This window comes from Chinchilla lanigera, unplaced genomic scaffold, assembly GCF_000276665.1.
Source record: "Chinchilla lanigera isolate Chin_1 unplaced genomic scaffold, ChiLan1.0 scaffold00014, whole genome shotgun sequence".
In the NCBI taxonomy this organism is placed as follows: domain Eukaryota; kingdom Metazoa; phylum Chordata; class Mammalia; order Rodentia; family Chinchillidae; genus Chinchilla; species Chinchilla lanigera.
The window spans coordinates 17,393,814-17,465,902 of record NW_004955415.1 but is presented as its reverse complement, the minus strand read 5'-3'; positions in this window follow the sequence as shown (position 1 = coordinate 17,465,902).

The following is a 72,089-nucleotide window of genomic DNA, read 5'->3' as shown; positions in this document are numbered from 1 at the left end:
CCAAAATAGATGCCTATATAGAGGGCCAGAGAATCCAGTAGCAGTGGTAGTTTGAAGACCTAGAATTTCCCTGCAAAGTCACCAGTGAGTCTGAGTCTGACAACCAGAGTCTGTGCTAGAGTCCTTCAGTACCTGGAGACCAAGGTCCAAAGGGAATGGTGAAGATCAGAGCTCCTCTGAACAGAAAAGGTCCATTTCCTTCTTTTCTTTGTTATTCTGTCCTGGCCCCAAGTCTATTGGTTGATATCATCCATATATGGGCTGGCTCTTTCCTCAGTTTGTGGCCTATGTGTCAGTGATTCACAGACATACCCAGAGCTTTACTAAACTGCCAGGTGGGTCTTATTCAAATCAAGTTGAAATATCACAATGAACAGTCACAGATGGCATGGGATGCTTTGCATATGTGGGGCAGAGAATATGTGGAAGATCTCTGTGCTGTCTTTTCAATTTTGTGATGAACCTTAAACTGTCCTAAATAATAAAGTTTATGAAAAATGTGGTAATGAGGGATCCTACTCCCAAGAAAAGCAGCTTATACCATGTTTACAGGAGCAGAGAAATACCCTCTCCCTACGTGTGACCTGCCTCCTGGAGCCTTTTATTTCTCCCTTCATGGTTGGAACTGTTTCTCATAGACTGAGTGCGAGATCCACAAGTGCTTAGGAATGTGAATGCTGTGGTCCTTTCCTCAGCCATCAGGAGAAGAAATTGGGAAATGATTGACAATAACTGAATCAAAACAGCAGCGGATTTTTTAAACATTAAAACATCTCAACATGTAAGTCACCATTAGGATCAACAGCAGTGGTTACCATGTCTGGGCAGGCCAAATTTATTATTTATTTTCTAACAGGAAGAAAATGAAGAGAGGGAGACAGAACAGAAAGTCTAAAAAGAAAAACAAATATGTGCTAGACTTTTAATACTTTCATTGCCAAGTAGTTGCCTAAAGCCATTAATGACCATTTTGTTGTACATCTTGAAGCCATCCTCTGCGTAGACCACTGTGTGGACAACCTGGCTGCTGTCATGCGGGGGTGATACAGCCCTCCCTAAACACTCTATATGCAAATTCTGGAAACAATGTGACAGCAAACTATATGAAACCTGGTTAATACTTGGTCTTTCTCCAATGTGAAAATAAGTGATTACAGGAAAGAGAGAAAGAGTGAAGGGGAAAGACAGACAGAGAGAGAGATAGAGAAAGACAGACAGATAGAGGCAGACAGGCAGAGAGAAAGAGAGAAAAGAGGGAGAGAGGGAAGGAAGGAAGGAAGGAAGGAAGGAAGGAAGGAAGGAAGGAAGGAAGGAAGGAAGAAGGAAGGAAGGGAGGGATAGAGGGAGGGAGGGAAGGAAGGAAGGAAAGAAGGAAGAAAGGAAGGGATGGCGGGTGGGAGGGAGAGGAGGAGGAGAGGGAAGGGGAGGGGAGGAGAAAGGAGGGGAGGGGAGGGGAAGGAAGAGGAAGAAAGGAAAAGTACTGGCCTTTAAAATTGAAAGTACTGGCCTTTAAAATTATCTCTAACTCATCCTGGAAATTGAAGAAAGTGATCAATAAGTGAGCTATAAAACAGATCTTGATGATCAATCAACCTGAAATCCACCACTTTTGATGGTGGTATTTTAGAGATAATCGGAGATGGACTCATCATGACTCAGCCCCTCCCATGCATAGCTCTCTCCAGGCACTATGAAGGGTCCAAGATTGAACCCACACAGTGATATGTGCTTTTTCTTTTTCTTTTCTTTAAAGAAGCCTTCAAAAGTAAGTTTAATCAATATTGATTTCATACCTTTGTTCATGTGACTTTGATCCTTTCCCTTCTGTAGAAGGGGCTTTACTTCATTTAATTTTTATCGCATAGTATTTAAGATAGTAAAACACGTATTACATATATTAATAAGTATAATAAAATAATAGGCTTCTTATTTATTTGAAGATCATAATGTATATATTATAAATAGTCCTACAGGATCAAAGAACTGGACTTTTAGTCTTATATTGACCACTTAAAATTTTTCAATTAAGTTTTGTATTTTTAAATAGCCTACTCAATGCCCCCTTCTTCATAGGAGATGTCTATATGCTCAGTTGAGGTAAAACAGGTTAAAAAAATGATATAAGCTACTTTTCAATGAGATTCTCCTTTAACCTAAGTCTTTTTTTCTTTAACCATAACAGGAAGAGTAATTTTTGCAAAATACGCATTCTACTTTAAGAAGCAATCACATCAAGACAAATTTCACTGGTCATTCAGTATTCAGATTGTAAAGGTGCTACTTGTATTTCCATAGAAGAGCATAAAGACTAACACTGGCCCGGTAAAAGAGATTTAAGAACAATGATGCCTGTGGTCACGACCTCACAATATTCCACCAGATGGAGCCAGAGATTGAAGAGATAACTGTAAAAGGCATCGGAACAGAGACCACTACCCATCCCAAGAGAGTTCCATTTGGATTCAAAACCACCTTGGAATCCTCAGTGAATTTATGCTTACCAAACAGCTTTTCTGGTTACATACAGTGGTTGTATATGCTTCCTTTGATAACAGTACATAGACGAAGTGATACAATATAGGGACGAATTCGAGAAGTCAATTTGTAAATGTAAAGTAGTTACTCACAATTATTATAATACTTTGAGTGATTTTGCTTTGTATGACTGTATCTAAAAGCAATAATCTTAGAAATCATGCCAATATCACTCATAGGATGTGAAGCAATAAGTTGTAAAGAGACAGGATGCTAGTCAAGTGTAATTTAAAAGTAGCTATGCTCTTAGAAGATTAAGGGCACACACTTACTGACAAAAGTACTTATGGAAAAATAAAAATCCTCATCTTTTTCTCCAATTGTCTTATTCCTTGAAAGCTCTATTTCTTTTTATAATTCAACATTTCTCAACCCTCTCTTTGAAATCTCTCTCGATGTTACTGGTGTAAGAAAAATAAGTGTGCTATTCAGCCTGGGCCAGGCTAGCCCTAAACTTAATGTAACCGGAACCCATTCTGTAATTCCTTGAGAAAGAAGCCCAGTGACTCCTCAGAAAAGTCTCTTTTTTTCTATTTCCTTCACCCTAATCCCCAAAAGAGGAATTTCTAGGTGAAAGTTATCAACTTATGAGATTTCTAGAAACTTTGGACTCATAAAAAATCCTCCCCAAAACTGTTTTATTTAGTAATCTGTTTTAATTCTGTTATCCTTATTTCAGTGCTAGAACTAGAAATGTTACCAACTATTTGTAAGATATTTGTTGTGGACAGAAGCGTGTTGAGAATTCTGATGTGCAAAATTGTCTTTGAAAACATTGCTGAAGTGGGCTCCCAGCAGAAGCTCTGCATGTAGACAGACTCCCTGCAATGTTGTTAGGCCTCTGGTGTGGCTTGATAATGTAAAGTCAGGATCGCATAGAGGATAATATATTTTATTGACCTCAAGCCTGGTGCAGTTGATTTCTAAGTTTCTAATCAAAGTTTCTTTTTATAACCAATAAAGAGACATATCCTTCGGATGGCCCATAGAATTGCCCCAAGATCTGAACATAGCTTAAATCAGTTAGACTTGGAATGTGAGGACTATACAAAAGCTGAATTCAAATATGGCAAAAAAAAAACCCAAAAACAAACATGACCACTTCCTGCACTAAGTTTCTCTATTGTGGTCAATAACTGGCTTGGCAAAGAACTTCTTTTTGTGGGTTGTGTTTTGAATATCCATGTCTATCTATGGACGAATGACCAAAGCCATCCCAGTGGTTCCTATCACCATGTCCTCACTATTATCTCTCCTTGTGCATAGGAAAGGACTTCAGCATCCAAAAGAAAATGTTTATCAAATGGCAATTATCCTTAGGTTCACAATCCCTAAGAATATGCTTATCATTATGAAGAAGTAACAAAACAGGAAGATTGTACACAATTTAGATGAATTTGTTAGCAGAATATCTATAATGATCATTCTAGTTTTTTCTTGGATAATGTGAGTTACTTTGGTAAAATGATTGGCAGAATTCTTTTACTTGTGTAACCAGCATCTTTAGCCTTGCCCAGTGATAGCCTTGGTTTTTTGGGTACATGTATAGTTCAAGTCTTCTGTAATTGAAAAGTCACTTAATCTCCTTCCTCTTTGACTCTGTATGTTTTTCCACAATTCCACTATGTAAATTTTTCAAGTCTCAAATTTCAAACCAGAAAAAAGAAGAAAAAATCTTATTACAGATTAAAACCAGAAGCAAACAGAAATAAATAAAGTGGCTAATAATCTATTTTAAGGCACATAAGAAGCACATTTGGCAGAAAGTGAACAAATCACTCCACTGGTGTGATTGTCTTCTTCCTTGTCTTTACCAGTGTACCCTGTGAAGTAAAATTGCCCTCACCTTTGCAAGGGGCAAGACAGGTAAATTTTTCTTCTCTCTTTGCTCCTTTTACTATTATTCTACCATGAGAAATTCCAACAGTCCAGTCCTTTAGAAAACTTCTTTAATTTTCCAGCTGGTCAATGTGGCAAAACCAGATGCTTAAAAATGCAAAAACTTGGGTTGAAGTAATTTCAAACAACCGTACTCTTGAATCCCATAGGAAATTATTTGGCAGAAATTAAAATAGGCTAGAAATTGGCTTATGATCTAAATTTACTTTTACCCTCCTTTTCAAATACCTGTATCTCTATATTGGTATAATTCCTACCTGCATCTGTGAATTTATACACATACCCATGTACACATGGGCACATACACATATATTTAATTTTAATCTCATAAAAACAAGTTTTCTTCTTTCTGTAAGTTTTCTTTAGGTTTGCTCATGATTTCACAGAATTATGTAAATAAATTATATCATACTCGGCAATATGTTCAAGGAGTTACTACATTAAGTAAGCAAACGTCACATGAAACGCACATAAACAAAGTCGCTCACCCAGGTTCCTTTGAAACATGTTTATTCTTGGGAGCTCGCAAACTCTTCAAACCTTCTTACCTTTAAACTCCTTCCAAGCTCGAAGGGCCCCGGAAGGAATTCATATGCCTGAAGCTAAACCACCCTGAAAGGACCCACTCCTTCAGTTTTACAGTTGCCAGGTGGAGCAGGGCCTTGGGGGTGGAGGCAGTGGAGGTGTGGCTGGCCAGGGACCTGCAGCGCCCCTGCCCAGAGCAGCCACTTAGGCTGGGCTCAGCCTTTCCCTTTCCCAGTCTAGGGGCTGCTACTCATTTGAAAGTAATGGCAAAACAAACAGAAAAACAAAATAAACACAATACCCTGTAAATGTAGCATAATTGAGAAACAGGATGCTGATCTTCCTGTGTGATCTGAACTGATTCTTAGAGCTTTAGGCCCTGCTTGCCTCAATTTCACCTTCAAGTGGTGCTGTGAGGGTTCTCCCTTCATCGCGGTTCTCAGGCTCTGCTTTCTCCTGCAGCCCTGAGAAAAGTAGCTGTGGTGTATTCCAGAAACTAGTGGCTTCCTTGCAGCCACACCAATGGCAGAGGGAAGTCAGGTAGCTTCTGTGGGTCACGTTCGTGAACACCTTGAATTGGTTTGTTCTCCGCATTGGGAAAGTTATGCCACTTTTGCAAGCGCTTGATGGTGTTTGGTTTCACAGAAAACAATGGTCATTCTGATTCTGATGTGTTTACTGAGTATTGCATGACATAATTCACCTTACAGTGCGTGGAAATTCATTCCATCTAGGGCAAATATTATAAGTTGCATTTCCCATCAAAACTGTTCAGGTGATAGCAGGCTTTGTCTGTTTTAAATATCTAGAACCCAGGACTGGCCCAATCATCTTTCAGGCCATGACAAATAACCTCTTTTTGGTGATGCAGAAAAATAACAGCAGTTCTTCAAGATAATCATCCTTCATCTCTTTATCTCCATAGCAGCAAATGACTGGAAGCTTTACCTAAGATCTCCTGGGAAAAGTGTCTACAACAGATAGCTATTGTTATATTAAGTGTCTTGCAATCTGTGCTTTATCCAGTTTTTAATTTTTTAAGAAAAAATCAATTAAATCTTTCTCTAAACTTTTATCTGGTCCAGCTGGTAGAAACTGTGTCTTAGTTACTGTAAGGGGGCCTTTTTCTAGCATTCTTCAAGAGTCTGGAAGGCTTATTACTGCCTGGGATATGAAAGTTAGGACATGACACTGTCAGTCCATCATAATCAGAAATGCAAAACACCTTTCTAGGGCTTTCAGGTAAGAGAAGGCTTCCTCGGCTATGGTTTGAATGGTGTTTCCCCTCCAAAGTCCATGCTACAATGTTGTCAGTGGTGCAAAAGTACGGAGATGTGCGGCCCTTGGGAGATGCTTGAGCCATGAGTGCTCTACCCCCATACACAGAATCATCACCCTTGGGAGCGGGATGGCGGTTGCAGGAAGGGTTCCCTTGAACTTCCAGTCCCTTCTTCCACATAAGAGCCCAGGGTTCCTCCACTCCAGAGGATGCATCACTAAAACATCACCTTGCACACAGAGAGCCGACTTTATGGAACACAAATCCCGCCCATGCCTTGATTTAAAACTTCCAGTCCTCCACAATCATGAGGAATACATTTCTTGCTTTTTCTAAATTACTCATCTGTGACAATTTGTTATACCACCACATACACACACCTCCTAATTTTTAATCTCTTGTGAACAATGAATTTTTACTATAAATATGTCACAAATATGGCATGAACATACTTATTATAAAAACTATTACATTTACCTGAAATTAAAATCTAATTGGGTGTCCTCTATTTTTGTTTGCTAAATTACGCATCTCTATTTCTTGTCTAAACTTGCAAAACCTTGTTAGCTTCAAACTCTGGTTGCTCTATCCTAAACTCAGGTTTAGAAAATTATGGAAAAAATGATCCATGCTTGGCTACAGCTCCTGGGTGCAACATAGAGCAAATATTTCTTTGGTGTTTTCTTTTCTAATCATCTCATATCCAGGGCACCTCTCTTAGAATGTCTACTCCTTCCTTTCCTTGACTTCAAGGCTTCTGGAAAACTCAAGCTTCGAAGGCTGTATTCTAAAAATAGCTTTCCTTCTGAGACTTGTCATATAAACAGCCCCAAGGCAAAGAAGTGTTTGAAGTTTAGAAGAGAGGAAAGGAAAAATAAAAGAGAATCAAACCACAAGTTAATAACTCAATAATGATTCCTGAAGAATGACAATTTAAAATGAAATTGTCCATTGAATAAAGGTGGACATCTTTCCTTTTCACTTTACAAATTTATAAATCATCAAATTGCAAAGTTGTGAAAATAAAAAACCCTCAGATAAACAACTATGAAGTCAATGCACTTTCAACATTTACTAGGTGATTCTAAAGACTTGCAGGTGTGTTATCTTGAGAGGCAATGGGTCTTACCTTGTATTGAGCAAAATATCTCTCCATCTCTGGGAGTAGTTTTTTTGGGGTTTTTTTGTTTTTGTTTTAGTTTTTGGTACTGGGAATTGAACTCGGGACCTTGCACTTGCCAGGCAGGCACTTGTGCCACTGAGCTATATCCCCAGCCCATTTCTCCATCTCTGTAGCCTAATCTTCTCTCCATTGATTTGCAAGGGGGTGAATCAAAAACTATGCAATTTAAATAATGAAACCAGAACCATGAAATAAAAACATTGCAGTCAATCTTAATTATGCAGAACATTTGAACTGCTCCTTAGGAAATCTGAAGTAGAAAGGTTGTTGAACCTCTGGTCACGTGATTTCATTATGTAAATGCAAAATCAACTCTCCAAATTAATATAGATATAATGGGATAGTTTAATATAATATGACCAGGCAAATTAATAAGCAGTGCAATTACTTACCACCTCTGGATGAGAGGGAAGACTGTGCTTACATGTAGAAAACCCATGAATAACCTTCGCAAGGGTGAGAAATAGTACTCTGTAATTTTGAGATTCAGAAGACCCTATCTGTTTATCTTAAGTAGATTCATTCATGTGTTGCTTAGAATATTTTTCAATTCTTGAAGAAAAATTCAGGAAGAAAGCAGAAGTTCTGCTTGTTTATTGTTCTGGTTTCTGCCAAAATATTTTGCCTAAGAATCTCTCTTCCTCACGAAAAGGTCTTTGTGCAGCTGTTTCCAAGGTGAGAACTTGTACTGTTTTCTTCTGATGAGTGGGAAAAAGTAAAAGATCACAGGAAAGGCCTAGGAGTGAGAGGGATTTTCCTAGCACCTTCAAACTACTAGCCAGAAAACTCAGATTAAGCAAATGCTGGTTTCTCCTCCCACGCCTCTCTTCATTATTATTATTTTTCAAAGAACTATTTACTCTTCATTTCATCAGAGAAACAGGATATCCTAAGACCAGTGGAAATACATACAAAGCTTATATAGATATTTTAAGATGCTGGAATTTAAGGAAACTATGTGTTTTTTAATTAGAACTGATTCAAATGCTTTGACAAGTCTTGAAAGAATAACACATGAGGCATTCCAGGTTTACCCTCCAGCCAAACTCAGCATTTGCAGTCTTTGAAGTTGCTGATTTACACACATCTGTGATGGGCTTAGCTGGACCCACCACTTACTGATGACTTTAGAGTCACAGGCCCCAGGTCCATTGCATTTGAAGGGTCTGATAAAGCATTACTGTTCATCACTGCCTGCGTTTCAGAATCATTCCAGGAGCTTTCCAGAAAAACTCAATGCACCCTACACCAATTAAGTCAGAATCTCCTTGGGGGTCACCCAGACACCGGTGCCTTTTAAAGCTTTCAGATCTAAAGTTAAGCAGGACAATAAATGAATTTTAAAGTGTTCATGAATTAAGATTCTTAGTAGCCAGATCTCTGAATGCTTATTGAATATTTAACTAGAATAAGGACTACATGGTTAAATGGAATAAATGATACTAGGGAGAAGACCCAAAACCTCAGGGATCCAGGAACAAATAAAGTTCTCAAACGATGCTACTCCTTACACTACTAAGAAAGGAATGTGCTTCCTACTGTTTAGTGCTCAAGATGGGCGGAGTGTAGAGCAGAGTGCCAGAGAACCCTGGTTTTATGCCCACCCTCTGCCACTGGCCATTCCAAGTCAGCCTGTGGACTTCAATTTCCTCACCTGTTTAACAAGGAGTACATTTTTATTGGTGGCTGTCAGCTGTGGCAGCATGTGAGGATCACCTGGAGAACTCGCTAAAACTCCTCTATCCAGACTGCACCCCAGACCAACTAAATTAGCCTTTCAGGGGCAGGAACTTAGACTCTGGCATTTTTAAATATTCCTCATGTAGGGCTGCCAGATAAAATGGAGGATGCCAATGTTTTTAAATTTCAGACAAACAAGAAATACTGTTTTAAAGTACACATATGACCCAAATTTTTGCATAAAGCGTACTTAGATTAAAATGATCTGTTGTTCATCTGAAATTCAAATTTAGCTGGGTGTCTTTTATTTTCATATGCCAAATCTGGCAACTCTATCAACATGGTTAAAATGTGCGGTCAGAAGTACTGATCTCTTTGCTACTCATAATGTGATCTCCAGACCACTAATCATTCCTGAGCGAAGCATGAATCTGCGGGACCCTCTCCACACCAATCTAATCAGAAACTTTGTTAATAAAATCTTTCAGTCTTCATGTGCATGTTAATGTCTAAAAAGCACTGGCCTAGGAGATCCACCACAAAGTTTCCAAGAATCTTCTACCCATTTCAGCCAAAATCAGCAAATCCAGAGGTTGCTACATGAATTAAAATGAGCCCCCAAGACCTTGGAAGCTTCAGAAATGGTTTTGGTTCCATTTATGGCAGGGGAATTGGTTGCTTCTACTTTTTTTTTTTTTTTTTTTTTTTTTTGGTTTTGCTCCGGTACCGAGAACTGAACTCACGACCTTGCGCTTGCCAGGCAGGCGTTTTTGCCGCTGAGCTAAATCCCCAGCCCCTGCTTCTACTTTTCATTCCAACTTGAAGCTAAATGCCCTCACTCTTCTGTTGAGCGACATGGATTCGAGCTCACTTTAGGCTTCTGCTCCCAGCTTGGCCTGCCCCTACCTGTTCCCCTGCTCCACGCAGGCAGAGCCTGGATTTTGACCCAGATCTTGCTCAAGTCAGGAAAAAATGAAGCTGGACTGAATTCACCGGCCTGCCAGCAACCCCAAAATGGTGACTCACACCTGACCTGTCTTTGCAAATATACTCCTGCCTGCAGGGAGGGGCTCTTTACCATTTAATTAGGCCTTTGCCCATTGGAAGGACCTTTCATCCTTGTAGCAGATGTGTGTGTGTGTGTGTGTGTGTGTGTGTGTGTGTGTGTCTGTCTTTGTGCATGTGTATGTGTTTCTGCATGCATGTGCATGGTATTCTCTTAAAATAAATGCCTTCTTGCTCTTGTAATTAAAACATAACATTTCAGAAATTCTATATGAAGATTTAAACTTTAATATTATTATGCTGGAATCCTTGACTTGTCAAACACCATTATGCCATTAGCCACCCACTCTTCTATATCCAGGCAAATCCAGATATGGAAATAAATGATCAGATATTTTGCAGTGTTCACACTATACATCACAAGAGCACTTTTCTGGAAAAAAAAATGTGACTTCAGCATCAATTTTTTTTCTCTCAAATATATCAACCTTTTGATTCAGTTTGGAGATTTTCATAAGAGCCTAAATGTACATTGCTATTGCCCTCAATTCCACCCCCTGGAATATGAACCCTGCGTATTTAAAGGGAAGTTGCTTTTTTATACTTCCAATTTATTTATGTTGAACTCAAGAATGCATTGTTTTGCAAGGGTATTTTATTCTTTCTTATACAAAATTATCTTCCTTCAGCCTAACATAACATAAATTATGTTAAGGATAATTAGATTTCAATTTTTTAAAATCTGTACAATTTGAAAGTTAGCACTCTGTCGGTTCAAAAGCATTCCAAATAAAAGATGACACTCTTCAAGACTCCAAATCTTATATCTTAAAATGCCATTAAAGAACCTTTATTTTATAGTCCAGGAAAAAATAAATCCTACAGTGCAAGATGACTGAAGATCCCACTTAGACTCTAAGTTCTCAGGCACTGATGACTTACTTACCCTAGGAAGACCCAATGAGAGAATCCAGTGGCTACATGCATTTCTTCATTCACCACTTATTTCAGATCAGAACCCTGTGCATGCCACTCTTGCTATAGTACCAACATTGACACAGATAGGCAAAATGGTCTCACAATTAAAACATAAATTACTGGTGCTGTTTTACAGCTAGTAATTTTCTCCTTACCATTGGGACCAAGTTGATGACCTAACTTACATTATTTTTCTCCTTCAATTTAGTACAGTTGACAGTGAACTCAGTTCTTCCCTCTAGATTATGCCATTGGCCATGGAATTCCTGGAGGATGTTAGTTGACTCTAACTTGCCCTCCTGCCTTGCAGAGGTGACAGGGCCTCTGCTTCCCACAGAGACTGAAGCTGTTCAAGCCAACACCCACACAGGGTGGGACTGAGTCTCCCTAGACATAAATCTGCCAGACTGTCACCAGCAAGGTCATTCCCTACAAAGGCAGAGCAGCTTTCATAGCTTATTGCTAATATAATAACAGACTAGAAGTTAATGCAATTTTTTTCCCTGAGTTTAAGACCACATATAGAGATAACTTGTTAAAAATTAGAAAAAAAATATTTTTAGAAAAAAACATTAAAAGATTGTATAAAGATTCTCAAAGTAGTTTGCTGAGAAAATAGGAATTAAGCTAATGTATAAATAATATTTGAAATAAAACATTTTAGAGAGTCAATTATGCATGGATAAGTCCATAATGTAGTTATTAAAATGTGACCATTTATTATACAGTGTACTAGATAATACGAACTAGCTAGTGTTCTTTTTCTGGTAGCTCCTTAAATTGAAACCTGAGATGTTCTTAGGACATATCCAAATTCTTCACCTACACTTTTTAAACTTCCATTCTTTTCCTCTTCTTTCATAGAGATCAGTATGGCCACTTCTGATCTAAGGTTATTTTGAATGGCAGTCAGACTATAATAATCAAATTGGATAGAGATTACTGCAGGAGTAACAAATGTAATGTTTCTTCCATGAAAAGACAAGAGGAGCTGAGTTGGAAAAATGTAGCCAGGTATGGAGGCTCATACCTATAATGCCAGAATTGTGGAAGGCTAGGGCAGGAGGATTACACAGTCATATTGAGCCTGGGCAACTTAGTGAGTTTACTTAGTCAACTATCATGCTTATGCACCTTTGATGTTGTTGAAGAAGATGATTACAAAATATATACAAGGTTCCAAGTTTTTCTTTTATAACATACAATACTTAAATTTTCCTATAGGCCTTTACCTCGAGTTGGGTGTGCTTCACCTTAATAATCTTTAATTAAAGCCATCACTACAAATGCCCAGGACTCTTCCAGGCACCACGGCTCCCTAAAAAATTACCCAAAACTTAAAACATGGATGATGAATTTGGAGAGGCAATCTCAGAGTCTCAAGTATGCTGGCAGCAAATGTTCCCTAAAGCTGCCATCATCTAAAACCTTGGCCAGGTAGAATGTTCCAGAAGTCTGCAACTTGGCGGGGGAGGAGGGCCATGACTGTTGGTGAAATTGCTGCAGCTGCTCCCTGGAGCTTCCCCTGCAAGTGACCTTCGCAGCATGGCAGTCGAGGCAAGTTAGTGTTTTTGTGTGGTCTCCAAAAACAAATAATCTAGTCTCAATGCCCTTAATGCCTAACATTACAACTCAATTCTTCCATAGTCTATTTGTTGGCAGCCAGTCACAGACTCAATGGGAGGAGAATTAGTCATCACCTCTTGATGCAGCTGAGGCAAACAAAAAATGTGTGGCAGTGGAGATGCTATTAAAACTATCTTTGAAAAATCTGCCACAGGTGCACATGGAATTAAGTAAATTAGACCAGGGGATGAATGGGTGGATAGATAGATGATAGACAGATAGATAGATAGATAGATAGATGATAGATAGATAGATAGATATATAGATAGATAGATAGAAAGCATATGAATGACAGAAGATCAGCCAGAGGATATTCCCCTAAGTTGAGCCTCTACTCAAGCCAGTTAACCCTCTTGTCCTCCATTCAACAGGAAACCTTGGCATAAAGGAACAGATGGGTATAGTTACAGTCACAGAGTTGATCGTGTTTATTTACAGCACATCAAAAGTTTAGGGAAATAAGGCATGAGGAAAGAGAAAAGAGTGGAAGGGAAGAGATGGGAGAGGAAGGGAAGGGAAACCTTTGTCCGGCAGTGACTTTCCTCTTTGAGGTCTCCTGTAAACCTGTCTCCATCACCAGAGCAACTTCAGGACACAAAAACTTAACAGAGCAGTAACTCCTGTATTCTACCCAATGGCCTATCCTATGCTCTTGCACATATAATCATGCCTATTTGCATGCACATTCCCGATATTTGCTTCTTTTTTTCCAATTTAGGGTTGTTATTTTTTCCTTCTTCACCTAAATTCACTGCTGAAACTCAACTCAGACTGAAGAACTATAAGTAAATAAATCCATTTATTTTAAACCACTATTTCCAATGCTCTAATCTTGATCTGTTTTAATTTCAAAAAGTTAAGGTGATTTTAGCTTTCTTAAAAATATGAATAAATAATATTAAGAAGAATGAACTTATTTCTATACATTTTTAAACAGGCAATTAAATAGCAAAGTTAATTATCCCTTGGGGAAAGTTTGAAAAGCTGTAATATCTTCTGACCTAGCCATTTTCAGAAGATATCTTTGCTATGTTTCCAATTTTCTAAATTATCCATGTATTTGAACTATTTTTTAGCAATCATAAGCTATTTCTATACAAGTTCAGCATTCTCCCACGTACTTATGATGAGATTAAAGATAATTAGTGGCTTTTTAATATCAAGACTCATCTCTTTTTGGATTTCCAATACCCTCATGTCAACGTTTTTAAAACATACATATTTGTCTGGTGTAATTTTTTAATGGGAAGGAAAATATAAAGCTTATTTTTAACTAGTTGGTTTGATGTAAAAATAGACTTTGCCTTTGGGTTGTCTTTGTTTGTAGTGTGGGTATCAAGAAAATGAGGCAGACCAAGCAGTGAGGAGCTGGCTGATCATGGCTTTGGGAGCCTGGGACTGGGGACATAGAGTTCCCCTTGATAGGATGGCCCAGCACACCAACTTCACTGTAAATATTTAGATAGAAAGGAACTTTAGGGCAACCACATCTGAAGACCCACAAGTCTGAGTGTTATACAGGGTGTAGATTCTGTTTTTGGCTTTGATTAATGTCTAGGGGAGAGAAATCCAATTGACTCCTGTCATGTTCATGTTAATTAATTGCTTGCAGTGTCTGTTCACCAAGTGCAAGCCTAGAACCTGTTAGTTCACTTACCACAGGAGCTGGACACAGCAGATGGGAAAAATATTATTTTGGCATGTTTTTCATGGCAGTACAATTTATTTTTATCTTGCTCTCTTTGGCATGTATGAAAAGAGACTGCCACCTGTGTTTTGTGGGTGAGTGTCAATGATTCAGACAGATTAATTTATGGCTTTATAGAGAACCACAAAAGATCACTACGGTAGAACTCACCCTTTGGCCAGCATTGACATGAACTTTAATTTTACCCTATTTTGTGAAGCCTGCAAGGCTGTATTTAGGTAATATTCTGCCAAGTAGAATATAATCTGTACTTTTTCTTAATCATGGAAAGTGTACATGAAGATATAGATGTGTTTCTATATATCTGTGTGTGTGTGTGTGTGTGTGTGTGTGCGTGCCTATATAAATCTGACTCACCCAAGTTATGACATTTGTAACTACCTTTTCAAATGCTGGAAACATAAGAGATCTCTCGAATGATGTATAAGCACATTCATATTTTCAGCAATAATTCGTTGACTGTAGAACATCATTAAAAGACTGAGAAGCAGAGCACTATTAACATTATGATTTATATGCGACTTGATGCTGGGCACTTGACATAGAATACCAATTATGAAAATGGCAGAGTGCTAGATTTCTCCCTGAATTATTCCATACACATTATACTTTGCAGGGAGCAGGTTTGACTTAAATATAAATTACCAGGGCTTTTTGTTTGCGCTTTCAAAGGGCTGTTTGTTGTATTACCCAGTGCTTTTCTGTTCCCTCATAGCTGAAATAATTAAGATCATTTGCAGGCCTGGTTTGCTCATTTTGCCTAGTTACATTACCGCTATGGTCCATTATGTCTACAGGGGAGCACCATTATTTAATCGAAACATCTGGAATCTATCATGTGTAGTGAAAGACAAGATGTATCCTCAGTTTTAAGCCAACTTCATGATAAAACTGATGGATGGAAGCAGTGTGCATAAATGAAGAAGATTAATATTTGAGACTTGTACCTTGCGATTAGAAGATCACAAAGAACTTTTGTTCTTTTCATATTTGACTTTATTTCATTCACTGTACTTTACTTTATTTATAACATAGCAACTAGAATTTGACTGAGGGCAAACTCACCCAGGTGGACCTGAGTTGGAATATCTGGAATGAAGAAAGAGCTGATATTTCTCCATTCTCTCTAGTTGGAGACCTCTTTGCTACAACTCCTTGAAAGGGTTCAGTAGCAATACTTTCCCAAGAGCCCCTGACACTCCTGGACCTAGCAGTAGAGCATACCCATTAAGTGTAATGGGGCACGTCGCCCTACGGCCACTTCATCCCTCCTGATGTTACAAGAAGATGAAGTTTCCTGGGAGTCAAAGGTTCAAAGTGGTTTATTTTCATCAGAAATGTGTATGAAAGCCAAAGCACACAAACTTCATTTTTAACAATACAAATCAGCCCCCTGTTTATATGCTTGCTCTGGCCTTTTCTTTTTCCTTTTTAATTTTAAGAACATCTGTCCCCACAGCAGCTCCACACTCGTCAGGGAATCCAATTACAGAGATAGAAAGGAGTATAGCAGGTGAAGCAGAGCACAGTGGCTTCCCCTCCTAACCCGGGTTGCTCAAATGACTCCCAGATGAACAGATGAGTCCCTCTGTGGCTCACCTGGTGGTGTAGAGAAAGGTGCAGCTGATGGATCAAAGAAATTATAGAGATAACAGAAAGTTTGTGATGTGGATATGAAATACATTAGGGAGTATAAGAATGCAGTTTGGCCAGGATTGATCTTTAGTTTATGCATTGATGGACAGGCCCAGGGAAGAAAATTCCAAATTAAAAAAAAAAAAAGAAACCTTTTGGCAAGTTTAAACTTTGCCTCTGCCCTTTTTCTCTTAATCTGCTACCCAGATATGTACTCAAAATATAGGAATGTGAGCCTACTGGGGCATGAAATAGTTGAGATCTAGTCAACAATGAGGAGAATGAGAGAAATCTTTTTAGAAGGACCTTTTGGAATGCAAGCCAGTTGAACCTGAATAGCCACAGATAATTTAACATGACCCCTAAACCACTGGGAATTTTTATTACAAGGACCTGCCTCTGTGTTAACCAATCTTATCCTCCTAATAATTGATAACTGTATAAATTATTCTCAATAATATAAGAAGAAGTGTTTTTTATGTTTCCAGCAGATGAAGGGGGATGAGAACCAGGAGAAGCACAGGAAGTCTACAGCATTTCCTCCTCCCTTTGCCCGGAGTTATCCCATACATGGAGGCCATATTGCTTCTTGCTTCTCCATTTTTCCCAGACGGCTTCTAAGGAACAAATGAAAATTACCCAAAGTACCACCACAATACTTATACAACATGTATATGATACACAGAGGCAGTCGTATGTAATTTTTTCTATATGTTTGTTATTTAAAGGGGTAAAAATGGCATGCAATTTATTCCTAACCCTTGAAAACAATGTGGTACTTTTAGTTGTGTCTCACTGATTCCCCAGGTTCTCAGTGATTCTTACAAAGGAAGACGTATTGTTAAGACACGATTACCAAAAATGCCCTTCCCTTTGCTTTTGTCCACTGCACACTGTTTGTCCAGCATCAGTTTGCACACAAAGCATAATTATAGCTTGCTTTGACCTTAAGCTGCACATAATTCATCATTATCTATCTGATGCATTGTAGCCCCATAAACATAACTAAATTACTAAAGTCAAACCATAATGGGAGCTGTTGTGCTGGTAATTAGAGGAGAAATGTTCTTTTTGTTAGAACTGGCAGAGATATAGCATGAGGTGTATATATGGAGGGTTGCACTTAAAGTGAGGTTTGGGGGTTCAAGGTGATAAAATGATAGATAATGAAGGTGCACCATTAATCACTGTTCTAGAAGACGTTGTGTACCTACCAGTCCTCTTCTATTCTAGCCAACAGGTAGTTCTGAGGTTGAGAAAGAGACCAAAGCCACAAGGGGCTTGGAGGGCACATGCACACTTCTATGCCTTCACTAGTAGTAACTTGTACCTAGTACTCAGTTGAAACTATTCTGAAGTAAAAATAAAGGAGCTGCAAGAAAGCATAATCCCCAGATCAACATTGTAATGTGCTTATTGAGACCATTACATTCCAATACAGTGGGGCAGTGTTTGGATTGTCTCTATTGTCTCCCAGATACACCAAATCAGATGCAGCATTTTAGAAGATGTTTCATGTTGGAGAGGAATCCACCGCTCATGCAGCACTCAACCCATTGACTTAGCAGAAGAGGACTCTGAGCTCCTTTGGTTAAGAAACTTTCTAAGTGCAGTAACTAGGATCAAACTGAGGTGTGTAGAAACACCACAAAAGGCCTCAGAATCATTAACTCCCTTCAGATTAACTTTTATCTTTACAAGTAAGAAGTGGAAGGAATTCTGAAACACTGAACTGTCTCATTGAAACCTCCACTGAAATATTTTGCAGCACACCCAAGCTGTAATATGATGCTGCATTTTAAACAACAAAGTAAAAGCAACTGATGTCTAGCTAGGACCACTCGTTTATGTTTCATCCATTGTCCTCCTGGGAATTTGTTAAACATCTGTATATTCAGTGTGTTTGGGGTTGTAGATGACCTTTTCTAAATGTTTTGTCCTTCAGGACTCTGTAGTGTGACAAGTTCACTATTTTATATACTCAGGTAGTGAAAGTTTTAATTTGAAAATTTTCTCAAATCAATGCTTTTATTAATATCATTTTATTTAGCAAGTCTTAATTGCATTATCTTTATGGAGTATAATGTAATAGTTTGATATATGTATATAACATGGATTGAATAAACTAATTAACATATCCATCACCTAATTTTCATAAATGTTTTAGTTTTTAATTTCTATTAGTACATGGTTGCATTATGTAATGATTATATTCCTTATGAAGAATTGCTACATGGACAGGACACATTTAAATTCTTTTTTTTAATCAACCCCTTCCTTTCCTTGCCCTCCTTCTTCCCTTCATTGCCTTGATGTGCTTCCAACTTGAGAAAAAGATTTGTGTACTACTTATTATCTTTTATTTTGCTCTGTATTAATATTTGGAGTGTCACAAAAATTCAAAAGCCACATGTCTTCAATAACCAACACAGAGTCTAACATGCAATAAGTACTGAATATATATATTCAGAGAGAGTGAGAGAGAGAGAGAGAAATATGTATCCATCCTCTAGCAGTTTGCTATACTAATAAACATCCGGAAGCTAGTGGTTATCACTTTGAGCACCTCTTGTAATTGTAGAGACCAACCATAACTTGCATTAACTCATGATGTCTCAATAAATTTAATGTTAAGATATTTACACAAGTTTTTCTTTTCCCCATCTATACATTTTTTGGTAAAAGAGAGAATAAAGTACTGACTAAAGCCAATGAATGTGAAAAAGCCTAAGCAAATACATGACTATTAAACTAAAAAATAGAACAAAATTGTCCTTAAACAGTCATAACTACACATAAGCCTGAGTCCATATTTTCTAGCTCTTCTGAATTTCTAGACTGTCTAATAAAACGTCTCTCTTAATAGCATGAAACTTAAAGGTTCAGAATGTTGAGTTTTAACTATTTGAAGCTTCTCTTTTTATTTAGAAACCCTTTCATATTAGTCAACTCTGCTATTTCATTATGTTGTTCAAGTTAAAAGATTATTAGATGTAGAAAATTCAGATTTTATTTATATGTTCAACTTTTTAAAACACATTAACCTTTACTCTAAGTTATTATTGTGTTAGATGTAATAATTTTGAGGCAAACATTTTCTCTTGCATTCCATTCCATGCCTTCAGTTTCAACTTGGTCTTTGGATAACAAGATGTTATCAGATGCTACTTAAACATTCAGGGTTGCTCTCCTGCCCCACTGTCTTATTCCATGAGAAATGCATCTCAGTAGCCACTGGCTGGAACAAGTAGAGTGAGAAAGAGCAACAGCAACATGTACTGAGCCTGTGGCTCTGAGAAAACCCCAGAGTCCCTGTTAGATTTGGCAGACTCCTTGTTGACCTGAAAATATGGGAATAGGAAATTTGTGTTTCTTGCTATGAGGCACTAAATTTTTGTGTCTTTGTTACACAACACTATTGAGAAAAGAACAGGCTGATACAATCATTCATGAACTAACATTTTTACTAACACTATTTCACTTTTTGACACAATATCTTCATGAAAATATTATAACATAGTATCACACTTTATTATATAATAAACTAGACACTATTGATATATCTACTTCATACTTAAAATCTGAGGTCCCAAAAGGTAAAGAAACAGTGTAAATAAAATTTGACACCAATATGCCCATGTTTTTTGTGACTTCATGCATCTAGATGTAGTTGAATGTACTTACTCTTCAGGTAGCTAATATGTAAATAAGTACAAATTAATTTAATTTTCCTTTTCCTTTCTTCCATTTTATCCACTTTCATGGAAAGCTTTGACTGAAATTAGCTAACTACAGCCTTATGTGGAATAGGAGAGTGTACCTGGCATGGTCTCTTGATAAGATGATTATAATATATTTATAGATGCTTATAAAATCTGGTAGGCAACTGTAAGTCACTTACTCATATATTTAATTAGTACTTTCTGATAGTAATTGAAAGAGTACCTAAACCCAACCATAATTAATTTTAAAACTGAATTTTTTAGTTAATAATCACTTTACAGAATGAGACAAAGGAAATATATACTGTAATCAACAAAGTCGACTTAATTCCTTAATTAAAGTGAAGGCTAAAAGGTGACTGTAAGTATTTCATAGTTAGCACAGTTATATCAGTGTTCTACAAATGAAGACTCCTTCTAAATATATACACTTTGAGTTGCACTATCATTTTTAAAAAGTGATCTATCCTTAAAAGTTATTTTCCATTCATCATGATTCTGCCTGAAATACTTTCCTTTTTCTCATATGGCTGGCAAATTCTTTAACTTAAACATCATCCAGGAATATTTTCTGATTTTCCCAAATAGGTGTTTTTTTCTCTCCTGTAAGGTTCTGTAAGGAAAATGACAATTTTTCCTTGTTCTCTTTTATTTGCAGTATTGTCTATGCCACCTTGCCATCCTCTCACTCCATGGAGCTCTTTGAAGGCAAATGTTGTGGCCTTTCCCGTTAGTAAGTCCTGTGCTTGGTATGCTGTGGGCACTGCTAAAATATAAGCTGAATGAAAGGGTACAAATAAATCTTAAGAATTCAGTCATTAGGAAGAGAGAGAACAGAAATGCAATCAATTTACAAAGAGGGCTGAGAGACAAAATTCTTGGCATCAAGACAGCATGACTCGGTTATATATGAATAAGGGCAATTGATTTAATAAAAGAAAGAGAGATATACTAAATGGAAAAGTGAGAAAGAAAAATAGAGATAAAAGATCTCCTTTGTTTGGTTGAGGTATATCTTTCTTTCCCTGGATCTTCAAAGTATTCTATCAGCTGGAATTAAATATTTGTCACACAGTGGTTTTTTTATGTGGCATTACAGTTTCAGGTCAAACCAATAAATGTACTCAGCAGAAACAATCAACTCGGAATGGTTTTTCTATCTCATCTCTTTCAAAGCTGATTTTCTTTCCCTTTGTCCATTTTCTAGCTGGTGTGGAAGAGAGGTTGGACTTGAGAGCATTATTGCCATTCCACACCTCACAAGACAAGCATTCTAACAGAACTCACAGTTTCACTGTTATAATTAATCTTTACACAAAGCCCTCTATCATCTCCTTTTATATATCACCCATCCATGAAGCCAGATCTAAGCATTTAGAATCTCACAATTGCCAACTTTTTGTATTACATATTATGCTGGTTCCATATGCATGTTACATTTGAAATGAGAGTCCCACAAAGATGCCATTGGTCCCCGAAGACTAAGTTAGCCCCAATCCTGAAGTGCAGCATAGAAGGAAGTGAGATAAGGTAGGGATCTAGCTCCTTCCCTTTATAGTTATGTGCCAATATTTTCATTGTAAGATAAATAGAGGACAATAAAGCCCACCTTAAATGTTGTGAAAAAAATTCATCTTTAAAGAAATAAAGTAGTAGAGAAAATAAAGGTACTGGTGAAAGTAGAAGCCTTCAAAGATTCAAGGAAATAGTAGTTGTCTTCTATCAGTCATCTATCTATCTTAGCTATCTAAGGTTATAGATTGACATTAACTCACTTGTCCAAGTGTTGACATTCAAAGTGCCTTCCTTGGAGAAACTACAGTAATTTGAGTTGGATATGCTGGGTTTGAGTATGGGTTGTGTGTTGTTGGGTAAATGTATTTAACCTCTCCAGAATCAGTTGTTTTTGAGATGAGGATAATAATAGTTCTTACCTTGGGGAATTATGGTAAAGGTTACATGATCATATACTCCTTGAAGTAATTAACTCCTTGAGGTAATTAGAACAATAATTGCTATATAAAAGAGAGTCAATAAATATTAGTTATTCCCACAGTACTATAAAAGGTACCTGAGTTTTCAATTTTATCTTATTTTTTATAAAAAAGAGAACTAAGATAATTGTACCACTAATTTCTATTGCTTTAGTGAAATGAACAGTTAATGTTTAATTGTTTGATCAATCTTACTTGCCTATTTTGTTTTTCTGAGTAATGAATTTGTTTTTTTTTTTTTTTTTTTTTTTTTCTCTGGTACCAGGAACCGAACTCACGACCTTGCCCTTGCCAGGCAAGCGCTTTTGCCGCTGAGCTAAATCCCCAGCCCCTGAGTAATGAATTTGATGCTAACAATATGTAATACAACTATTTCCTACCACCTTGTTTGAAATGCTGTATTGCTTTTATTGTTTAAATGTAGTTTTATTTATGTCTGTGTGTTTGTTAACATGTCTTGGTTCTTTTATCTTCAAAAAAAGAAAAAGAAGTGGTGTGTTTCTGGCATATATGTGTGTATAAAACAGCAATAAATTAAAGGGAAAAACTGAAATATAAGCAAAATTATGGAATGTTCATAAACTCTAGACTGAAATTTAAAATAAATTCTAAGTAGTTCTCAATGTAGTTAAGACTTTTTGACCCTTGAGTTTTTATGTAAGATCACCAAATTATCAACTAGGGGAGATAGTACTTTTTAAAGGCACTGTCTATTAACAAAGTTGAGAGCATAGATTTATTTTATATTACTTTCACATGATATTACTTGTCAGTGACCCAAGCTGAATTTAAACTGGTATTTTTTAAAAGAAAGACTCCCTTTACAAATCCCCTAAGCCTTAATGCAGTCATTTTAATTCACAACAGGCTAGAACCTTATGTAATTGTTCTCAGCTCAATACAATCTTTAACAGCTTTTGATTTACATATTGGGCAGCTGTTCTGAATAAGAAGTTGTCTATCATGGATCCTTTTGTCATCTGTCCAAGGAATGTGTTTATAAATGGTTCCAATTAGAATAATGAAGGATTCATGTGAGAACAATGATCAATAGCCAACCTTGGGAACAATATAAGTCAAAGACAGATGTAAACTGTGACCTGGCTTAACAGTGTCAAGTTATCTATGGGGAATGTGCACAATGGCTCCTGGAAAATAAATGGAAATTTTCTAGTTTTTGACCATTGGACAGAGTTTGATTCCATGAACACAGAAGCATTTAGATTCCGTGTTAAATAAATCATTGACCTACATATGACTGAGACTATGCAGATTAATGCGAACAACAGTGACCAGGGAAAAAGCAGTTCAAAGAAACCAGCCAGATCACAGGTCAAGTCTTCACTTTGATTACGGACCACCACCACCCACACCAGTCTGGTTAGCCTCAGAAACAGATGTCCATTTCTATAAGAACAAGCCATGTTGATAGCAAAGTTTCTGTGCAAACACATTTTAGACTATGTTGGACACATCTGGTCAAGGGCTTTGTAATAATTTTATTTATTTCTTGCCTGAACTGGGACGTCAAAAGCAGGCGCTCCACATTGAGCCAAGAGTTCCCTTTGTTCCACAAGGCTGCCACAGCTGGAACCTTTTGTTGGTTGACACAGCCAGATCCTCTGTAGAGACCATTATATTCTTTGGCGTATTTTAGTGAGTTTGCATCTTTACATCCATCTCCACAAGCAGCGGGGGTTTGTAAGGGCCATGCACAAAACCTCCTATTAAAATTATACAGGGCCACCAGCTGGGAATGCAAAGTCGATAGCATCAAGGTGGCCTGCTACCAAGTTGGCTTTGGAAAGCCGTGCTCTTTGCCATATTCCTATTTGCTTATATCATTTAGGGAAAAGCATCAAAACAGAAGTAGCTTCTCATTCTTGTGTGTTGAGGTTGCTCGTAGGTGACTGTCTCCGGCCAAAAAGAAAAAAAGCACAAGAAATTTTGTTAGGGAGTATAAGATCTCTGTATGCTGCAATTTCACGAGGGTTGCCACAGAACATCTGGCCTACAAAAGCTGAAGAAGGGACCAGTTAAAACAAAGTTCTGCCTAGATTTCTAATATAATTAAAGCTGGAGGTTTTTTTCTTTGTTTCTAACCACATCAATGGCAAGCCCAATTTCAATGTTCTATAGCCCTGAGGAGTCAGAAGTTAAAGGAGGTGGAGGCTGAAAAACATAAGTAGATATTCACAAATGTGCACCTAGGACAGTCTTCACACACATGCTGAATGGATTGTGGCTGTTCTGGTTCAGGGAAGTACAGCGTCTGCTTCTACTTTTCAGGAACGCACTGTCTCAAACATGAGAGTGCCTCAAGCCCAGCCATAGGACAACCCCACCTTGCTTGGCCTTTCCTGTGACTGACCGCCACTCAGACGGGAAACTGACACAGCCCCGTCAAATGGCAAACTGTGACACACCATGTGTTTCTCTTTCTGGTGAGCCATCTGACCAGTGCTTACCCTCCAATTTCTTGGCATGGTGCTTGTGATAGAGTTTCTGATTAATACGTATTAACCTTCAGGGTCCTGTCCTGTTTGCTTTCCTACCCAGACTGTCTCTTGGGAAGACATTCCGCCAAGGCTCCATTTAAGGTCCATGGATTTCTTGGGTGACTGAGAAAGCCCTCAAGCTTTATGCTCCACGGATGTTGCTAGAGCCTCCTACCATGAAGCAGATGTGGGAACAGCCAGATGTATTATGGGCCTGCACATCTGCTCAAAGATGGCCATCATGATCTTCTCACACAATACCATTTGAAACTACGTGACACTTTTGTTATCTGCATAATAACTTATTTGGATAATAATTTTGCTGTAACTAAATATTTTCCATTTTCTGGGTCAAGGGTAGGGGGCAGATCCATATCAGAGACAGTCTAAGAATCTCAAGTAATATCTGACATGAATTAAGGTTCCCTTCTTTTTATATAGGTTGCTCTTTATATAAATTTATTTTTCCTAAAATGAAAGCAATGAACAGAAAATGTTGAAGAGACTATAATGCATCCATTTAGATAAATTATTACCATTTTCTTATATTTTCTTCTCATTTCATATGCACATATAATTCTTAGTAGAAATAACATATTATATATGTTACTTGTTACATGCTTTTACAACTAAAAAATCATGAACTAAATTAAAGATATATAACATTTTAATAAAAGAGAAACAGTCATAAATTAAAATGTCATATTTATAAAATGCATCATGTATAAATGAATTAAATATTTATATAAAACATAATGTCTTAGCTACTTTTCTCTCCTTGCTGAGACAACACCCAAACTTAAAGGAGGAAAGGCTTCTTAGCTTACAGTTTGCAGAGGTTTCAGTCCATAGTCAGCTGGTTCCAAGGCAATAACATCATGGGTGTGGCATAGGAAATCTGCTCAAATAATGGCATCTCTTGTGGTCAAGGTTTGCAAGGGAATAGATTTAATACAAGACACATAATTTATAGGATTATTTATAATATTCACCAAAACAGTCAAATGTAGAAGAGTGCTAGAGATTTGTCTACACACTAGAGAAGCGAAGAATACAATTGGGGGCCTGAATCCCAGGGCAATATCCTGCATGAGTCTAGCTGAAGACCTAGAGCCCATGAAAATGTCTCATGCAAGTCTGTAGCAAGGATCTACACTAGGAAATCCCAGAGGTCAGTGGCAGAAGCTAGAAAGCCTGCATCAGTGGGATGAAGGATCTGTGCCAGCAGGCTCAGGGATCTCCACTGGAGCCAGGAAGCGATGCTCAAGGTAAGGACAAGAGCCCCCCAAAAAAGAACCACAGCCATCCTCGGAGACAGTGAGGACCTGAGGTCCTCTGACGATGAGGAGAGCTGAGCTCATACTGGAAAGACTAGCATGACAAGCTTCTCCAGGAGAATCAGCAGCACACCATCTTCTCCTCCAGTTCTGCTTTTATGTTGCGGCCACAATCCTCAGGGAGGCCTTCCACACCCAGAACCATGCTGACTCGGTTCAGCTGGGTGCTACAACTTGACCATCAGTTAATCCACCACAGCATCTAAGAAACTGAGAGCAGGGGGAAATGCAGAAAGGGAGGCACTGGGGACCAGATACAACTCCCATAGTCGCATTCCAATATGTTGGTATTAACTCTAGTGACAGGTCTCAAGAATGAGGTGTCCATGGATGAATAAGAAAAGGTAAAAGAGACAAGAAAAACAAGAGAGCTAAACATCTGGGATCAGGGCGCTTATAGTCTCTTAGACTGTGGCAGCCCGGATCACTCATCTCAATCACCTTTTATTAGAACAAAGAATGTAACTAAAACCAACAGGAGAAATTCATTCTCCCTTTCCAATTCTGCCTCTCAGCTGATGGTAACAATCCTCAGGCAAGCTTCTGACATCCAGCACCGTGTTCACTCAGTTCAGCTGGGGATCATAAGCCGACCATCAGTAATCAATCCATTAGCAATCACAATCCTTTCCCCACACCAGTGACCCACCCAGATAAACCCAGAACATGCTTTATTAGTCTCCTAGGCATCTCTCAAGCCAATCAAGTTGATTAACCCTCACACAGCAATACCATAATGTTGAGAAATGCACTTTTGTGTGCTGAAACTATAAAGAATTGCAAAGAAGCAGTTATTATAAAAATGACAATAAGAGGGAAGGAAAAGATTGTGAGTGACAACCATGGACAAGGCTTCAGGACTAAATGGCAAAATTCTGTCTTTTCACCTTTAAGAAGGTAAGCTGAAAGTAAATGCACTTTCCAATTATTAATTTATTGATTGGGTGATTTTCTATATTTTATTTAAGAATTTAAACTCAAAACTATTTGTGTTTCCCACAACTCTCTGAAATCCTCTCTTTAACAGATCTTTCCCATTTTCAGTTAACCCCAAGCAAAATATCTGAATATATTTATATCTATAACTAGACCTACATTGATTCAGTGGCACCTGGGTTCACAAGCTTCATTCTTTCCATGCTTCTCATAGCAAACTGAATTGGAAGAGAACTGAATCAACTTTCCCCATAAGGTCAACACTGAGTTCAGTTCTTGTCTAACTGGGTTTGTGACTAGAATCACTGAAAGAATTAAGTTCATAAACAGAGGTACCATTGTTATCTAGATGTCATCCAATTGTTTGAAAAACAAATCTTACCAAATTAATCTCATTTCTTTTTCAAAGTTTAAGTAGTAGCCTGTATCTATACCAAGTCTTTTTTTTTATTTCAACAAGGCATTTGCCTAAGAATATCCTTGGAAATAAGATGAAAAACCAAAGATTTAATATTGTCCAACAGAATAGGGTCCAAAATGAAAGAAATCTATTATAATGAAAGAATGCTATTATAAAGAAATATATTTGTGCTTCCTGGTCATTCAACAAATTTATAAACTTCTGCAGTAAAGGCAAATGACATGAGATTATTAAATTTATGTATAATATAAAACTAGAAGAATAGCTAGTACTTTAGATGGTATCTGCAAGATTCAAATTTTTATTCATATATATGAGTGGTATTCTCAGCTAAACAACATACTTTTATAAAAAGACTAAGTTAAACTCCTTTAAGGTCAATGAACACTTGAGAAAGTTCTCTCTCATGACATATCTCTAGTAGACTGATTGTCATTTTCACTGTTTGTTGTTGGTTTTGTTAGCATGGACTTGACTATGCAAGGATCCACTTATGTGTACAAATGTTTATAGCTTTCTGTACCCCATTCTCCCATAGCTAGTTCGTTTGTCTTCTGAGGCATTCAAAGACATTACCTGATAACTAATTCTATCCATTATAGAAGCCACTTATCATGGAGGGCTACTAAAATGAATTTCAATTAATTAAAATCAAATTCAAAATTTTGTTCCTCAGACACATCACATACATCTCAAGTTATCAGTGCAACATGAAGCTAGGTGCTACTGTACCTGGTAGTGCAGATTTAGAACATTTCCATTGTTGTGGACAGTTTTACTGAGTAACTCCCACCTAGAGCAATGTTTCTCAGTGCAGCCATTACTACTTTAATGGGAGCATGTTTAAAATCAAATACAGCATTTTAAGTTTTCACAAGGATTTCACAAGGCAATCTTACATAATAGAGACTTTTTGGACTTTCTCATTATTCATTATACTGTATATTATTTAAATAGATGAAATTCCTTGTACTTGTAATTAGAAGTGAACTATGTTAAATCTATAACACAAGTAACTATCAATATATATTCTCTTCCAGGGACTGCCCCTACCTTGTGAACTCAGGTACTGTATGAATTCATCTACTTTGCTCAGTGTGTAGAAAGTTATATTATAAGTAGAAACATTACTCATTGTGTGGGTAGTCAATGAAAGTCATTTTAAGTATTTCTCTTTGAACAGAAACAAACTCCAAGAAAAGTTGAACCAGATATTTGAGTACTTTGAGGTAGGCAGATTAGAAGACCGAATTTAAGCTGCCAACAAACTGAAGATGAATTTTTCTCCCTCCAGTCTTCCTATTATTTAGTCATCCAGGGGCAAATTAATTCAAATAAAGGAGGGAGACAATATAAAAATAATAAAACTTAGTTAAATTTAAAATAAAGATAAATAGTAAAATATAAATACACTGTACAAACTTCTAGCCAGAATGAGAGAGATATAAATTGCCATATTATGAACAAGAGAGAAAATAAAAATCTTTAGAAAGTCAAGGAATACTATACATAACTCTGTACAAGTAAATTTGAAAATTAAGTGGACCAATTTCTTAAAAGCCACAGATATTCATCACTCTTTCAAGATGAAGTGAAAATCTGAAGAATCTTACAACTCTTAAAGAAATGTAATCCATAGTTTAAAACCCTAAGGAAGGGCCAGCCCTGGGTTATAGCTCAGTGGCACAGTGCCTGCCTGGCAAGGGCAAAGTCCTGAGTTAGATTCCTGGTGCCACATAAAAGAAGGAAACCCTAAGGAAGTTTCAGTGCCACAAGCTGGGGATCACATAAGCCTTTCATGGATATACAAGGTCCACACTACAGTGCATAATAAACGAGAATAATAATAAAAAGGAATAATATACCATGAGACAAAGCCAAATGGTGTTGATTCTAGCAACAAAGTGCTTCAATATTTGAACTATTATCAGAGTAACCCACCATATTCAACATCAAAAGAAAAAAATATCCCCAAACTTTCTGTCTTTGTCCATGCTGATATTTCTCTTTGGATCCTTGTCATCATTTTTATCTGATTTCTTCTTAAAAACAATTCAGAGATCATTTCCTTTTCATGGTTGCTCCTTCCTCCCCAACAATACTGCACAGGTTTTTCAACACCATACAATGCCTATTAAAATCCTATATAAAGCTCTATTATAGGATATTTCCTATTAAGTTACATTTGCTCTTTTAATTTTGTGCCTCCCTCTTTAGATGAAAAAAAACTTGAGGGTACTCATTTTCCAATTGTGGAGGAGAAATTTAAGAGAAGCATAGCAAAGTTACTCTGCTCCAGGAAATGAGAAAAGGTATGTTTGTAAAATTGATTGCAAGTAATTGTTCCAAAAAAAAAAAGAGCTTTTTCCAGCATATTAATATGAGCCTTTATTTTTCTTTAAGTTTTGAGTTATAGAACAGACAATTCAGAATGAAGTTCATGGTTGTGTGTAAGTGAACTGCAATCTAGAAACAGAAGTTTAAGTCAATTTTTCACTCTTAATTAGTGAAAGATGATCCATAACTACGGGAACGTTGTAGAAGTCAAGAAAAGGAGGGCCTGCTCGGGCAAACAGACAGTAAGAAGAGATCCAAAAATGAGAGTGGATCCCGAGTTTTATAAACTGCCTGGCAAGGAGACCATTAAATGTTCATTTCACCCTGGGTTATGTAAAGAACCAGGCAAGCATGGAAGTAATCCTTCAACTTCCTGTCACAATGATCAGATTCTTATTAGTATATTGAGGTTCATTTTTCTTCTTATATTTAAAAAGAATTTGAGGAGGGAAATGATGTATTAGGCAAGCCAACATAAATGATCAAAGTTTTGCAGACAGGTATGTCTAGGAAATAGACTGGATAAAAAAAAAATTGGTGTAGCTAGTCAAGAAAAGAAATGACTCTTTGAGTCAATGGAGGATTATAGACCTACTTTTCTCCAATTCAGCCAATAAAAAAAAAATGTACTTAGAGGAAACACATAATGACAGCTTAATGTTAGGGAAAAATTGACAATATGCATTCAAATGCTAGAGTCTAAAGGAAGCAGAGGACGTGAATTTTCTTCTAATGGGTGTTTAATTAGGAGTGAAATAAATGGTTTTGAGGATTTCCCCTAGATACACATTTCTAAAAGGAGATGGAAATGTTTTGATCTCTGTATCTAAGAATATTCACCGTTCTTTAGTGCTGCTTTTTCTTTAGTGAAGTCCCTATGTTCTGCTTCTAATAGGAACTCCAGCTTCTCACACATAGCCTTTCCTTCTTCTCCTGTGGTAGACTGGGTGCTTTAAGAGTTCTGATTTCTCCCCACTACCTGCCACCTGGCCATGTGTCATGAGATTTTTCAGTTCTTAGAGGCGGTGTCTGTTTTTCTCACTAGCATCCTACTGTGTTTGGGTCACAGAGATGTTAGCAGGTGTGATACTTACACAGGACTGGCAAACATCACATGTGTTTCTGCCTCTTCTCTTGCTCTTTCCTCAGGGAGCCTCCTAAAGGATAAAAGATATAGAGCAAAACTGTGACATCTATTTCACTCCAACCAAGAGCATACAGGGTCAGTCAGCCGTCAACCAACACCTCAACACATGGGCTGCCACAGTCAAGATCAACAGAGGTACTCAACCAGCCTGCAGGTGGCCAAGCCTCTTTGGAAGGAAATCTGAATATTGTAACTCTTTCTTTCTCTCCTTTTCTCTATGATGAGAGATCTTATTTATTGGAGGATTTGTATTGTGTTAATGTACAGTGTCTTCCTAATGAGCTGAATTACCCTTATCTCTGTGGTTGTTTGCTATGATGTAATTCATCACTCCAGGCCTTTGGTCATCAGCTTCTGGACATAATGCTTCTTTCCAAGATGCCTCCACCACAGGAAATTAGATAAGGGGATCTAGAGACACAGAGACAGCAGAGAGAAAGGAAGCGGAAGTAAGAAGAATTGGAATGTGGTATGTACGGGTCTCAACCAACTCCACACACTGAATGTAATCATTATGTGCTGTTAACATGTACTAATAAAAGTTTTAAAACTTCCAAAGAAAGTTTTCAAATTGTTCTACCTTCTGTTTGTCGACCTCACTGGGATTCTTTAGGTCTTTGGACATGGGGAGCATTTGTGTCTCTTCACACACCTCTCTGAGACAATGGACTTCAGAGCGAAAGAAAGAGAACAGTCTTCTTGCAGGCTGTCTGTACCTGTCCTGCTTCTCCAGAAATCATGCTGGCATGGAGAACGTTTCTATGGCGCCTCCTTATCATTATAATGTGGGAATCAAAGCCTGTTCCTGAGCTAGAAGCAAGGAACAGAACTCTTCTTCCTTGGGAAAGCCCCCATTCCTGTCCAGACTTATATTCTTTAGCCCAAGCATCAAGATTCAGTCATAGATAGACTCCCTAATTCCGAAGAACTTATTCATGTTCAAGGCCTCTTCTTCTCTGAAATTCCCCCTTCATTTACTTTCCAGTATTGTAGGCCTTTGTCTTATGCAGTGTTACTTAACGCATAATCTTTATGGTAAATTGCCTTCAAATCTTGTTTTTAGAGTTACAAATTGTCTGATTTTATTATAGCCTATGTTTTTGAGACTATCATTCATGATGTAAATGTCAGATTGTTTTGGAATTCAAAGCAAGAAATTGCCTTTTTCCTTTCTCAGCTCTCTTATGTGGCACAGAAAGAAATGGAAATGGAATGTTCTGGTGAATAAGTAGATGAGGAACAAGTCAAGGATTATAAAAACAGAAGGGATTATTTGTAGTTAATATCTAACAATTTCATCTTAGAATTATGAATAAAATCTAACACACACATTAATTAGTTCTATTTTCCATTCCACAATAAGTACATATTTCAAGACAAAATATTATGTGTGTAATAACATACATTTTTAATTAGAAATAAACATATATTACTTTTTAAAGTAAAGTAATTGGGGCTGGGGATTTAGCTTAGCAGCAAAGTGCCTGCCTGGCAAGTGCAAGGTCGTGAGTTCAGTTCCTGGTACCGGAGAAAAACCAAAAAAAATAAAAAATAAAAAAAAATAAAGTAAAGTAATTTAGATGATATGGTCCAAAAGGATTTATAACTGTAAGTACCTGCCTCACAAACATTTGAGTTGCAAATTTTTATAGATCCAAACAGACTTCGTATTACAAATATTCTAAGATGTGAACAAGCATTAGAAGTAGCTCACATGTCTGCCAGACGTTGCCACAGTTGTGCTGCTGTGTTCTCGCTGTGCTTTAAAGTAGAACGAGTTTATGTACAGTATTTTTGTGTGTGTTTGGTATTCTTATGCTTTACATTGTATATTTGTGTCAAAAGTGTCTAAATGTCACTTGGTCAGACTTACCAATTAATCTGATTTATGAATATTCTAGTTCATAAGTCAGAGACTTACTTTACTTTACAATGTCATTAAATAAAGATTAAAGACAGAATCCTGCAGATCAACTTTAAAGTGATAGAAAAGGAAAAAGGAAATGACAAAGATAAAAAGAAAGAAACCAGGGAGGAAAAACCTGTAGGGTTTGGTGGCATTGAAATAGGGAATTTAAGAAAATTTTAAGAATGAAAGGATAACTAATGTGTTACATGGAAATACAGTGTTGCAGCATGAAAACAGTTCTCTCTTGAAACAGTATGTATGAGTTGGCAGACTCATTTACACACTTAAAAGCCTCTTAAAATCTTACTTTTGTCCTATATAGTATATGCTTACAATTTCCTTTAATACCTAAGGTTGAGTTGAATGGTAAGTGACCACCCAATGACAACTTATACACTAAATAATAATTTCAACATCATGGCTATGCTGTCTTCATGAAATCAGTTGGAAATATTTTCTCTGTGCTAGCGAACACTTTTAGTAATTAGAAAAGGAGCCACACGGACATATAGTCTTTTGGGGATAACACATTTTGACACTTTTATTCAATTTCTCTGTCTTTACAATTCTAAAAATGTACCTTTAATCAATTTTCAGTTTTCTAGTTGGATGTTTATTATATGTCTATATCTAAGTGGATCCAGGAGAGAAAAAATCCAATTTGACCTCAACAATCAATAGGAATCACAAATAGGAAATAATGAAAGACAAAATTGATATACGCCAAGCATGGTGGTTCATACTTGTAATTAAGAGACTGAACAGGATGATCCTGAGGTTTTTAACCTGGGCAACATTAAGAAATCCTGCCTCAAAATAAAACTTTTAAAACAAGGACTGGGGATGTAGCTCAGAGGTAGAGTACATGCTTAACATGCACAGTAGTGCAAAAAGAAAAGGAAATATGAATTCCATTGGGGAACTTCTCATATAGATCTAAAATCAGAGGGTATGAAACACTTCTATTTCACAAAAACTTTACACTCTTTTTTACTCCTATAACTAAGCTTATAATGGGTTTGACTCTTAGGAAGAAGGCGTTTAATCAGCACTGCCAAAGCACACAGTTAAATTTCTTGTCTGAAGCCAGTATTGCTAGAACTTTTGAATTTGGGGATAATGTTCATAAGCTGACAAACATCTCAACCAATGTAATATGGAAAATGAATTACAAAGAACATGCAATGAATCAGTCTATAAAAATATTTAAGCACATGCAGGAAAAGTTGACATTCAAGTCATACCCACAGTCTCCAGTTAGAATTCTCGCATCCAGAACTAATTGGAAATTGTAGGTAACTACCATCCGTACTCCACATTTAAATTCAAGACTGAAGGGAAAACAGAACTATGCTCAGGTAAGATATGCAGGTAGTTAAATAAATCCAACCATATTTCAATTGTGTAAATCAAACATGCGAACAGATCTGTCCCTAATATGCTAGTCAGACCTGGCACAAAAGAGAGTATTGCAGGCTATGGCTGAGCAAGTGTGAGATATAAGGTGTGAAATGAAGCTGTTTTTATCCTTCACTCTTTGTTTTGCTTGCCCTATGCCGGTACATTGGCTGGATGCCATATTTTACTGATGTGGTGACCCAGTCCTTCAGTCTTGTGGAATCTTTTTTTTTTTTTTTGGTTTTTCTCCGGTACCGGGAACCGAACTCACGACCTTGCGCTTGCCAGGCAGGCGCTTTTGCCGCTGAGCTAAATCCCCAGCCCCAGTCTTGTGGAATCTGATCACCCCAGTTTAACATTAACTAGAGAACTTTGCTACTTGCAAAGAAAGTCCTGAAAGGTGCTACTAGAAAACCATCTGTATTCCAAATATAGTTCTTGCTTGCTTGGGGAAATTTAAGCCTTAATTATACTTTGTATTCAAATTTAACCACATTATCCAGGACAGTAATTCCCTTTTCTATCTGTTGGTGTTTAGGTTGAGAGACATGAGAAATCAAAAAATGTAGTGTGAAGAAGATTGTGTTAACTCATCAGAAACCACCAGCAGCCTGCAAGAACAATTGCCATCATGACTCCTGTGACATCTAATTCTCTCCCCCCAAAATTTATGGGAACAGGGAGCAAAAATGAATTATGTGGGTTTTATTTTATACCTATAAAGAGAAGACAAAACATAATGCCTACCACTGTGAATGAAGGCCATCATTCAGTTTAAACAAATGTCTAATTTGGGTTAGTGGCAGCATCCCATGCATAGCCATCTATAAGTCAAGTCTGCCCTTACTCTTCATCTGGTGACTGGGCATAATAGCTCACCTTGAGTTCATGTTTATGGGATGGAGGACAGGCAGATCAGCAAGAAGAAAGGTGTATCAGAGCTGCCTTGTTCGTGCTGTTTCATTCGTGTCCTCCAGGCTAGCTCAGTCATGATCTTAAAAGATCATGACTTAAAAGATCTCTATAAAAGATTCTTCTTTTATAATGAAATGCAGCTGTGCAGATCTAATTTTACGGTTCAGTGGATCAGATAATTCTCAATTCATCACAGGCTATTCAGACTGCACAATCATTGGACATTTCATAATCAGCTACTCGGGTTATTAGAGCCCAGTATCCAGACAGAAGTCACTTTCCAAATAGAGAGTATCTGAAGATGAAATCCAAGAAGCATTAGTGTGTCTCCTGTTGACGCCTACCAGAGGGCTCATAAAACATCTCTTCTGCACATGTTAGTACTATTGGGTCTTGTGAGTCTTGTGGGTCAAGTAACAGAAAAGCTACTATAAGATCCAGAACCTGAGAGGTTGATTTTTATACCTCTCCAAGGAATCTTTTCTAGGCCTATCTGAGGGACATTTAGTAGGTAGAAGATAGAGTGACTAAGAATCACATTTTGTTCTGCTGTTGACACTGAAAATATTACACCCCAGGAAGCTGATCAGTTCTGGGTTAACCAGGTGGTTGGTTGACTTAGACCAAGCATGTTATATAGAAGAGATCTCTGCCAACAGTGCTATCTCACTATTTTCCCTGATTTCTGTGGAATACCAGTGAATTTCCAACATTTCAGCTTCATTTTACTCAAACTTAAAACAATGAATCTATTAGACTGTTAGATCCATTAAAAAATGCTTAAACCAGGAAATTAAATTCAAACTGCTAGCACTGGGAATGTATCTCTGTGGTAGAGAACTTGCTTAGAATTTACAAGGAAGGCCCTGTGCTCAGTCCCAGTATTGCAAATAAATAAATAAATAAATAAATAAATCTCAAATAGTTTCAGTGATTGTATTAATGTCAATAATTGGTCCTACCCCAAGCTTCTATCTACCTTTCTTATTCAAATGCCTTTCACTATCATAAACCATACCCTTGTCAGAACAGGTTGGTAAGATCCTCAAACTTCTTTAGCACACAGACTGCTTTATTTCTAGGTCAAACCTTGTCTTTTATGTGTCTGGGCTATGCTGGTGTCTAAATCCCATCATTATCCTGACAGCATGAGGAATGGTGGAGGTGCGTCCTGAAAAGAACTGACATCAGCTTGTGAAGAGCTGCCCACGCATCCAAGTCTTACAGTCATTATAAGCCTTTAATGTAGAAGATGGATGTATTCCTCAGTAAAGGAGCAATGATTGCCTCAGCCAGCAGGTGAGAGTCAAGGCAACTGAGGGCAATCAAAATTTTCAAGCCATTTCTACTTGGCGAAGTAATCAACTTCTCATGCTTCAGTGTGCTATGGTTTATATCTAGCTGTCCCGACAAGGCCTCGTGAGATCATAGGTGGAGCTTTTGGAAGTTGACTAGATGATGGGGACATTGTAGCTGCCTTGTTATTAGGAGGTAGGGTCTTTGGAATGGAAGCCCAACCTTGGAAGTGACCCACAAGGTCGCTCCTTTTCCAGCTCCTCCCTTACGCTCTTCCTGCCATGCTGAGTAGTCTACCTCCTTCACCACACCCCTCTCCCATGCCATCCTTGGAGCCAATTGACTATGGACTGAAACAAGGTATAAAATAAAGCTCTCCTTCATTAAACTGTGGGTGGAGTGTATTTTATCCAGCAACAAGGAAAGTAGTTAAGACGCAGGGTATCCGTCTTCCTCCAGAGGCCTTACTTTAGTACAAGAGGTAGACTGGGCTGAACATGTAAAATACACTACTTAGCAACCCTCTGACCCCAGGCCTGGTCCCCAGACTTATTTTCCCTGCAACTGAAGGAGATAAGGGACTCCTGCACATGTATTTACTACCCAAGCTTTCAGACCATCCATGCAAGGTCTTAGTTGTATGTAACACAGTCCATTATTTCTTCTGTCTATGCATGCTCACCAGGATGATAAAAAGAAGCCAGGAGACACATACAACCTTTATCATCAGCCACTGCAGTCGCTGTGAGGAAGTGCTCCAGCCACCTTACCCCCAGTGCTTTGAATCCGCCTGTACTTAGTTCCACCTGACCACAGATAATCATTTCAGTAACTGCGATGCCACTGAATTAAATGTATTTCCAGAGTCTTGCTTAATCCTGTGCACATTTTCAGTACATTCCTTCAGTATAGGGTTTCTCTCTTAGGAGTATACACAAATTCAGACAGCATATTCCACCTTAAACATCTTTAGTTTAGGAAAGGCTCTCTAGAGAGTCAAAACCAGTAGGATAGATGAAAAAATAGGTAGACAGACAGTTGTTATGAAGGATTGATGTACATGGTTCTGCAGACCAACTCTTATAGTCCGCTGACTGGCAAGAAAGAGCCACAGGAAAGTCACTGGTATTGTTCAAGCCCAATCCCAAACATCCAAGACCTAGGTCAGCCAATATTATGAACCTCCGTTTGTACAGTGCTGAGAACTAGGTATCCCACCATGTAAATTCCAGTCTGAAAATCCTCTAGGGATGGGATTTGAAGGAACTTCTTATCCATCATACTCCATCAGTGGTGGTGAAAATGCCAGTTTTCTTGATGATGACAGGCTGTTGAGTTTGAGTTTTTAAAGTTCTGTGAGTTGGAGATGCAGAGGGAACCATGCTTCAGTGCTAACAAATCTCAGTGTTCTTACCAATAATCAGCCACTTTCACATGTTTGAAAATTGTCACTCTGAACATTTTTCATTGCTGTCATAGAGGAAAGGATTTTCAAAGACCCTTTTCTTTGCTGAAGCCACTTCAGATGATATGTAGTGGTCCAACAACCTAGATTCATGAATTTAGCAAAATATTCCTTAGTGGTAACCCTAGGAATCCAATATAAAATATAAAACTTTGCCAAGGATGGTCACACAGCTTGAGCTAATCAGGTACAAATATCATAAGGATGTTTATAAAGACTCCTTACCATTGCCTATAATCTTTCAGTGAGAACAAATAGCTCTGAAAACAAAAAGAATAACCCAATTGATCAATTAAGTATTGTTCTGCAATAGATCAACCCAAATCTTAGTAACATAGGACAAAATTATCTCTCATGACTTTTTAAGTAAGGAATTTGGAAAGGATTTTGGATCTCAACCAGATGGATTACCCAAAGTTAGGGGACGAGAAAGGCTACCAGTTGTGGGCATTCCATCTTCCATATGTAGTCTTGTGTCACATAAAATGTTCTTAATATGTAAAATGATTTGGCCTTCCTTACAAAATGGCACCTTCAGGGCAATAGGCTGGTTTATACGGCTTGTGAAGTCCTTAAGAATGAGAAATCCAGCAAGTAATTCAAAAGTGGCATCAGATTTTATGATCTAGCCTTCAGGAGTAATACACCATCATACTTACTGTATTTTATTGCCTACAAATGAGGCATAAGCCCACCCATTTTTAGATGGAGAGATCAGACCATATTTCAGATGCAAAAATGGCAAAGTTCTAGAAGCACGTGCATAAGTAAAGATAATTTTGCAACCACCTCTGGAAAATACAATCTGGCCTTCAGAAACCACATGGAAGATTACTGCAAATCTTAAGAAGTGATAAATACACTATATCACCCAATTAAGGACTAACAAGAATCTTTGATCCTCCATGGAAATCAATAGGGCGTGAAATCCAAACAGTCCTTTGCATTGATTTGATTGCTTCAAGAACTGGCTTTCAGCTTCAACTTAGCTTGAGTGGAATGGGTTTCAGTTTTTATTGTAAGTTAATTATTTGCTACAGTGATGAAGTAGATTTGCCAAACTAGTTTCACTTTTTGACTCATCACTAAATACATTTTGCCCCATGACTCCCTTGGTTTCTGTTAATATATGCCCACAAGTTGAAACATCGCTTCCAAGTGAATTGCTCAATTTAAAAGGCAGAAAATTATTTTGGTAAAACATGAGGAGAATGATGAAACCCCTCATGTATGGTTCTTCCTTGCAGACTCCACGATGCTAAAGGGTTTTATTCCTCATTTAGGATTGAAACACCGCCATCTTCATTAAGCTCCTTACCAAGCATAACTGCTGGGGAACAATTTGCTCCCCATTTCCTGTCTACAAATTGCCTGTGGAGTTGGGCCTGTGCAGCCGAGATGGAAATTTGATAGGCAGGTTGAATCAGGCCTTGTGTACCACAATTACTAGTTTTTCTAGAGAGGCGGAATGAAGTTTCTTGAGACAGCAGCGATTCTGCAAGGGTCTGTGTTTTAAAATTTTACTTTTGTTTATTTTTTATTATGAAATGTAACACAACACTATGACAAGGAATAAATGGAAATGTTCAGCGTACTACATCACTATGAAGCAAGTACACCTTCAACCACTGCCAAAGACAAATTAAACCTTACCAGCCACCCTGAATTTTGGTTCCACATCTATCCTTCTCCCTGACACAACTACATGACATCCTTAAACAACCATTATACCGCTCTTTATGGTAATTATGTGCATGGACTTTTTAAAAAAATATATTTTAATGAATTTCATATGCAACCCTAAAAAATAATGTTGACTATTGTGTAACTGTGCCTATATTTTAACAAGAGTAGTACTGCACATAATAATTTATAACTTGACTTTCTTCATTCAGTGCTATGTTCAGAAAATGTGCACAAGTTGTTTATTGGCTATAATTTAAAAATACATAAAGTAGTAGGTAGCTTGCACTAGGTGAGTAATAGATGCTAATTTTCACATTTTCAGAGTTTGTAAATCTTTAAACAAAACTCAATCTGTTTGCAGATTGGACCCAAGGGGACTCCACTTACTATTATTTTAACTCAAGGATTTAGGTTTGGACTCACTTGATTTTTATTATCAGCCAAATCCACTTTTTCTCAAATGTATTTTTATAAACATGTCTATAGAGGCTGAACAGTCTTCTCAGACTTTGTGCTTATATGGCTGTAATAACAAATAGATAGTTTCTTAGATTAAAATTGAGATTTACACATACTCATTCCTCTTTTCTTTGTTTTCTGAGTCTCTGGCACAATGAATTCCATAGAAATCTTTTAGAGACTATTGACTATGTGCCTGACACTACTCTAAGCATCACATAGGTGTTATCTTATTGAGTTCCTATCACAGAATATATGATTACTTATTATCATTTCATAGATGAGTTTAAAGAATGCAAGGGCATTAAATAATGTGTCAGAGCTCAGACTGCTAAAGCAGAACTAAGATTGGAAACTTGAGACTTTGTTTCAAGATTCCATGCTCTTTAACCAGTATGTTACTCTGTTGTTGAAGGTAAACTCACCTTCAGGGATAGTTTTTCCTGAATAAGGTTGTGCCTGGGGTTCTTTTCTCCTAGTCAATCATCTCCATGGTTTTATGTAGGTCAGTAGACTGAGGGCAGTAAGACATCTGCATCAGACACAATAGGATGACTGGAAAAACAAGAGTCGCACTGCTACCTCACATCAGGGGCATCTCTTGGTTTGTTTAGAACCAACTAGAGTAGCTGGAAAACCACACCTGACAGGACAAACATGGGAAGAGTCTGCAGCCTATTACTACTATCCCTGAAGCCCCCAAAACCCAATGGATAATTATGAACTGCCCCAAAATGTCCCCAGTATGATTTTGGCCCACAATTGGAGAAAATGCCAGAGCTATCAAACAAGCAGCCATTTCTCCCAGAAAGTGGGCCAAGCTGTCATCACGAAAGGTGTCCTGGATGCCCCATACCACTTTGAGATAGTTCCCTTGGTATCAGCAGGCTTTTAACATGGACCAGAATAGAGGATGAAAAAAAAAATTAACCGAGCATATTCAGCTATTTGACAAAGGTGCAAAAAATATACACTGGAGGAAAGAAAGCTTCTTTAATAAATGGTGTTGGGAAAACTGGCTATCCACATGCAGAAGATTGAATTAGGTCTATATCTTTTACCATGTACTCAACTGAAATAAAAATGAATCAAAGAACTAAATGTTAATGTAGAAATAACCTCAGGAAGATAAAGTAGGTAAAACTCTTGAAGTTATAGACACAGATGAGGAATATGTGACAAGATCCTTGGTTACATAAAAACGAGAATCAAGAATGAACAAATGGGGTGATATGGAAGTACAAAGCCTCTGCACAGCAAAACAAACAACTGGCAGAATGAAAAAACAGCCTACACAGAGGGAAAAAATTTCCAGCTACTCCTCAGATGGGGGACTAAAACTTAAAATATAGATATTTTCTAAAACTCAATAACTAACTAAATAAATACTCAATAACATTAGACACCCCCAAGAGAACAGACCCAATCAAAAACATGGGCAAGTGAAATGAACAGAAATTTCATAGAGGAAGTACAAATGACCAATAAATATATGAAGAATTGCTCAACATTGCTGTCCTTTGGCGAAATGCAAATTTAAACAACATGGCATTCCTTCAGACCTCAGAAAGAATGGCCATCATCAAGAAACAAATAATAACCAATAATGGTGAGGCTGTGAAGGACAAAGGAACCTTTCTCCGTTCTTGAGGAGAATGGAAACTCGTACAACTATGGAAGTCAGTATGGAGATTCTTCAGAAAACTAAAACTAACAATTTTATTTGATCCCCCCATTCCCTGTCGATATGTCTTGTCCATCAGCAGATATAGAAAAGGAAAATGTAATATTTACACACAGTGGAGTAGTACTCTGCCATAAAGACAGATAAACTTGAGTCATTCATAGGAAAATGGATGCACTTTGAGACCATAATATTGAGTGAAATAAATCAGATGCACAAGGTTAAATGTCACATGATTTCTTTTACATGAGAAATGCAAAATATAAATAAAGTGCAAAATAAAATATAACAGGAAGTAGTAGATCTTTCTCAAATGGGAAAGGGAATAAGAGTTTGAAGGAGTAGGGAAGGAAAGGGTTGTAAAAGGTATTAAGCTGCGTTATGTAAACATATCTTACCTAGGAATGTAAACTTTATATACTACAAATACATACTAATAAAACAATATGGACCTATTCCAGATGATTTCACCCTACAGCCATTCCAAATGTTCCTGCTCATTTCAGTCATTACTGTGAAGGTCTCCAAGTACAGCAGTCTGTGAAATTCCATAGAGCATGACCAGCACCCTCTCACATCCCTTGGGTCAGTCTACAAGGCTTGCTCATGCCTACTCTTCCTCTATGCTGCAGTATGGTCCCAGAAAAGTCTTGTGTAGTGGTCCTACTTCCTTCTCATGATGCTTATCTTAAGCATTGTGTTCTGAGAAGATTGTGCTAAAAAGATCTAGGAACCCTAGGGCTACTAACCCTGAAGTGTCCTACAGATGGAGACCACAGGTAACCTGGGCATACAGCCACAGAGAGGCAACAGGTGTTACTGGAAGAACTCTAGAAAGCCACTCAAGGGGCTCTGAGTCTCAGCTTTTGAGAAGCTGGTGGGATGGAAGGGCAGGAGACTCCAAAACTAAGAGCTAACACTAAGCGTTAGAAGGTCCTTGCACACAAAGCTCACAGCTGTAACATTAAGGGCTGAAAGCAACTGACACACAAAGGCTATCCATGCTAACATCAGGGAATCTCCACTTTCTCAAATGATTTCTATCCAAATTGAGCAAAAAGATTCTCAGCGGATTGGTGACAAAGGCAGAAATTCTTTGTCCCTTAGTTTTTACTTTGTCTCTAAAATGAGGCTTCTGAACAAAATGATCTCCAAGGAATTTGTTAATTCTAAAATACCACAGCTCCTTTCTAAATAGTAGCAATGTGGGCTTCTGGTTGTCATTAAAAAGTGTTACCATGATTAGATAATTAACTAGGAGAGATTTACATCCAAATTTAACATAAAGAAGATTAAATATGTTTTGTGTGACTCTGTGTTAGATGGAGCCATATATATTAAGAACCCTACTCGTTAGTGATGGATTGTGTATCTCACTTATTTATTTCTGTACCTACGGTATCCTCTTAGAAGTCATTAGTAAAAGAGACACATGTTGCCCTGCAATAGTTATAATTTTCTTCTATACCACCTGTTTAAAAAGATTGGTCTTGGTTTAGAAAGGCTATTTTAATGATATAACACAATTTTTTATCGTCTGAGTGTTTGATTACTGAATGAAGAATGTATTATTATGTTAGACTTATTATACACAGAATTATACTAAGTATTATCAAGATCCATTGTAATTTCCTGATATAGGGCAGCAGTTTACTTATTCTTAATTTCAGATAGATAAAACAATAAAATAACTATATCAATATATTTTGGAAAAGTACAGGATTAAAGATAATATAACAATTTATTCAACTTGTTAGACAATCAATGAATTAATTTTTTAATTTTTAATTTTGTATTATTATTAAACTCATTAGTACCATTTTTATATACATAATGATCACAGATCACATTTATCATAGGGAAATTGTGCCTGTACATGCTATATCTTGATTTATTTTTTTCCCATTTCCCTATCCTCCTTTCAACCCTCTTCCCCTCCTTATTTACAAAGCTTTGTTTCCATTTTATCCTTCTTTACCTTCCTCCCCCTTTCCCATTCCTTTTTACTTTTGAACAACTTCTTTCTCTTTCACAGTGTACATTATACATTTTAGTTCTTATTTACACTTTCAGTTTCTCACATCAGAGAGACAATATGATATTTATGCATGTGTCCAATTTATTTCATTTAACAGTATGATCTCAAGTTGCATCCATCTACCTAGAAACATTTCAAGTTTTTTCCTTCTTTCTGACTGAGTAGTATTCTATTGTATAAAAAAATCTTTTTATCCATTCATCAGTTGATGGACATTTGAGTTGGTTCTAAGATTTAGCTATTACAAACTCTGCAGCTATAAACATAGGTGTTAATATATAGGTCTTGGTCTTTTAATTCTTTCACTAATTCTTTCACTAAGAATTGATGCTTTTAACTCTTTCACTAAGATATCAAGAGGAGAGATAGCTGGATCAAAATGGGCCCTCTAGTCCTAGTTTTTTGAGGAATAGCCACACTGATTTCCAGAGTGGTTTCACCAATCTATACTCCTATGGCAGAAAAGAGTTCCTTTTTCCCCACCACCCCACCAGCATTCATTATCAGTTGATTTCTTCGTAAGAGCTATTATTTCTGGAGTAATATGGAATCTCAGCCTTGTTTTAATTTGCATCTCTCAAATGACCAGTGATGTTGAACAATTTTTCATTTATTTGCCATTTCTATTTCTTCATCTGAAAAGTGTATATTCATCATAGATGCTCATTTTTGGACTGAGTCTTTAAATTTGGGGGCTCTGATTTTTTTCAGTTCCTTATATGTTTTAGATATTAATCCTTTATCTGAGGAGCAACTGGCTAAAATTGTTTCCCAATCTGTGGGTTGTATTTTCACTCTGTTGATGATTTCTTTTGCTGTGGAAAAACTTTTAAATAAGATGAGATCCCAGTTGTTGATTTTTTGCAGTATTTCCTGTGAAGTCAGAGTTTTGGTCATGAAGACTGTGCCTTCACCTATGTCTTCAAGAATTCTATCTAGTTTATCTTCCAGTAGATGTAGTATTTCTGTTTTAATATTTAGATTTTTTATCCATTTTATAAAAATTTACTAAACTAAAAATCAGACTCCCAATTTAATTGGTTTTTTAAAACATGAATTAGGATTTTTTCCATATAACCCTTTGGAAGAATTGCTCATATTTGGTGATCTAGCTGCACTTTCCAAAATTTATTCATAGGTACAGAAGCCACATTGCTAGCAGCAAGTGTAATACATACTGGTTTACTTTCAGGCCATCAATGGTCTACTTATTTGAACCATAAAAAAAAAAAAAAAAAACAAGACATGTTAACAGGAGTATAAAATTAAGGTCTACACAAAACTTCTTGATGTGAAAGAACTAAATGATAGAAGAGGATTATGGACTTTTTGTATGGAAGAAACATAAGAACATGAAACAATCTTCTCCGTTTAATAAGAGCAATGTAGACTCAGAGAGTGGAAATTAAGATTTCCAACTTCTTTAGATCTGTACATCTAACAGTACAATGTGTTACCACATTGAATTATTTTAAAAGTCTAAATTGTTATTTTTTCCAAAAGTTTTTGTTGTCACTCTAACCGCCATAGAAATTAATCGAAAGTCAGTATTTGTTGGTGCAAGTATGAATTCAGTTCCACAATTTCCTTCCCCTTCTAAATCCAGAGCCTCAGAATGGAGCCGGATGTCTCTCTTCACTTCCCATCTGCCTCAAGGGGCTCTAATAGATGTGGCCATTTTATAAGCTAAAGGACATTTTTTCTTCTCGGTATTATTTGTTGCAAAAATGTAAGATCAATTAAAAGATTTCTCTGCTTTGAGAACCCAGGGCACAGCAAAATAGGGCATCCTTTTCATGAACTGCTAACAGCAGACAAGCTTTTAAGAAGAGTAATGTAAAATTAATGAGAGCAAGTCTTTGATGTAGTTAAAAGTTCAAAGACATGCCAGGTTTTTATTTGTAATGAAAAAAAAAAAGCAGAGTTACAGTAAAAGAAGAGTACACATTAAAGCTTACAAAATCTCCCCCAAAGGGCTATATTTGACACAGCAGTATGGCCAGGAGCTTGCCTCTCTTTCTTCCTCTCTCTCTCTCTCTCTCTCTCTCTCTCTATATATATATATACACATACATACACATACACTTTGTCTCCTTTCCTACCCCTTTATATATCTCCTTTTTCCCCTTGCTTCCTTCTCTCCTCCTTCCTTCCCTTTCCTATTTTTTCTTTCTTGATCTATATCGGTCTTAGTTAACATGACCAACAGTACCACCTCTCCAACGTGACAAGCTTAATGAACTAAAAATGTCCCTCACATAGGAATGATGAAATTATATGTTTAATCATTAACATATTTTTAATTTTCATGAAGAAGAAATCATTCACTGATTTAGACCATTCTTTTGGAGATGCCACACATTACATTTGAAACAATTAAGAACAATAAATCCATTCCAAATGGAAGAATGGAAGTAGGAAGAAATATCAAGTAGATGCAAGGAGCTCCAGCTAACAAGACAGGCTCATCTGCCTTTTCATTTAACAAAAACATTCTCATTAAACACCAGCTTTGCTAACTAAATCAAAAACTGTGCCCATTAACTTTAAATTACTCTAAAAGCCTATCAACCATTAGCATCACAATGCCAAGAAATAACTATTAATATCATCACTTATTAATAGTAATGTTATTGTGCATACTTTATTTTTGTGATAGTATTATATTTTCTGCTGAGATGCACTGCTATTATTTGGTATTATTTTTACACATTGGAAAGGTATGCTGGAATCCAAGTGCCCCTGTGTGTTTTAGAATAATTTTTGCATTAAGGCATTTTCAATTTAAGAACTACCTTAATTTTTATCATCCTACATATTGCACTATACTCTCAAATTCATTTTGTCATTAAAATTGTTTAACTTATGTTTTAAAATTATGAATTGACATTTTAGTATCTTGTTTCAGAGCTTTAACTGAGGGCCCTTGATAGAATATAGAGTGCAAGTTCCATCAGAGATGGTATTCATTTATTCTGTTTTATGCACTGCTTTATTCCTAGCACTATACAAAGGTATGGCTATAGTAAATGTGCAATACAAATGTTTCAAATTGAAATCATCAGAAACTACATATGTTTTATCACATGGGCATGAATTAACAATAGGTAGTACATAGTTTTAAAAAAACTGAAACTTTTCCTCCCATTCATTTATCTACATATATTTATTGAGTGTCTCAGCTGGCTGCATTCCTAAACAAAACAGGCCTACTCTTAGCCATAATGGAGCATACAGTCTCCCAAAAGAGAACAATAAAAAAGTCACATGCTTCATGCAAGCATGACTCCAAATATAGCAGCTCTACAAGAAGAAAAGAAGGGAGGAAAGGAGAGAGGAAGGGAGGGAGGGAGGAATGCAGGAAATTTCCATTATAGGCTCAGAAAATATCACTCTGAGGAACTTAAGTTTGAGGTTTAAAGAGAAAAGTTAATATTCACTAGATCAAAAGAAGGAAGAATTTCAGCACAGGGAACCACCAGAATGAAGTCCAAGCGCAACAGTTACCAAAGGCACTTCAAGGAAAGGAAAGAAAGCATTGTAAACTTTGGAATCTACAGAGTAGAGCTGGTGGTCGCCTTCTAAACCCTGGGGCCCTTGACCAAGAGTCCAAGCATAAGGAGTTTAAGGAGCTCTGTGAAGAGACATTGGTGTCAATTGGTTAAGACAGCACTTTTCACACTGGAGATCTCATCCTCTTCACTTGGAGGGTTTGTTAAAGATGATTGCGGGGTGGCACCTGCTGGAGTCTCTGTCTCAGGTTTCTCTACCTCTAATAGCTTCTCAAATGATGCTGCTGTTAATCCACAGAACACTTTGAGAACTATCAGTCTAGGAAAAACAGACTACATTTCCAAGTGTTTTGGACTAGTATAAACAGATCATTAGGAAGCAATAGGATAATTCAATTGGCTAGAACAGAGGTCCTATGAAAGAGAAAGCCAGAGGCCAAAATTCTTTTCTTCTAGTTCCCGTATCTACCAGTGAGAGAACTTCCCTTTCACCTTGCAATATGTAAGTGCTATGCAAGTGTCTTTTTTTTTTTTTTTTTTTTGGTTTTTCTCCGGAACCGGGAACCGAACTCACGACCTTGCGCTTGCCAGGCAGGCACTTTGCCGCTGAGCTAAATCCCCAGCCCTATGCAAGTGTCTTACATGCCTTTCTTACTTGTTTCTTCACTGGTGTGCTACCACCAATGCTAGGGCCTGGTATGCAGCACCTTTGATATTTTGGGAAGGCATCCTCTCTTCAGCTTCTGAGCCTTTCCTTAGGGGGTGCTCTCTTTTACATTGTGGCAAATAAGCAAGAAAAGATTAAAAGGATGACTGCAAAACAATATATATAAACAGCAAAAATTTCTCTTAGAAACTAGAGACTATCAGGCAATAGTTATTAAATTAGGCATCTTGCCAGGCACATTACACAGGTGATCTCACTGAACCACCCCAGCAACATGACCAGGAAGTTATCCTTGTTACTTCTCGCATAAGAAGTAACAAAAGTCTGAAGGTGGTAAATGCTTGCCTAATAAGTAAATGTCTGAATTATGATTGTTCCCTACACAAGTAGTGATGACATTGCTATCATTCCCTGTGTAACACCCTCCTCTGCTGTGTAATGTACTGATTTAAAGCTAAGCCACTGGAGTCAGATGTCCTGGGTGTGATCTAAGACCTGCAATGCACTATGCTTACTTCACAAGATGATTAACAAGTTCATAGTTTTTCAAGCACCTTAAACAATGTCTAGGAAGGAAGAGTATTCATCAAAATGTAGTTTAAAGAAATAAAAAACACAAAAGGAGAAAATCACCAAGGCACATGATAAGTTTGTGATTCTAACCACTTTTGATTTTAAAATAGCACCAGCATACTCTATGGCTTCACAGATTGACAATATACTGCTTTAATTATATTAACTATAGGCTGATAGAAATTAAACCAAAGGGAATCATTTTTTCTTTGGAAGTGTAATTATTGCGAGTGACCTCTAGCATGACAGGTGCTCCATAGATGGCTTGGTGAAAAAACAGAGAAGAAAAACAACATACAAAGTCCAGAAATTATATTGAAGGTAAGAGCATACAGCAAATGAAGAACTATTTATTCAAGAAAATGTATTAAAATTTGCTCAGGTAGCAAAACCCAGTAGTATTTAAATCAAGACTCACTTCTGCCTCCTGCCTCTCTATTCAGCAACCAAGAACACAGGGCTGTCTTCCTGCCACTTGCAGGTCCTAGCAGATGGACTATGCTCTTGGGAGAGGCAGGATGCTGCTGCATTTCAGCCCACCCCCAGCTCCCTGGTGCTCCCACTATGTTCAGAGCAAGAGCGTTTAGAGATGGTGCTTCCATCTTTTGCCAGGCCCAAGCTAAATGGAGGATTTACCTTGGACAAAATGTCACCACCAACAGCTGGACCCTCAACATTGCCCCTGGCATTTAAGGCTGAAGTTCCCTGCTGGAAAATGCAAGTCAAGAAAACCTGACTCTATCTTTCCCTCTTCACCAAGTGCTCAGAAAATAAGTAGAACATGTAGAGAGATCAGGCGTTTTTTTCATTTCTCAGATCTAAAAACATGGGCCAGAGATTTTGCCAAAGGGTAAGAAATAGGGCATAAAAGAGGGAATTTTGAATTTCTTTTCAAAGGAACTGACTTCCATTGCAAAAGAATGCAAAATTCAAGCCCAAAAACACTCTCAAATATAGTGATGGCTATGATGAACAGCAGGTGGGAAGAGACTGGGAAATTTAGGCCAAAGTACAGACTGGCTACTTTTGCAGAGAAAGTACTGAAACGGATAGCTGGCTGTAGCTCTCCTAGCGTCAGAGCAAATCTCAAACACTAGTATAGGAACTATTCTTTCAAAAGAACTCAAATTTGGTTAGCTAAATATCAATAGCAATTTGTGGCCCATGGCTTTTTGAAAACAAGACAGTAGTCAATAGACACTGGAGCTTCACAACTAGGTATAGTCAAGGAAAGAGACCATCAGAGAAAATCTAAATGGAAATTCCGTAATGGAAAAAAATAACTAAATTTTAAAAATCATTAGATGAGTATCAATAATAAACTTAAACAAGCAGCAGAAAGAATAAGCAAAACTGAACAACTAATGCAGGTTAATGATAATGTACAATCCAAAGAAAGAGAGGAAAAAAGGAAAAATGATCAGAACCCTAGAGATATTTAGGGTACACTCATGTGTATGAATATATGCATGATGAGCATGCTCAGGGGAAAGGAGAGAAAAAGGAAGAAAAGTAATTTTTTTTTCTAAAAAAATAATGGCTATAAAATTCAAAAAATTTTTCATGTCCGGGAAGTTCAGTGAACTCCAAGTTGATTAAAATCCCAGAAGTTCTACAAAATGACCCACATGAAAAATGCAGAATGCTAAAGACAAGGAACATATCCTGAAAGTGACAAGAAAACTTGTCACTTATAAAAGAAACATAAAATAAGATTAACAACCTACTTCTCCTCAGAAACAATGGAGACCACAAGGCAATGGGATAATATAATCAAATATTGTTTTTTAAAAATGTCTTTCAAAAACTAATCTTGTATCCAGGAGAAAATACTTTTCAAAAACTGAAGGTGACATGCAGACAATTCCAGATAACAACAACAACAACAAAAAAAACAAATAAAAAACAGAGAATTTATTGTTAGCAAATGTAGTTTAGAGACAATACTAAAGAAAATAATGCAAAAATAGTTCTTAGAACAATTACATAAATCAAGAAAAAACATGGGAAAGCATTTAAAAGTTTCATAATTTGGTATATTAATATAAGTGTAATTGTATTGTTATCAAAGCTAGGTAATGCTGTTATCATACCATATTTTATTTCTGTTTTACTATGGGAAAATATTTTTCCATAGCCGACACTTATCCTTAAAATAACCTTTGGTGACTTTACTAAAAGGGTTTACTGCTGTTAAAATCATTCTTTTCTCTGAAGAAAAAGCACATTCCACTCTGTCTGGTTTAGTTTCATTGTTATTTATACAGGATTTGTGAAGATAAGAAGTAGAAAGGGACAGGAAGTATGACTTCTTCCTTAAAGTCCCTTTCTAAATAATGCAAATGAAGAGTTATGAATGAATATAAAGAGTAAATATACCCTTCTTATTCCTACCCCTTAAAGAGGCAGTTTTCTAAAGTAATGGTATCCTAGACGATTATGAAATGAGAAGGGTAAATAGGAAATACAATGCTGGCCCCAGTAAAAAGGAAAAGATGCATAAACACCTAGACAGAGAAACATGTATACATTCTTTTGGCAAATATCATTGTTATTGTCATGATGTTTAGGAATACAACAGTCAACAACACTGACATGAATATTTACTCTGATGATTCTCATACACAGGTAAAGGAGGGAAGGAGACAGACTATAAACAAGTGTATATTAGGTCAGAATGTAAGAAAGACAAAGACAAGAAAAAGGAAAACTATATGCAAAAACTGTTTCCTAAAAACTGTAGAATCCCATTTAACCAGAAACAAAGAGAGGAAAAAAAAGAAAGAAAACCTGAAATCACATGATAGAAATAAAAACTGATGGAAATTAGAAAAATATAACAGGAAAATTTTTAAGAAATAAGAATAAGGGAGATGTAAAAAGCTAATGATGCATGATCTAATAGATATGTATTATTTATATAAAGCATTGTGCAAACAGAATTGATCTAGCAGCCTCAACACTGGAAATGATGAGACAAACTAAACAAGGTTTTAGAAATTAGCAGATAAGTGAATGACACAGATACAACCTTATGGTTTGTATCTAAATGTTCCCCCAAAATCTCATGTGCTCATACGTGAGTCTTTTGGAGGTGACTGGACCTATGGTATGTGATGATGGATGAAGGGTGTATGATAATTAAGTTGGTTTAGCATAGTTCTGGGTTTGGACAATGGGAGCCCCTCCCCTTGGCCTGGGTGCCAGTAAGCAATAGGCTTGTTCCCTAAAAGGAATATAAAGTGACACAGAAAAGACAGGCTCACTGCCTTGTGGGCTCCTGCCTGCTCTGCCATGGACTGTCTGTCTTCTGCCAGGCCCCTCTACCATGCTGTCCTGTTTTGGAGCAAGCTGACTATGGACTGAACCCTCTACAAACTGTGAGCTAAATTAGGAGATCTTTCCTCCTTCAATTTGTGGGTGTCAGGTATTTTATCCCAGCAACAAGAAAATATCTAAGACACAAAATTACAATAGAACTGTAAGATAGAAAAAAATGCTTGAGGTGAATGGTGTCATAGCTGAGTGGAGAAGAAAATCTGCATACTCCATCTTTATACTTTTAAGTCTACTGCAAGTGCCTTTGGGATTTCTGAGTATCCCCTGTCCTATGTCCAACCTATCCATGTTACATACAAATGAAGATTACTTCACCCCTTCTTACATTGTTTATGAAGAGAATCAGTGAAACAAAACAGTTATACTTTTTATCTTCTCAGACATATGGAAATGTGGGAAGAGTAAAAGGGAAATATTTGTGCTCTATGGGATATATGTTGAATTGTACTATTTAATTTTTAGTATGTTGTTGTTTTTATATTCATCCCATCTTCTGTCTTGAACATACATGTTGAGTAAAGTGCTTCCATTCCAGGAAATGTGGTGGTTATAATTCCTGAAAGCAAATTGTCTACATTCTGGATAAAACAGAACAAAGAACATCTCAGTGCATAACTGGCCTCATAGAAAGACAAACTCCAAAGGAGTTTGAGAAAAATGACCAGACCCTAAAACCCAGTGCAGGAAACACCTGAAAGGAGTGTGTCACAGCATAGGAGGGAGAGTGGGTGTGCTCAGTCTTTGAATCATAAGGATTTATTGACAATGGGGAACAAGCAATGAAGATTCACAAAATTCACAAATTGGGTAATTCAAAGACAAACAAACGCAATGAAAGGATAACAATCTATTAAGCCTATTAAATGGCAAGAAAAGAAAGAGGAGAACTTTTCTCTTTTTGGCCTGGAATTTGGGAGGGAACAAAAAGACCTCTCCTGACAATTGTAAACTTCAATTTTGTCCTTCCAGGAATTTGAAGTTAGAATTAATCTACAGTAAAGACAGAAAATGACCTAAAAATACTTAACTATCCACAACCTAATTTATCTACCTCAAGCCAAGAAAAGAACATAAAAGGGTTTCCATGGCAGTGACACCTAGGGTATCTGATGAAAGAAAGTATTTAATGTCCCTGGAGGGATACATCTTCCACACAGACGGCATATACGATGCTACACATTAATCCCTGTTGAAAACGAACTTAAAGGGAAAATGTAATTACAAAAATATACAATGAATCAACCTGCATGAGACCCCCATGGAAGAATTTCATGAATAAAAGAGAAACTTAAAAATAGGTATGGTAAAATGATTAAAGCCATAAAGTGATGAATGACAATTGGTAAAAAATATAAAAGCTCCATGAAAAATAAGGAGACAGATGTGAAAAATCATCCATACATCCTCTAGAAATACAAATATGTTCACTGAAGTAGGAAAAATCCATTTAACAGCCGATCAGACAGAGCAATCAACCCCAACCCTAAATTTACAAACTAAAAGTGCTATATATGAAAATTAAGCAGAAAGCAATACAGAGAAATCATAAAGAAAAAAATAAGAACACTTAAAAGATACAGGGAGAAAGATTAGTGTGTGTGTGTGTGTGTGTGTATATATATATATATATATATCACATTCATTGTAGGGAATTGGTACCTGTACATGATATATCTTATTTCCCCTTTCTTCCCCATTCCCCTTCCCTCTCTTCAATCCTTCTTCCCTTCCTTATTTACAAAGTTTTGTTTCCCCTCATTTACAAAGTTCTAAAAATTTTCTAGGTGTGGATAATGGGAAGGCCCATCCTCAGTGTGAGTGGCACCAACCAATGGCCTTCTAGCCTGCATTGAAGAAAAGGAGAAAGGGAGGCTTGCTGTTGACTACTTTCTGTGTACCCTGCCATGGACTGTTTGTCCTCTGCCATGCCCGTCTGTCTTGCTGCCCTGCTTTGGAGCCAGGCAACTGTGGACTGATCCTCTGCAATCTGTGAGTTAAAAGAAACCTTTCCTTCTTCAACTTATGGGTGTCAGGTATTTTGACCCAGCAATAAGAATATACCTAAGACAAAAGAAAGAATGTAATTAAGACAGACCTCAAGTATATCTGTAGTATTGCATTATTAAGCTGAGCAGTGAGGAAGCATTTATTATGTTGTTTTCCACCATTTCTTTATATGTAAAATGTTCAGAAAATTAAGATTATCTTATTTGCTACGGATGTGCCTTTATGTGAAGTTCTAGCTGAATATTAATTGCTGTGTCACTAAATCATTCTCTTACGCATTTAATGAACAACAAACTCCTTGTAGGAAGTTAGAAAGAAGACAATGTAGTCAGTGAAATCCTCTGTCCCCATGCCCTCATTATATAAGCAGATTATCAAGGTCTTCAGTGGATGTGTTTAGCCTTTAAAGTGGCCTGAAGATAAGCCCCTTGATTTAGAGAAATTCTATCGCTAAGTTGAATCCTGAAGCCCCAGGCCTTCCTCTGTTGTCATGTTTGACCACTGCTATGGTGCGTTCATGGTGACCACCCACACTCTTTGCAACAGGAATTCTCTTACCAGGACAAATTCAATTATTATAGAACTTCATAAAACTCCAGAGCAAGGCTTTACTTGGAAACAAACAGGGATTTCTCAGAAACAAAGCCCATAATTTAAATGGTGCTGGTCAAACAAGGTACCACCCCATTCCTTTCATCCCCGTAGGGAGACTTGTTACTTCTGTTTCATCAAAATCCCAGGATTTCAGCAACAGGAAATAAAATGTTGCCATTTGTGGCAATACATCAATAGAAAAAAAGAAGAAGAAAAAGCTTGCTGTTTGAAAAGCAGCTTTTATTCATTCACATAATCTGCACTGCTCCTGGCTATGATCACTATCATCTTGGATGTGGCTTCCGCACATTGTCTGTGCAACACACAGTCTTCTAGAAGCATGGAGAAGACTAAATGAAAGCAGTATGGGAAGCCTGGAAGGAAATGCTTCGCTATTGAACACAATGTCTCCAGTACAAGGTCGGTGGATTTCCTTCTGTTGGTCTAAAATGATACCTCTCAGGACCGCACAGAAGGGTCTTCTCAGACTCATTGGGCTGCTCCAGAGGGAAGCACATCCTGCTGCTCCTGGCACATGCTGGCAGACTTCCATTTCACATCTCAAGGCAATTCAACTCAGGCCATGTTTAAATGAATGCATTTGAGGTCAGAGAAAATATTTTCCAGCATTACTGTTGATCTCTTGGTTTACTGCAGAGAGAACAGGAATCACTAAAATTCATTTGATGGCTAACCATCCTTTGTAGGCATCTCAGAAAATAGTTCCTCTGTTCTTCAATCTTTATAATTGTGGGGGAGAAGGGAGGAAGGGAGAAACATCTTATTAATATCTTTATTTTTCTCATTTTGCCTTTCTGTATCTCTTTTGTTTTGTGTTTTTTTTTTGTTTGTTTTTCTCCAGTACCAGGAACCGAACTCACGACCTTGCGCTTGCAAGGCAGGCGCTTTGCCGCTGAGCTAAATCCCCAGCCCCCCTGAGCTAAATCCCCAGCCCCCCTGAGCTAAATCCCCAGCCCCCAACCTTTCTGTATCTCTTAAATAAAATACATATGCAATGCACAAATACATTTACAGGAATAAATGTAAAAAGTCTCCTTGAAACCCTTGCAGAAAAGTTAACTGTAGGGGCTGGGGATTTAGCTCAGCAGCAAAGCGCCTGCCTGGCAAGTGCAAGGTCATGAGTTCGGTTCCCGGTACCAGAGAAAAAAAAAAAAAAAAAAAAAAAAAAAAAGTCAACTGTAGATTCTCTTACTAGAATCTAAAACTTTAATACTCTGACACAACCTTCTTTTATCATACTGCATTAATTCACTGAGATGCATCCATTTTGATAAACACAATGCTCTTCATCCTTTGTTCTCATTTCTGTGAGGTCTCTACCTTTGCAACCTGCATTTTTTGATAGTTCCAACTAAAGAATTCTTCTGTCTACTTTTACTGGAGGTGAAACTCACCAGAGGCATAACTGTGTGAACTAAATCTGTGTCTCTCTGCCCGCTTCCTGCCATTTTAGGATCATGCAGAAGCTTACTGACTTAAATTTCTTTACTATGCTTGGACACTCATAGGCAATTTTCCTGCAAGTGAAGACTGAAGCTACCTTTCTCTTCAATGTGAGCACACCTTGGTGTGTGTGTGTGTGTGTGTGTGTGTGTGTGTGTGAATACTGTGATTAACTGCTCTTACAATATTACAAGAAAAAAACAATTTTATTTATAAGGACACAAAATACAAAGTTACTTTCTTAACTCTTTCAAGACTGTCTGTATTTAATAAAAGATGAGAGCTACTATAGCTTGAGGATGATTTATCTCTTTTAAAACTCACGTTGAAATTTGATTGGCATTGTGGTAGTGTTGGGCGGAGAGGCCTCTGAGGAGAGAGCATAGTATTAGAGTAATTAATATAGCTAATGCCTTTCTCCTGGACTACATTAGTTACTGCAGGGCTGACACGCTTTAAAGTGAGCCTGCTCCTCCTGTTTTCTCTTTTTCTGCATGTGCTCACTTGCCTCACTGCCTTTCTGCCATTGTTAGGACACATCACACAACTCTAGCCAGATACAGCTGCTTGATCTCCAATTTTCCACCTCCAGAACTGTGAGCTAAATAAGGAAATAGACTTTCTTTATAAATTTCCCAGTCTCAGGAATTCTGATGAAACCACAGAAAGCAGACTAACACAAAAACATAAAAACTTAGTGATAAACTTGTATAGGTGTCTCATTCAATTCTCTACATACCTTAGTGCTGTACTCTTTGTCAAGGTAATGCCAGGTGCTATAACAAGAGAAAAAAAATGAATGTTTTCAAATGGAAATTAATTTTTGCTTCCAAATTAAACATCTGGATTGGTGGATAGTTTTTTTCTCTAAAGTGTTTTAGGGATTCAAGCACTCTCATCTTGTTCTTTAAATATTTTCTGCTCAAGCTCATGAAAAAAGAAAGAGTATTAGGAGATTTTTGAAAAACAGTCCTAAAGTAAATACCAAAATCTTTGCCTTGAACTTGGTCACACTGCCATGTTTTTGTTTTTTTCTTTGCGGGGGAGAGGTGTTGGTTTTTTTCCGGTACTGGGAATCGAACTCACAACCTTGCACTTGCCAGGCAGGCACTGTGCTGCTGAGCCAAATCCCCAGTCCCTCATTGTCATGTTAATAATAAGACATTTTATAATATTCTAGCTATGAGCTAAAGAAGATGACAAGACAAGTTAGAACACTGGCTACCCAGACTCTGTCAAGCATAATTTATCTTCAGAAAAGTTCTTTTAGCTGTGAATGTATAGTTGATATGGTTGCCAGAAGTCTTAGCTTTCCTTTATCTGAGAATGCCCATTACCTTTTATTCTTCAAGGATATTTTCTCTGTGCATAAAATTTACACTTCACAGGTCTTTTGATTTTAGCATTTGAAAATATGCTACTTCCTTTTGGCCTCCATGATATCAAATAAGAAATACTCATCCATTTGAATTTTGGTATTTAGCTATAAGTCATGCGTTATGACTCTACAGTTCTTCTGTCTCTATTGTTTGGTGGATTTAGAGTTTAATTATGATCTTGTCGTGGGTTTTCTTTGAGTGTAGTTTATTTGGGATTCATTCGACCTTTAGAATCGGTGTTTTCATCTTTTGCCAAATGTGGGGTTTTCAAAAATCATTCTTTAAATCCCTTCTATTTAGTTTTTCTCTGACCTTTTGTCTACAACTTTGATAATACGAATATTAGGTCCTTTGTTTTTTCCTACAAAGCCTTGAGACGTCCATTGTTTTCCAGACAACTGTCTTTCTATTGTTGTGTTTGGTCCAATTCTATTGATCTGTGCTCAGTTCATTGATTTTATACTCTGTCATTCCCACTCAATCGTTGAGCCTGTCTAATAAGTTTTTTTTTTCGATTATTTACTTTCATTGGGTTGTTTTAAAAATAAACTTTTATTTCTTTCCTAAGATTTCTAATTTTTCATTTGTCTTAAGAGGATTGGTATTTGCCTGTTAAAATATTTTTATAGTGGCTCTTCAAAAGTCCTTGTCAGAAAATTCCTCCATCTTCAAAAACACTCTTGCTTCTCCTGTATCAATCTAGTTATGAATTTTCTGGTTCTTAGTAGGATGAGTGATTTTCCCATTGTGTTCTGTACATTGTCAATATTACACTAACAGATTGTGGATCTTATTGAGCCCTCTTTTTAAGGTAAGCAGCTAACCTAGTGCAAAGTAATTTGAACAGTGAGGAGGTGGTTTGGGCAGGGCTAAGGACTAAAACCTTGCATCTCAAACAATTTCTCAACCTATACTTACACTGTTAAGTAGGGGCTGCTCTTCCAAAACCAGTGAGAAATAAGTCCCGAAAAAATCCTAGATTTCTAACTTGGGTATTTTTACTCTCCTCTGGGCCTTAGTAAAATAATAAACATCTCATTGCTGTGGGGGTCTTTGGAGAGCCCAAATTAGTATATTCAGAGATATAAATAATAACAAATCTCATTGATTATCTGTTATGCTCACTGATACAAGTTTAGATGCCTATTGCAAATTCAAAATGATTCTGTGCATTAAGCATTATTATTTCCATCTTTTTTAAAGGAAGAAACTGAGTTATAAAGAGGTTTGGTAAGTTCTTGGAAAGGTATTTACATTTGATTTGAATTCAAATATGCTGATTTCAAAATCTTTTCATACTTACCACACGGAAGCTTAACAAGATTTCATTATTCCTTGGTAACAATATGAGAGCTGTGTAGTCCTTTCCTATCAACTTTTAAGGCTTAAGTCGTGAGCACTTGTCCCGCCATCTCTGAAACTCTGTGTCAAGTGAAAGAGATACACAGATGGAGTATATAGGTGAACAGCTTGATGTAGAAGTTTTTCCTTTAATTTTTGCTTTTTAATATTTTTATGATTGTAAATCTGAGTCATGGAACCCACAAGGGACTTCTTTACTGTGGATGAAAGAGAAGAAAGGGAAGGCACTTACTGTAGTATATTCTTCTGCAGTCATTTAAGGCTCCATTATTTGGTGCTGTTTAGAACTGCCAAATAATGAACATGTACATGAAAGTTTATTCCTTTTCCTTTCCTTTTTGTGCAATTTGAAACTATAACTGTATAAGATAGATTGACCTCCTTTGATATTTACAGATTTTTTTTAGAAAGGCATAATTAAAATATACAAAGCTGATAGAGAGCAGTATAGTGTGGGCCATATCTAATTGACAGATTACTCAGAGAAGTGAGCTAACAGGTGGACTGGAGTACTATAAATGATATCATGCCAGAACAGGATACGTACGTGATAATAGAGGATAAATAACAGAGGAGTACATTTTTGTGTATTATTTTAGGATAATGTTTCTTTAGTAGGCATGAGAATCACATAGAGGCCCTAGAATGCTGAACCCAACTCACAGAGTGTTTGATTCAGTAGGTTTGGGGTATAAACAAGATTAGCATTTCCTGGAGGCTGCCTGTGCTACTAGTCTGAGGATAACATTTGAAGAACCACAGATATATCTAGGCTTTTGACACTCAAAGCCTAGATCTTTTGGCACCTTACACATTTTCGAGATCAACTCATCACACCTGCTGTTGGCTTTGAGGTCTTTAGATTTTTCTTTCACATTCTTGAATTTCATTGCTCTCTACCTGCAATAAAGAGTTCCTAACAATAAACTCTAAGTTAGACCACTTCAAAGAAAAATGTGGTGATGGAGCAGAAAACCAAGGGCCTGAGTGAAACGAACATTGGATGTCCTGTTTGAAAATAGCTCAGTCTTTGATACTTTCTTACACAAATCCAGCATCAAAGTGAACTCCCAACTTATGCCAGATTTCTTTCTTCTAGTAAGAGATGAAACGTTTGTCTGCTGTCATACTCTTAATGTGATAATTAGACAGGGTGATAATACAGCTTTCTTGGTGTTTATAGCCCTTGATCATATATTGTGATCATAAATATAGGGCACAGATTCAATATTTTAATTACAACCTTGATGGTAGACTGATATAGAAAAACCTCATGCTATCCACAGGGTAGAAAAGACATCATTTAAACATATTTTAGACTCAATCTGTGGCAAACATTTAGAAATGTATTGATGTGCTGATACTCGAGCTAGCACCATGATTTGAGCATATGCAATATTCTCGTGTCCTTTAGATTAATTTCCATCACTTCATATTCTTCAACATTTTTCAAAGCCCAGATTATGCTTCTTCAATCTATTGACCTATTTATCCTCTTGTTGATATCCATTTATTTATTGAACACATTGTTCATACCATACTTGATACTAGATTGTGAACATACCCAGATGAGTGACACATGAGAGAAGAACCATGTGATGAGGGAGATGGACTTATACAAATATAGATGAGATAAACTATTAGATGGTTATTATGGAATTATAGTGCCCATTTGTCTTAAAGAAAAACAATTGATCTTTTGTCTTTCATATTATTTTCTAAAATGCCATGTGAGATTCTATTTTCAGATTTAATACATTCAAGATAAATCTCTTAATAAGTGTTAAAACACTAATTAAATCATATATTTAACATTCCACTAGTCCTATGTAAAACCTACAATTTAAAAAAACTCTGCATTAGTCAATGTTTGCAGGAGAACAGATTTAAAGCAGTATACAGAAATTTACAAGAGTAGCTTACAATATTTGCCCACATAGTCAAACCTAGAAAAGTGTAAGAGATCTGTCCCCATGATAGAGATCTGAAAAATCCAGATGAGGGCTTGGATCTCATGGCAATGTTCTGTAGAGTTCAGCTAAAGGCCTAGAACCCAGGGCAATGACCCACATGAGTCTGTATCAGGAGGCTGAGGAATCTGCATGGAAGACTGGAGGGTTTGTGCCAGGAGGCTTCAAGGTTGGTACTGGAGGCTACAGAGTTTCTGTCAATGGTGGGCCAGAAGGCAGTGCTAGATGCTGAAGTGTCTGTGCCAAAAGCCAGGAGAAGGAGAAGGAGAAGATGCTCAGGACAAAGTGAAGACCAGAACTCCTCCAAAGAAAACAGCAGCCATCCTGGGTGAAGGTGAGGACTGAGGCTCAGCAGAAGAAAAGCCACTGGAATGAAAATAAGGAGTAAAAAGCTCTTCCAGGAGAAATCAGCATAAAATCTTCCCCTTCTGTTCTCCTTTTATACCATCCCTACAATAATTCTCCATAAGTGGATCTTCCATGCCCAGAATCATGCTGACTCAATTAAGCTGGACATTCTCTACTCATATAGAAAATTAATTACCACCATACTCTCATTGCAGTGAGTACACACAGGGAAAAATCACATCAAGTGAAACTAAGACCAACTTTTAATAGTTCAAAGAGTTCAAGGTTTAATCAAAATTAGATATGGGAGACAAACTCAGAGAATGACCAGACATTTCCTTGGGATTCTCCCTTTTTTCTACCAAAGAAATACAAGTTAAGAGATTTGCAAGTGTCTTGGCTGGTTGAGAGTAAGTCTTTCTAAGACCTACATACCAGTGATGTTGTGCTGCATTCCTGGTGATTATACATTAACTGTACTAGTAATTACATTAAGAACTTTAAACTATGAGATTCTATCATTTTCTCCAAATAATTCTGCAATCTCAAGAAATCTTATGGTCGAAGAACACTTTTAGATACTATCAATATTTGTAGGCACTTTTGGGGCCTCTAGGATATGTCAACAAGATCATAATAACTTTGTAATGGAGAGCAGGGGTTACAGCAGTCCTATTGCTCTTGTCCTGGGTCATACTTCATTTTGTGATAGACGTGTCTTAATAGTAATAAATCACAGATACATGTAATTAGGAAACTGAATGCCAGATTTCTCCTCTGTAGATGTCTCCTGTTCAATTCACGAGCTCAGTGATCTTTCTAAAAATCCATAGACTTTCAAGTTCATGTGTTAAAACTGAAACAGAAATTCTATAGACTCTCCGTCTTGTATAGTGAATTATATAGTTGATAATATAATTAATTGTTAGGCAAATTTGAAGTTTTTATTTTGCCCTCACAGTTCCTCTTGCATTGTTCAAAGCTTTATAATAATAACCCCAACCTTATTCTGAAATAGGAAATAAATTCCTCAGAGAAAATACTAAATTCACAGGAAAGAAATAAGAGATACTCAGAGAAATAGAAATTTATGTTATAAGAAACTTCTATGTCAAGGTTTATGATCACATGAAGTTCCTCAAGTATTCACTGGGCACCCAGCGTCTTATAATAATTTTACAATCAATTATTTTGTGACATCTATTGGGTGTATGGCGCAATGTCAGTAATTTCACTTTGTTCACATGCTTTGATTATGTGTTAGGTAGAGTAGGCAGTGAGATAACTCTAGCATAAAGAGCAATGTTATTTGAAACCAAGTGATACCTTATTGCACTTTTACTGCATGGTGGTTTGAAGAAGGGAGGAAGTGGTGGTGCAGCAAGAGGGAACAGCCACCAATGGCTAGAGAAGAAAGAGAGCAATTACAAAAAGTTGACCGAATCACTTAAAAAAATAAGCAAATAAGGCCATTTCTGATAGTGGCAAACAATCTCACACATGTCAAAAGCCCTGTGCTCATAAATGTACCACCTGTGCAAGTTGGGCTTCATCCTCTGAGACAAGACCAGAACATAGCAGGCTCACTGTCTTAACAGCCAAAGAGTATCACTGTTTCCTTTCACTTTCCCTAAATTCAATTGCCTCAACTTTCCCATATAGAGAAGACACACGTAAAAGTAAAGCTAAATCTCAGGCCTATCATTAATAATATTCTTCATTACATTATGAGGTCATAGTGTTGAATGTAGCCTCTGTTTAGTGATCCCAACTATGTGTGAGACTATATATATATATTAGACTAATATATATATAATAGTTATTCATGCATATTATGCATTATTATTATGCATTATTATATATATTAGACTATTAGCCTAATATATATAATAATGCATAATAATAATGCATAATATGTATGAATAATACTAATGGATTAATAATACTAATAACACAATGTACAGTCCCAATAAAGACTACAATCTTTATTTAACATATATTTTTACCACCACAACAATAAATGACTGAATTGGACCAGAAATTATGCCCCCAAAATTTGGTTTCACCAAAAGCCTCCATTTATGGATTATTTTATTTTCTTCCCAACTTTATTTGTAGGAATCTATGATTCAGAGAGACAAAGAAACTTACGTGATTCTGTTCTTTAGAATAAAAAAGCCACAGAATTAAAACCTCAACCTTGTTTTTGTTTTGAAAATAAAGGGAAGGAAATAGATGACATGATTAATTATTCTTCAAGTGTGTGATATGGACATTTAACGTATGATAAAATACAGAGCGCTGCCCCACCTAGCTCGTGCTTAGTTTTGCATTTTTAAAACTTCAGGAGATTTAAGAGTCAAAGTAAGGTGAAATGGATAATACAAGATTAAAAAATTAAAGGAAAATTACCTGAAATATGGCACCAAATGTTAGTGAATGCTAGGTTTTTAGGAGTAAGTATTTATAGGCTGCACACACAAGCAAACCTGGACAGGAATGACAGGTCTTAGAGACACTGACTCAATTTCAGTTCTTGGAGTGCAGCGTCTAACCTGAACATTTCCCTCATTTTAACTCTCCAAATATAAACTGTTTCAAACATAAACTTTTCCTCTTCTTCATCAAGGAGATATGGCATGCTATTACCTGACTACCATGGAGTTTTATAAACTAAAATTGGACATGATGTTCTTGTGTATGATTTGAACAAAGAGCCAAAAGGGAAGAAATTAAATTTGTGTTCTCAGATATCTGTAGATGATCTAATTTGACTTTACCCTTCTTTCTCTACTGCATATCTATTGATGATGCTAAAAATAAAAACATTAAATATCTGAGATGATCTAGGAGGCAGAAAATATGGTTTGGAACTCTGGCTGAATCACTTAAATTCCTTTTTAATCATGAAAGAAGCCAGTAACTTCTTATCCACCTTCTCTTGTGATGTTCGTTGCCAAGAATTCTCCACAGGATTTAGGGGTTTATAAAAGAAGAAAGACCCCGCCCTGCTCCTCCAGTCTCATTTTGTGCTCCACCTGCATCTTTTGCTCGAGGCAAATTGGACCACTTAAGTATCACCCAACATGCCATGTTCTTCTTACCCAGTGTGTTGCACCCCATGCTTTATTATCTCAGCCCTTAATCATAGTTAGTCAGTCTTCTCCGTTCACCACCTGCTACAGGCTTTTGGATTTGTCATCTGACCCAGCACTCCCTAGTGCTTTGAGTAATATCCTAGCTTTAGTAGGACACCAAGAATAACACATAATTTTTAACAGTAGTCTTTCTTCTCTGTATTTATCCAAAATAGTTGATTCCAAAGAGGGATCAGTATTCTCACATTTGCTGCAGTCCCATTCATAATATCTAAGTGGTGGCTTCAACTTAAATGCTCATCAACACATGAACTATAAAAAAAGGGGGGGGAGGGGCAAATTGTAAAATGGAAGATCTGTGCAACATGAACAAAGAAGGAAATTCTGCACTATGTTCTATGTGGATAAATCTCAAAAATGTTATGTTAAGTGAAATATGCCAGTGTTATGGTTGATACATTGTGTCAGTTTGGGAAGTCTAGAGGTTTGGCTAAGTGACTCAGCAATTCTACATCCTGGGGTGCAAAGGACATGTCCTTCCTGCTCTAGAATGTTGTTTGTTGTATAAATGCGAGTTTAGGAGGTTGACTATGTGAGTGCTGCCCCCTGGGTAGGGGTAGCCTTCTTATGATATAAGGGAGGGAAAGAGGCTTGTACGCACTGCCATTCCCCCTTTGCTCTTGTTGCTTTGCTATCTTCTGCCTCAGAGCCAACCAAGTATGGACTGAAATCTCCACAAACTGTAAGCTAAATAAACCTTTCCTTCCTTCATTTTGGGCATTGGGTATTTTGTCTCAGCAGTGAGAGAAAAGTAACAAAGACAGCCAGCCAACAGAAAGAGGAACATTACTTGATCTCATTTCTGCAAGAGCTATAAAATAGTCAAATTTGTAGAAGCAAAGGGTAGATTGTGGTTGGTAGAGGTTGGAGGGAGGGGAAAATGGGAATGTACTAATCAAAAAGCATCAAGTTTCAGTTAAGTAAGCTTTAGATATCTGCTTTACTAAGTAGGACCCATAGTCAGAATAATTTATTGCATACTTAAAGATACATTGAGGATAGGCTTCCTATTATGTAGTCTTACACAATTTAACAAAATAAAACCATTTGCTGTGACTACCTTCCTTATGAGATAACCCAGTTAGCTCAAACCTTATAAGTTACACAGCATATAGTAAAACTTACAGAATATTTGCTGGAAAAATGGAGACCCTGCAAATAACTTTTCCTTCTCTGTTATGGTGTCTACTTGGTTTGTAAAATGTCCCTCCTGATCTCTCATCTGTAGAATTTGTGCACTGCTTTTTTTGACAAGTGTATGTATTGATTTTAATGGCATATTTTGGGGGAATAATTGTATAGACATAGAGAAGAATCAATTTTTCCAATATTAAAAAAAGTGATCATGTTAAAAAGAAAATGAGATTTCACATTGAATACATTGTATTTAAATTAATTATCTTAGAATATAAATAAATGAAGACAGTGGTATTCTGCCCAGGTAGAGAGATTAGCACATGTGGTAAAAGTCCTGTCTCTTTAACTCTATGGCACAGTCAGGCTTCTGTCACCCTGGGGACCCAATTCCCTCATGCATCTTAGTGAGACCTGTTCAGTCTTTGCATCCATTCCTCAACTGTAGCTTGGAGGAACCCCCTAGGGTAAATTAGTCAGCTAGTACAAGCTAGATTGACTTTTTAAGCCTGAATCATGCTGGGATTTTGTTCAGGCTGCCAAGTTCAAGAGTTTTACTATTGTGTGGCCACTGAGTCATTTCCTCCTCCTGTTATGGGCACTACTTCAAACAGTACTTACCTCACCCTCTCCCAATGGATACCAGCCACAGGATTGTCCAAATGAAAGCTTGCTGAGCCTTGGATGGCACCGCTGAAGTCCCTCACAATGGGTCTTCTCCTTGCAGAATTACACTTACTGGGAGTAATGTTCCAAGGCCCCACGATTGTTCATTTAATTGCTTCTTTTCTCCACCTTGTATCTGTAAACTATAAGAAAATTTAGACTCACGTTAATGAGCACATCTCTCTGTAGAATGGAGAAAGGTTTGCAATAATTGAAAGGCAACAGTTAGTTGTGAAAAGTGAGTTCTATTTCAGCTACTTAAACTGACAACCTCTTGTTGCTATTACTTAGTTGGAATGTGGTCAAGACATATCACCTGACTTCTCTGAATCCCCTAGTCTTTGACTAGTCAGTTAGGTTATTTTAAATCTTGTTGTCACTCAGAAAAGTTCTGTTTCTAGAAGTTAACCAAGTCAATTTCCGATATGACAACACTGAGATGTTTTAAATAAAAGAAGCACCCTTTGCTTAAACAAATGGTTCTGATGCAGAGTATTTCCAAATACTCACCAGTATTCAGAAAAAAACTCCCAATTGGTATGACTATGAGAGAAAGAGATTAATTTTTGTTTTAATTTCTTTTCTGTTCCTTTCATTTTTTAATTAAATGACCTTATGTGAAGTTTAAGAAATGGAAATCTGAAACTGAAATTATAAGTTAAACCTTCCTATCAGAACTCTCTCCAAAAATTAAAATCATGAATGTCAGTAACATAAAGTAGAGGTTCAAAGTCTTTTTGATGCATTGAATACAGAACTCAGCAGTTCAGTAGACTGAGTCCTAAGCATGAGTTTGTCATACAGTGACATGTCTCTTCAGTAGCCTCACGTGAAATTATTAGAACAGTATATTGGTGAAAAAAATTTCTGGTTCATTCATTTAGAGCACATAGCATACACTTATTTAGGATTCCAAATTTTAGGCCAATTATTTCAATTATAATCCAGACTCTTGTTATTGTCAACAAACATTTTAATATCCAAATAGCGTTGACTTGAGCCTCAGTTCATGTCAAAGCTCTCTCAATGATTACTGTGATTTTCTAAAAGTCTTACATTTTAGAGAAGTTCTCCTATTTTAAACCTCAGCTTTTTTTGAATTGCTTAACTTTTGTTTTTAATAATTTCTGAGGAACATACTTTCTTCTCATCATTCATCCAGGTGATGTAACAAAGATCACATCTACTTTGGTACAAAAATGCTCTCATTTTATTGTACCCTGCACCTGTCACATGGTTAGTTCATAAAGATCACTTTACTTTCTATCTGACTGACTGCATGGACAGCAACAACATCAGAGAAATTCTAACAGGGCAAAGTAGCACTGACAAGAACTGATCTCCAAAGATGCCTTTCTATTTATTTCCTTACTGCCTCTCATTAGCCAATAAATTATTTCTATGGAATTAGGAGTTATAGAAAATGTATTTACTGAATCTTAGTTGTAGTAGATTGTAAGAAAAATGATGACTTCTTCAACACAAGAATGTATTCTGTGAGGAAAGTTGCCATTCTTTTAGGTACTAGCAGAAGCAGGACTCAATTTTTTCAGAGAAATAGTAGGTCAAGGTATTTTTACCTCTGTAGAAAAATTAAAACATGCAAACCTTTCAGATGGGAGCAACTTAAACTAGTTATCCACACTCCTTCAAAGTTAATCAAGAAATAAAAAAAATATTTCCATGACAAAGAACAATTGAATAAATTCATGAGAACAAAACAAACCCTACATAGACTACTAAAAGATATTCTAGAAAGAGATAAAAATGACCACAATTTCAAGAACAACAATAGAAAGGAATCACCAAGCAGAGCAAGCAGTTAAACAGAGGGAAAAAGTAGGGAACCAACAGCAGAAAAATAACACAACAACAACAAGCCAATACACATCAATTACAACCATTAAATGTAAATGATCTCAATTCACTAATCAAAAGAAGCAGACTGGAAGAGTGGATCAACAAACAAAATCCAGCAATGTGCTGTATATAACACATTTAACTCAAAGAGAAATTCATAGACTGAAAGTCAAAGGATGGAAAACAATACTGCATGTGACAGGAACCCAGAAAAAGGCAGGGGTAGCTATTCTGTTTGCAGACAGTGTGAAGTTCAAACCAAGATAGATCAAAAGATATAAAGAAGGTCATTACATGCTTGTTAGAGAAAAATTGCAAGAGGAAGAGATAACAATCATAAATATTTATGTACCAAATACAGGAACACCCAATTATGTAATACATATTTTAACAGACATGAAAAAATCAAATAAGCAGTAACGTAATTGTAACAGGGGACTTTAACACCCCATTGTCACAGAAAGATAGATCAACTAGACAAAAAAACAGCAAAGAACACAACTAAACAAAACTTGTGAACAAATGTATTTAGTAGATCTTTACATAATGTTCCATTCAACAGCATCAAAATACACATTCCTCTGAGCAGCACATGGGATGTTCTGTAAAAACAGACCATACACTATCCCACACAACATGCTTAAGTAACTGCAAAGTAATTAAAATTATCCCATGTATACTGTCAAACCATAGTGCAATGAATTGGAAATTATTTACAAATTAAATCTCAAAAATTCCATAAATACATGGAAACTAGTTAATACCCTCCTGAACAACCAACGGTTCACAGATGAAATTAAAGAAGAAATTAAACAATATTTACAATCAAACAATAATGTAAATACAGCTTACTGAAACCTGTGAGATGCAATGAAAGCAGTCCTCAGAGGGAAATTTATAGCAGTGAATTCTCACATCAGGAAAACAGAACAACTACAAATTGACAACCTTATGCTGTACCTCAAGCTTCTAGAAAAAGAAGAGCATGTCAAGCCCAAAGATGGCAAGAAATTATAAAGATCAGAGTAGAAATTAATGCAATGGAGAATCAGAAAACAATACAAAGAATTAATGAAAAAAAGAATTGGTTTTCTCAAAGAGTAAATGAAACTAATAAATCCCTAGCCAAACTTCACAAAAAGGAAAGAAAAAATTCAAATTCATACAATAAGGAATGAAAAGGAAGAAATCACTACAAATCTTGTAGAAATTCAGAAGATCACTAACACCTACTTTGAAAATCTTTACTATCATATGATGGAAAATACAGAGGAAATGGACAGATTCCTAGATACATATGAATTACTAAAGCTGAATCAAGGAGGTATAAAAATCCTGAATAACTCAATATAAAGCAAGGAAATTGAAAGTGTAATGAAAATATTACCAACAAAGAAAAGTCCAGGTTCTGATGGATGTACAGCTGAATCCTGCAAGAAATTTAGAGAAGATTTAACACCAATTGTTTTCAAACTTTCTAATGAAACTGAAAGGGAAGGAATTCTCCTTAATCCTCCTTGCCTCATTCCCAGAGGCAAGTATTGCCCTGATAACAAAATGAGAGAAAGACCCAAGCAAAAAAGAGAGCTATAGGCCAATCTCCCTAATAAACATAGATGCAAAAATTCCCAATAAAATTCTAGCAAACAGAATGCAGCAAATCATCAAGAAGATTGTACATCATGACCAAGTGGGATTCATCCCAGGAATTCAGGAATGGTTCAACATATTATAATCAGTGATTATAATATACCATATCAACAGAGTGAAAGACAAAAGTTACATGATCATCTCAATAGATGCAGAAAAGCTTTTGATAAAGTCCAACACTCATTTGTGATAAAACCCTTCAGAAAATAGGAATAGATGGTCTTTATCTCAGTCTGATAAAAGCCATCTGTAACAAACCAACATCCAACATCATACTAAATGGACAAAAACTGAAAGCTGTCATTTTAAAATCAGAAACAAGACAAGGATATCCACTGTCACCACCCCTATTCAATACACTTCTCAAAACATTAGCCAGAGACATTATATGAGAGAGAGAAATAAAGGGAATAAGTGTAGGAAAGGAAGAAGTGAAATCATCATTATTCACAGGTGTTATGATGCTCTACATAGAACACCCCAAAACTCCACCAAAAGACTTGTAGATTGATAACCAAATTCAGTAGCATAGATGAATACAAAGTCAACACTCAAAAATCAATAGCATTCCTATATACAAGCGACAAACACACTGAGAGAGAAATTAGGGAAACCACACCTTTCACAGTAACATCCAAAAAATTGAAATACTTAGGAATCAACCTAACAAAGGAAGTAAAAGATGTATACAGTGAAAATTATAGTGCTCTGCAAAAAGAGATTGAAGAGGGTTTCAGCTACAGCAGTCAAATACCTGTAGGGCTTTAGTACCAAAGAGGAATAATGAGTGTTTGCTAATCAGCGAAGCACTGCGAACTTTAAGACCAACTTCTAGGAAGCTCAGAGGCTTGGCCTTTAGGCTAAGTTTGTGCTTTCAAGTGATTCTAGTCCTAATATAAGATCACAGTCCTAATCTTAGTGTAATTAGACTCAGTGCTATTGCTTATTCTACAAATTCCACGCTGAACAGCATGCTTGAATGATGTGAAAACTCCTAGAAACATAAGCTAGATGGCTTCCTATGTACATGATTATCAAATTTTGGTAGAGTTGGCAAAGGTAAAGCTTTCCTGGCATAGTAAGGTCCTCCCAATCCTGGACCTAACGTGAGGCAATATACTATTATTATTTTCTGTGATACTCTAATAGGACCCACATCTGCAGGGTCATGAGAATGTAAACAGTAACTGTGGGCATATGTACATGAGGAAAGACAGCTGGGTTCACCAGACATCTGAAAATGTGCATGTTTTTCTAGTATCTATTATTAGCAGGACATAGAATCAGAATTTAAATGCCAAAATTGGGGTCGGTCAAATTCTATTTCAAAGTAAGAGAGGGAAGAAGCTTAGACTGAATTTATTCCTAGTTTTGACTGGGATAGATGGAGCTCTTCCCATAGAAGTAGGGCTAATTCTCTATTTTAGGAAAAGTCTTTGGCTAAAAAGCATGACTTGGGTGCACATATATCATTGTGGTATGATGCTTTTAATTCTTTGGGGAAGATACCCAGAAGGGGAATAGCTTGGTTGAATGGGACCTCTAGTCCTAGTTTTCTGAGGAATCTCCACACTGATTTCCCCAGTGGCTCCATAAGTCTACACTCGCACCAACAGTGAAGGATTCCTTTTTCCCCACAGCACCTCCGGAATTCGTTATTAATTCATTTCCTGATGATAGCCATTCTTTCCAGAGTGAGGTGGAATCTCAGCATTGTGTTAATTTGCACCTCTGGAGTGACCAGAGATGTTACAGTTTGTAATAGCTAAGTACTGGAAACAGATCAAGTGTCCATCAACTGATGAATGGATAAAGAAGATGTGAGGGTTTTTTTGTACAATGCAGTACTACTCAGACATAACGAAGAATAAACCTTAGACATTTCTAGGTAGATAGATACACCTTGAGACTGCACTCTTAAGTCAAATCTAAATATCGCATTGTTTCTCTGGTATGATAAATTGAAAGTATAAATAAGGACCAAAATATATTATAGATGTTATGAAATAGGAAGAAAGTGTTCAAATGGAAAGAACTAGAGAAGAAGGAAGGGAAAAGAAAAGAAGGCAAAGGAAAGAATACAAAAATGCAAACAAAGTTTTTGTAAATAAGGAAGGGAATTAGGTTGAAGGGAGGCTATGGCAATGGGAAAAATATAAGAATCAAGATATATCATGTACATGTGTAAATTCCTTATGATGGATGTGATCATTATGTATATCCAAAATGTGTCAATAAACTTAATTAATTAAAAAAATGACAGTTATGACCAGAGTCCTGTTTATAACCAGTAGAATGTGACCTGCACAATTAGGTCACTGACACTAAGAAATCATTTGGTTTAGATACCATTTGGTTAGCTCACAGTAAACAGATAAACTATTTGAAAATAATACCCCTCAGAGCACAGTCAAATTTATTGAGTTAAAACAGACTTCTCTAGACTGCCTTTCCTTCCCTGTCATGACAGAGGCATGCTCCATTCTTCTCACAGTTCTTCTGGAAGCTCAGCAGAATGAGCTTTCAGTAGAGCTGACTGGATTTGTATGCATACAGCTGTTTCTCTACCCAGTGTGCAATGTAGGAAACCAAACTCTACTCACCCAGTGGGTCCCAAGATCCACAAGTGGCCAGAAAAACATATGGAAGGTAAAAGAGACACATATATAGTTTGTATAAATAAATGAGTTTGGCTGATGTCACTGGGAAACCATTTGTCTTACTGAAACCAAAGCCCTAATAAAGATGACATTGAGCCATGCATCCAGAGGAATAGATACCCATATCTTAGCCCATTTTCTGTTGCTGTAACAAAATATCTGAAACCAGGTACTTTCAAAGAAAAGAGGTTTATTTGGATGTTTTATTTAGTTTTAGAGGCTGAACAACTAAGGTTGGGTAGCCCCACATGTTCCTTTCATGTGAATGCTCTTGGCTACTTTACAATGTGGCAGGAAGGGAGATGGCTGCCTACAGAAGCTGACTATGTGAGGTTTACTCCTATCCTATGCTACTTTTACTCATAAGATGCCACTCTATCTGGCAGGCAGATATTATGTGTTCTGGTGGACCTAATACTTCTCCTTGGGGCAGATGTTTACGACAAGTGTA